Source organism: Anabrus simplex, chromosome 1 (assembly GCF_040414725.1).
Source record: "Anabrus simplex isolate iqAnaSimp1 chromosome 1, ASM4041472v1, whole genome shotgun sequence".
Taxonomy (NCBI): Eukaryota; Metazoa; Arthropoda; class Insecta; order Orthoptera; family Tettigoniidae; genus Anabrus; species Anabrus simplex.
The window spans coordinates 308,614,945-308,687,033 of NC_090265.1; positions in this window are offsets into that span (position 1 = coordinate 308,614,945).

Below are 72,089 nucleotides of genomic sequence, written 5' to 3' on the forward strand. Positions count from 1 at the left end.
TTCACTGGTAGGGATCTAGTCCATACCCTTAAATGATATGCATGAGATACCGTTTCCTTGCCTCACCCCTATTTTGATTGGGAAGAACCCCGAGAGCTGTCCTCTAAACTTTACTTTGTAAGTGGTGTTTCGCAGGTTGGCTTGCACCAACCAATTGATTTTGTCATTGAGTCCTAGTTTCCTTAGGGCTTTGAAGAGAGTTGTTCTATTCACGGAGTTGTATGCCTTCTGGAAGTCGATGAAGGTAATTACACACTCTCTGGCTCGTTCTTTAGTTATATTGGAGGATGGTCCTGAGGTTTTGTATCCGTTCAACACAGGATCTTGTTGCTCTGAACCTTGCTTGGTATTCCCCTAACTCGCTGTCCGCCTACCGCGTTGCATGCTGTTCTATTATATTGGAAACGTTTTGATATGTGACCTCTGAAGTTGCCGGATTCTGCATATTATTATTATTATTATTATTATTATTATTATTATTATTATTATTATTAATCCTCTCGTAAGTTGAACCTTGTGTGGCAAAATTAACGTTATTTTAGATCACAATTTGTAACTTTAGGAGCCACTAATTATGTGTCGGCAGCACGCAGAATACGCAGATATGACTGGTAGCCTCTAGGCCGCGCTTTTCGTTCAGACCAGTGTAGCAGAGGGAAGCGCCGTAATACGTTTTGCACTACAAGTATTGTTTTTTTTCCCTACCTGGAAGTGGGATATATTCATCGCAAGGCTCACTGACGAAGCTACCTCAGGGAAGGTGCAACGAAATCCTCTCTCTTGAGCATTTCAGATATTACAGTATTTTAGTATAGTTTTCATTATCTTCACGTTTGGCGCATATTAAACCAATCAAGCTAGTACACTTGCCTTCTTCCGAACAGCAAAGTTTTAAAAGTGAATGCCGATGTTAAGACTTCATGTTTCAAAACTTCTCGATTGTAAGTTACTGTATATTGAACTTTAAGCCCGAAGGCAGTTTGGATCACCAACTGAAACACTATCAGCTGTCACAGAATAGCTCAGACGTCAATGAAGAGGCCTAATAGGAACAGGGCGAGTCAGATAGTTTCCTGTTGTTTTCCTCATTGGACCAGAAGCCGTTATTGCATAACAGTTTGCCAATCCCATTGGAACCCACATATCAACCCTATGAGTGGTAGTTTTACACCATTCATCACAGAGTCTGGTTTTATTACGACCATTGCTCATACCTCAGTCATTTTCATATGGTGAAAGCCAAGTATGAGGCTGAAACAGGTCCATGAAAGTAACAACATGTATTGCCCTTACCACAAGACGGAGTCGTACACTGTCCATATTATATATTACTAGGAACGGATCTGGGCTTCTTTTCTCGGTTACACGATATTTTCTTGAATTTGCTGTGCAGAACATGTACTCGCATGTATTTTCAGATATTCTTACAGTTAGTTTTAATTTTCTTCCATATTATATTATACATTTCATATTTAGACCTAACTTTAAGCTACGTAAAACGCAATGAGTATAATGCCGTCTGAATTATAAGTATGACCCGTCTTGGGAATTCCCGTTTAGCAGTTACTTATGACCTATATCCATAGACGCCTCCAACTCCGACGAGGTGACGTATGTGGGGCTCTATCGTGGATGAAGACAATAGCTATAATCAAATCACAGCCTCAGCTTGTGCGTAATGCGAGAACCCTCATACCCTATTCGGTCAGAGATAGGCTAAATACATAACGAGGTCTCTGATTATCTTCAAGGAGCGTAGAATGAGGTTCAGTCAGTTGGGTAATAACACGCAGTTACCTACACATGGCAGATGCCGCCCACCCTCATCGGAGGGTCTGCCTTACAAGAGCTGCACTCGGCTAGAAATAGCCACACGAAATTTTAAGTTGGGTGACTGTGACCTGTGCTCCAGATTACACGACGGAATGCCAGTACGATCGGTTGGAATTGAAGGGCGTTTAAATAAAACACCTTTGGCAATGGGATGTGCCAGGTACGGCTATTAACAATACTTCCCATACAAAGACGGAAAGTCTGTAAATCGTAAACGATTGACAGTATGGCATATATTCGTAGCGACGGTTTGAATTGCTTTGGGGTGCACTAAATATTATATATATATGTGTGTACCGGGTGGTACAGCTGCCCCTATTTTTTGCCGACAATATGTCTCTTCGTCCTGTCTTACGCAACATCTTGCAGCAATTTTACGTGTAGTTAGCTCGATATAGACTTCCCCGAAAAAAAAAAAAAAAAAAAAAAAAAAACCTCTCGAAAAATTGCATGTCAGATAGGTATCTCAATTTTTGGCACTATTTTTACAAGCTGTTTTACGTCGCACCGACACAAATATGTCTTATGGTGTCGATGGGATTAGAAAAGGCCTAGGAGTGGGAAGGAAGCGACCGTGGGCTTAATTAAGGTACAGCCCCAGCATTTGCCTGGTGTAAAATTGGGAAACCACGGAAAACTATCTTCAAGACTGCCGACAGTGGGGTTTGAAAACACTATCTCCCGAATGCAAGCTCACAGCTGCGATACCTTAACCGCACGGCCAACTCGCCCGTTATATGGCACTATTCAGAACCTATTAGGGATCTGCCGATTAAGTCAAGGCCTAGTTCGTGGCGAGCAGCCGGACAGGCAGGTTGTAACATAGCTCGACTCCACTATAGCTAGTGAGACTTGTCAGTGCGGCAGTGAAACCATCTTCAGACATAAACATTTCATTAGTGAACTCATCATAGTTTACCGTTTAATACAGTGAATTGTGGACAAGTTTAGTATCAGTTAGTTAATACTATACAATGGCTGACCCCCTAGATACGGGGCAGTCCATTAAGTTGGCATTAGAGACTTGTTATATGCACGACTCGCTACCTCAATTAGACTCAGTGAACCATAGGCCTACTCTATTGAACGGAACATCAAAATTTCAACCAGCACCTGCCAGTTATGATCATCAACAGTTAGCAAGCTATTCTCATCAGCCACACCAACATCAACAGCAGCAGCAGGACCAGCACCAGCAACATAACGCCGCTCAGAACACGGGCCCTCATATCCCCTCACTACAAGAGAGCATCACACCTGCAGGTAATAATCTATGTACTCCTCATCACGGTAATGACCTACTAGATAATAGTGTAGATGTACCTAATCAACCAGCTAAACGGTTTTGCGGACAAATGGTAGGACAGTCAAATGGAACCATAAACGAAGTCGAAAAGTTGATAGACATGGATATGTCAGACGCCAGTACTTCAACATCTAGTAAATCCTCCGTCCAAGACGTGCCAGTAAATACTAACTCAAGTTCAATTAAGCTTAGTTCTGCTAAGACAGCGCCTACCTATCAAAGTAAAGACAATAGATATAGTCGCACAGACATAGGCCCGTACTGTATTTTCGTAGAAAGTTTGGACAGTAAAGTTGGTCATCTACACCCTATGTCGATAGGTAAACTGCTTTTTCAACATAACAATGCCTTTAAAAAGGAAGTGGTCGACATACGCCCTATTGGAAAAAATCGTTTAAAAATTGTAGCTCGCACGGCAGGATCTGCTAATTTAATTGTGCAATGTGATGTTTTTAAACAAAGGAATTTAGAAGCTTACATTCCCAACTTTCTTATCCATAAACAGGGTATAATCAGAAATGTCGACACCACGTTAAGCGAGCAGGAAATTTTAGAAGAAATTGACTCTCCATATCCAGTTGTGCGTATTAAGAGATATACCAAAAGATCACCTACGAACCCAGATCAAGTTGTAGCAATCCCAGTGTGTCTCGTAACTTTTCGATCGCAGTCCCTCCCCACTCATATAGCTATATTGGGAACTCGCTGTGCTGTGGAACCGTATGTTGCTCCGGTAGTGCAGTGTGAAATATGTTTACGCCTGGGCCACAGGCAAGTACAATGTAAGTCAAGAGTAGCGCGTTGTAATAGATGTGCGGGTCCACACTTAACAGAAAACTGTGACAATACCACGGAAGTTCGGTGTGCACTCTGTCAAGGTCAACATTTTGCTTCAGATAAGAACTGTCCGGTGTACGTCAGACAGCGGGACATGAAAAGGGCAACTGCTTATAACACACCTCCTATGCATACATCAACAGAGCAGCAAAGTCAGGGATACGCTCAGGTGGTTGCTACTGTACCACAATACAGTAGCCGCGAAGAATTTCCTCCTCTACCAATACAACCACTACAAAATTCATCTATAATAAACACTCAGTATCATACAGCATTGCCATCAATGCAATCATCACAACAGTTATCCCATCCACAATATCAAGGACAACAGGAACAAGGGCTACTCTCACCGCATCATGCCGCGCCTATGCAACGACAACTTCCCTCCCTCTCCACTCAACGTCCTACTCGCCGCCAAGAAGCTCCCCCTCCCTCCCCAACTTACCCTCCCCCACACCAACGAGTGTTTGCTCCTCAACAATTACCAATTACACCTATTAGACAAAACCCATATACTCCTCGCCCACATAACATTCCTGATCATTCCATCAATCGAAATACCTTCATTATAGAAGAATTAGTCAAACTTATCATGCATATAATCACCTCGTCTCAGATAACACCCATAGACAATCCCCTTGTCATTCGGGATTTAATATCTAGTTTAATAAATAAATTCAATGGGTTTTAAGGTCCTGCAGTGGAATGCTAGATCTGCCATTGCTAATAAGGAAAGTTTAGAGCACGAACTTGGTTGCAGAGATATCAAGGTGGCAGCGATTTCCGAGACGTGGTTCAACGCATCAAAACTTATAAGATATCGAAATTACAATATTCTACGAGACGATCGGTTCGATGGCAAAGGAGGTACAGCACTTTTCATACATAATGCAGTTCCTTTTAAGGTACTGCCTGTCACAGTGGGGGTAGATCCTGGTATACAACTCGTTGCAGCACGTATCCATTTACCTGCGCTTGAGTTCACATGTCTTTCAATATATTGTAAACCAGGCAGAATTATAACACCGGCAGTTTGGAATCAAATTTTATCTGCTTTGGCACCACCGTACCTTATATGCGGCGACCTCAACGCACACAGTACTACCTGGGGGTGTGCCTTCACCGACCGACAGGGTTGCAATATTTTAGAGACAGTCGACACTTTCAATCTATCTATATTGAATGACGGCTCACCAACACTAGTTCCGTCCTTATATCACCGTCCATCGGCAGTTGATATAACAATGTGCTCTCCCGCCATTGCCACAATCACCCACTGGAATGCACTTAAAGACTCGCTTGGCTCAAATCACTATCCAATACTTATAAATATTGATATTTCTCCTACAAGTAACCCCTCACCATATCCATCAAGCAAGTGGAATATGCATGGTGCAGACTGGACGCTTTTTACGGCTAAAATACTTGAGGAAACACGCTGTTTCCGGATCCAAACATCCGCCATGGACAATTATAATACCTTTGTCGAGATGATGGAACGTGCTGCTCATATATCTATCCCCCTGAGAAAACCTCCTGGTCAGAAAAACACTCCAACAGTATGGTGGAACGCTGATTGTTCCCGTGCCATTGCTCTCCGGCGGACGGCTCTCCGGAAATTCCTAAAACACCCTACCCAAGAAGCATACCTACAATATCAGAAGATTTCTGCTCGAACCAAGCGATTTCTCAAGCAAACCAAGAAACAGAGTTGGCAAAAATACTGCTCCACATTGAATAAGGAAACCCCAATAGCAGATATCTGGCATCGCATACGCCATTTGCGCAACAGAAATTATAGTACTCAGGATTCGTCACCTGATACCTCTTGGTTAGAAGATGTTGGTGATAGAATTACGCCACCATCACCTAGTTATCCACCGTGTACATTTAATGAAGAGCACTCCGAACACTTTCTCTGTTCGCCATTTACAATCAACGAGCTCCGTGTGGCCATTAAGAACTCCGCCAATACAGCACCGGGCATCGATGAAATCCGATACCCCATGTTACAACACCTTCCTGACGAAACATTGCAGCTTTTCCTCCGAATTGTCAATGAACTTTGGTTTCAAAAATGCATACCTGAGTCATGGAAGACACAAATTGTAGTTCCCATCCTCAAGCCAGGAAAAGAGCCAGGAGATCCAGCAGGATATCGAGCTATTGTTCTTTCTTCCTGCATTGGTAAAACGGTGGAAAGAATGATTAAAAATCGCTTGGATTGGTGGCTAGAATCACAATCTCTGCTACCTTCTACACAAAATGGATTCCGCAAGGGTCGTGGCACGTATGATAACCATGCCATATTAACCGCAGCGATTCATACAGCTTTTCTAAATAAACACTACCTTTGTGCTCTCTTTTTGGACATATCCGCTGCGTATGACAATGTACGAATACCAATACTGATGGACAAACTCATTGCTCTTGGATTGCCTCCAACTTTTGTGTCTGGTATATATCAATTTATACATGTTAGATGGCTTTATTTTCGTTATAACCATAGACTTCTCGGGCCACGACGATCGACCCAAGGACTACCTCAAGGTGCAGTACTTAGTCCCCTACTGTATACCATTTATACCCGAGATTTGGAAAATATTCTGCCTCCTAGAGTTAGCCTTCTTCAGTATGCTGATGACGTATGTATGTTTACCTCAGCGACGACAGTACCTGCTGCCAAGTGTCGTCTTGCAGATGCTATGCAGCATGTAAATCAGTGGTTACATCAACATGGGTTAGACCTCTCTGCAAGTAAATCCTCGGCAGTAATATTCACAAAAAGAAGAATTGAACCACCAATTTACAACTTCATCCTGGGATCACATAGCATCTTAGTTCAACCACAAACCAAATTCCTCGGACTTGTGTATAATTCCCGTCTCACGTGGACTGCTCATATGCAACATATTATTCCAAAATTGGAACAAGGGATCAATATCCTACGCACATTAACTCGAACTTGGTGGGGAGCACACCCAGCTGTACTCTTAGTGCTATATCGCACGCTGATCCGATCGAAGATGGAATATGGAAGCATGTTCTATTACAGTGGCAATAAACGCCTACTAAATAAACTAGATAGTATTCAATTTCAGTGCATTCGCATTTGCCTTGGAGCTATGAAAACCACACCAACTAATGCTCTACTCTTGGAAGCCGCAGAGATGCCCTTGACTATCCGTGCACAGTTTCTTTCAGATAAGTTCATACTAAAGCAAACTCACACTAAAAATTCAACAGTTCTAATACCTCTTCGCAGATTACAACATTTAGCAGACGATCAAGACCGGCTTTCTTTGAATCAAAGATATCTCCTGCTGCAAAGTGTCACATATATAGATTCACTACTGACCCAAAACTGTCAGAAGAGTGTGGCAGACGTATATGATATTCCATTTGAACACTGCATATGCCCTATGGAAGTGGACAGATCACTAACATATCTACAAAAGGATCACAGATTGGCGCAGTTATGTCAAGAGGATTTGACTCTCCGGTATCCTTCGTCTGTTAAAATTTATACTGATGGCTCAAAAATACCAATAAGTGGCGTAGGATGTGAATTCTATTGTCCTGATCAACATGAAGCTCAAGGTTTTCGTTTGCCAGAACATATTTCTATCTATGCAGCAGAAGCTATTGCCATTATAGAAGCGCTCAAATATGCCAGACGATTCTACCGTAAGAGTATCACTATCCTTACAGATTCATTGAGCGTCCTTTCCACACTATCTACACAGCTTATCCTCCAGAAACCCAATATCTACCATATCAGTATTATTCAAAAAACATATGAACTCCAAAGACGCGGTTCAAGGGTAAACTTTGTATGGGTACCAGCCCACATCGGGATACCACATAATGAATATGTAGATGACTTAGCGAAGAAAGCATGTGTCAGTGGACAGGTCCTGAATACTCCCAGCAACTTCATGGATTATACAGTGATTATGTTCCAACGAGCCTATAGTCAGTGGTCACAGAAGTGGGAAGAAACAAAGAGCCACAAAGGTAAATTTTACTCAACGATTGAACAGAATCCCCCGCGACGTCCTTGGTTTGCACAATGGAACACTCAACGACGTTTCATCTCGACTATCACCCGAATGCGCTTCAACCACGGAAGTTTTAGAAGTCACCTTTATCGCATCAACGTAGTGGACACACCATACTGTTCCTGTGATGGTCAGTCGATTCAGGACCTAAACCATCTCTTTTTCGCATGTGCTCATTACCACCAACAACAAAATGTGTTTCTTACAGCTCTGCTTCACGCTAAGCAACAGTTACCAACCTGTGTAAATACACTACTGGCGACCAAAAACAGAAAAGTGTATACTATTATTGGGAACTATTTAACAACAAATTGTCTACAAATTTGATTGATTTGTTTGTAAAATTATGTGATTTCAGTGTAATGATGTGCAACGTTTATGTCTTTTATATGTATATGTATATATTTCACACTGTGACAATTACTTGTAATGAATTGTAAAGTTCAAACCAGCGTACTGTAATATCCAGGTGGCTGTTTGGTCTGTAACTGATCTAAAGCCAAATAAATTTAAAAAAAAAAGTCAAGGCCTGGTTATATAGCGCACTAAAATTTAAGAAAATATTTATAACACTGCAGATGTAAAGCTGCTATAAAATATTAGTAGTTATTTTTTAAGTGGCACGATGACAATATACTATCTGGTCTATTAGCGGGGGCTGCCTCGCGGAAGCAGTAAAAAATGTTCTCGGTTCACCTAGGAGGACGAGGTTTCGATTCCCCGCCAGAAATCGTAGAAATCTGAGATCATGATATCCACTACTAGAGACGTACATCGCTGTGCGATTCACTTGACCTACAGCAGTGTACCACATTAATCCCTGGAGCCGGGCACGTGTGAGGTCAACTAAGGATCTCTCTCATATGAGTGGTAGCTCACCCGTTCATGAAAGGCAAACAACACTACGGGTGAGGACGTCGTTACGCTGAGCACGTACGACTTCAATACTTGAAGGTCATTTGATTGGGCAGCAGTCGCATTAGCAGGTGAACGTCCTCAATGACTTATACTTTATTTACCAAGATTTTGCTCGTTGTTTTAAATGCGAAGAGACTTCATGCCACTGCGTCCCACTTAATGTGAGGTACCAAATCAAATCACATGGGCCTTCATCCTTGATGGGCCTTGGTCTACCAAGCGACCGCTGCTCAACCTGAAAGTGATGCGTGGTCGGCACAACGAATTATCTCGACCAATATTCTTGACTTTCTTGATTAGAGTCAGTGAATCACCGTCAGATCACTCCTCAGTTGCTCTCAAGTAGGTTGATTAGACCTCGAACCAGCCCTCATATCCAGGTAAAATTTTTAATTTGGGGAAGAATTGAGCTCGGAGCCTTCGAGCAAGAAAAGGCTTGCTAAAAAGCGAGATGCAGTCTCGATAAAGTAATCTACGGGAATGTTAATTTGAGAGATAGTGGTGGCAGTAGCTCCATCTAACCCTCGCAGGACCAAGACAGAATCTGTAACATCGTTGACCAAAGGGGTGGTATCAAGAAATGTCCACTACAAATAAACAAATTTGAAGAAATTATTTTACATTTGAACTTACTATTATGCTATTGACGTCCGAAACGGGGGAGGGGCTTACGGTAAGCTGTTTCCAATATGGCGGCGAGATAGTGACGGGAAGTTTTTTTTTTTTTTTTTTTTTTTTGCTAGGGGCTTTATGTCGCACCGACACAGATAGGTCTTATGGCGACGATGGGATAGGAAAGGCCTAGGAGTTGGAAGGAAGCGGCCGTGGCCTTAATTAAGGTACAGCCCCAGCATTTGCCTGGCGTGAAAATGGGAAACCACGGAAAACCATTTTCAGGGCTGCCGATAGTGGGATTCGAACCTACTATCTCCCGGATGCAAGCTCACAGCCGCGCGCCTCTACGCGCACGGCCAACTCGCCCGGTGTGACGGGAAGTAAACATGACAGTGATCGGGTGTGCGTCTGTAGGATTTATTAAGTATTCAAAATGTCTTTGGTGTCGTATGCGCAACTGTTGAGAGTTGCCGGAGATTTCACGTGTCCATTGGTGGAAGGGAAAGAAATATTCAAGCGTAATTACTTGATATGTGTAGGTAAAAAGTTTGAAACCGAAGATGAAACTGGTGTTGTAGCGTTGTGTTTACAATCATGCCACATCGATTCAAAACCGCACAATGTTGTCTTGTTCAAGGGGGTGAAAATGTGAAGTGGAACTCTATATGTAAAGAGGGTTTGTCAGAGAAATGTTACCGTTGACACGCTGATTCACCTTAACAGTTAAGCTACTGTAATTTTCCACTATTAGAGGTTATGGAGTAATTTCTTGTTGATTTGGTCCATGCCAAAGCCTTAGCCAGGTGACGGGGGAGTTACCTGTTTTATAAACTGTAATCTTGGGGAAGAAAGAAAATAATAATTCTACTAAGTAAATGTTGTAAAGCAAATAAATCCTAAGCTTTATACAGGCTTGTGTTTGAATAGCCCACATAAACTTAACGTTCTTCCATTTTTACCATCAGCACAAAATTTAGAACTTAGAACCGACAATAATAAGTATAAAAATTATAACTACCTACAGAATGTGTAGACCAAAGTTGGAAAATTATAATTTAAGAGTACTATAACCTCTACAGCCACAGCTGTTTGGGGTTGAAGTATACTTGGTTTGTCCAATTCTACCAAATAATTAGGTTATGGCTTCTAATTTAAGATGACCGGGCGAGTTGGCCGTGCGGTTAGGATCGTGAAGCTGTGAGCTCGCATCCGGGAGATAGTGGGTTCGAACCCCACTGTCGGCAGCCCTGAAGGTGGTTTTCCGTCGTTTCCCATTTTCACACTAGGCAAATGCTGGGGCTGTACCTTAATTAAGGCCACGGCCGCTTCCTTCCCATTCCTAGACCTTTCCTTTCCCATCGTCGCCATAAGACCTATCTGTGTCGGTGTGACTTAAAACAAATAGCAAAAAAAGTTAATTTATGATGGAAAAATACTACATATTAAATGCAGCGCTTAATTACTACCAGTTAAAGATATTACTCACATGTAGATAGTTAATTTACTGTCGGCTGTTACACATATGAAGAAGTTTACAAAGAGCGGATTACATTCTATGTGCGGCACAGAAGTATTAGGCTACAAGTTTATCAGTATTTTTGATGTAGCTAAATCTTTGTGAATACAAATTAGAGACAATAAGTATCAATGAGTACAATAAACAGTACCGATACCTACGCTGTGGACAGAAGTCGTCTTCACAAGAATGCAGACTGCACACTGTCATATATCGCGTAACGCGTTTTCCAATTGACAGCGCGGAAACCCATCTTTCTCTCTGAACTTTTTGTACAGGAAAGTAGTGAACAGATTTCGCATCCGTTTTATACGATTTGCAACCGTATACAGAGCAGTACCTCCTGAAATTTGACAATTTTCTTTCTGTTTCCATCACGACGTCAATGCTTCGCCATGTAAATAAATCTCACCAGTCACTATGTTGCAGCTTCAACATTCTACCGCATGGCTGCGCCATCCAACTTTTCTGACGTCAATAAGCACACAAACTATGAGAATTAATGTCTTCAACAATGGATTACTGCAACGTACAACAATACGCCCTGGAGAGACAGGTCACTCATTTTGTATGAAGAACTACGGATATACACAAGAGTACTAAATCGCTATTTTCACATTTGCCACATCTGCGACACACAATACCGGATTTTGTACACACATTCAGTCAGGCCATTGTCTGAAATAAATGAATACCCTTATAAAAATGTGGATTACTCTGTAGACCACGGAGGGCCTATTTTATGTCCATTACGGTTCTGAGAGGAATATTTAGTTTTCCATGGCACATCAAAGCATATTTGTGACTAAATAACAAAGTACTGTCATTTAAAGACACAAAACAGAGATTTTAGATCTCTAGTTGCAATATCATGAAAATGCCAAGTATATTAGGGAATATTAGGACATCCTTTAAACTCTACACAAACAAACTCTCTCTCTCTGTGTGTGTGTGTGTGTGTGTGTGAGCGAGAATGTGTGTGTGTTATTAGTATTAGAATTGACGCCATCTGGCTGCTTGCTCGGCATTTTCAACGTTTCATTTTACTCTAGACCAATTAGAGGGGAGAGTAAGATGAATATCTCTTGGGCGCCTATGCAGAGTTTTAATAAATTTTGTGGGGTAAACGCCAAATATGAACTAGAGATCTTTCAAATACCGAGATCGTACTACGTGGAGCGTCGCATGAACTTTTATTCGCCCTTCAAAAATCCGACTACCTCTGCAGAAAACCCGCTATCTTGTGATCCGGAGGGCGAGGGAGCTAAAATTTCTCGTTAACATTACGAAATTGGTTTGCCAGAGTAACTACAGCAGATTAGCGCCGTGTAGATGAATAATGGTATTAACTATTTTACCTGGACGTAATTCCTCTCACTAGACTTAGCAAGGAGAAGAAAACTAGAAAATTAATTTACTAAAGTGACTTCGTATGACTTAATGGATATCATCAGTGAGCAGAGGGGGAAGCAAAGCACATACGGCAATGTGAAATGTCAAGAAAAACCCACAAATTGACTTAATGCGAAGGTAATTAAGTTGAGAGATAAGCACTTACAATATTAAAAGTGTTGAATGTTGAACATTGCATGCTTGTGGGGTCCTTTCACTCTGGATGTATGTATACTCGAGCACGATCTAAGAAAGCTGACATATTTTATACCATACTTTATGTTTTCATATTTTATACATAATAAGCAGTTCCTGCAAATTGCTGGAAACAAATGCCATATTCTTCTATTACTTGGTTTTGGGGAATGCGGAATTTTCAAGAGAAGCATGTAGAATATTGAGTAACTTCAACTATAAACTTCAAGAACTGGTTTCTAAAGCAAGTTTCTTGATAAATAATGCAAGGGAAGTCCTTATATTTTGGATCGGTGTGCAGTTTGGACTGCTATGAAATTTGGTATTTGAAAATTGGTCACCCCTTGTTTCGGATGTGATCAGTGAGATGCTTGTGGGCAACTTTTACTCTGGAAGTATTCTTACTCTAATGTCCAAAATCGAGGGGAAAGAAGAAAATATGTTTATTGCTAACTCATTGTGTGGTTTCGACTGTGCGCTGAGAAGTTGCTACTAAAAACAGAAGGGTGTTTTACATACTCCATAACTACTAAAATATTGAAGTTAGTTCAGCTAATGGTTTAGTATAGTTCTTATAATATTTACATATATGTATACATGTGTGTGTGTGTGTGTGTGTGTGTGTGTGTGTGTGTGTGTGTGTGTGTGTGTGTGTGTGTGTGAACTTAACATGGTGTGTAATTTGGACTGCTCGAGAGTGAGATTTTGGACCGTTAAAAGAAATGTCTTAGACGAATTTATATCCCATATTACTCGCTTTTTTAACTGGTTTAAAGTTCTGGTTTGCCTTACTCGCACAGTAAGTCCATACTTATCATCCACAGTACAGTATGTTCCCAACATAACGCCATTTTTCTGCACGTTTGGTACAGATGTGTGGAGTAACACTGCTTCGAATTTCGAGCTATGCTTTCCTTAGATTTTGATGAAGGATTGTAGCTAAAGGCAGTCTAAGAAAGCCAAAAATAACGCTGGAGAGGATTCGTCGCGCTGAACATTCGTAACTTTTAATCTGCTGATCTCTGGACTGAATAGCGGTCGCGTGGTAGGTCACGCTCATCAAGACTGTAACACCATGGGTTTGGATTTTGTTTATGGGTCAATAAAAGTAGGCAATTATGCATCTGGACTGTGTGTACAAGAAGATCAGTTGTGAAATAAGGGCTTTTGCCAGCTGTATTTGACCAGAAATATATGTCTATATTGTGCCACCCGTGAGACGTGACGTACAGACCTACATACATTCTAACCTTAAGTAATTATGTATTAATGAGGTATTGTCAAAAATTAGCTTATAATACATTGAAAGTATTTTAATGTATCCACCAAAATTACATATCCTTAGGGTCCAAGTTGCTCGACATCATCCAAATTACACATAAACTTATTTTGCAATAAACATTATATGAGTACTTTTATGGAAAATATACTTAATTTGATTTCAACACAGACATTCAATTTTCTTATTTAAATATGATATCATTTTCATAGCAATCACTGGCGTTATGCCCGTTGGAGTTAAGTCTTCGAAATTACACACATCTCTTCTGCCAATCCCATCTAGAAATTTTAAAATATAACACTGTAGTAAGAAAATTTTCAAATTACCACATTTTTCAAGTTTTTGGGTTCCAATTCCTCTGAAACAACGAAGTAATGAACTTTTCGTAAAATGTTTCAGGTATTAAGACACTTTCCCCCTAGCTGAAATAAACCATTAGAAAATATAAAGAGGTACGGCACTAGTTAGGGAACTCAAGGTAACACGAGCAGCGGAAGTAGCTAATGTTCCAGAGAAAGCACTTCTGGATCATTTCCTTAAAGTATTGTGAAAACAATACTAAACGTAACAGATACTGAGCAAAATTCTTAGCTTGTCAGAAGGATAAAATTGTAAAATTACCAACTTTTGATATTATACATCATAAAGGTCAACTGGCACATCAGACATAAATGGTCATTAATATAATACTTTTTGTGTCTATTACTGGCCTGGTGCAGCCCTTGTAAGGCAGACCCTCCGACGAGGGAGGGCAGCATTTGCCGTGTGAAGGAAATTGAGTAATAGTGTTGTGTGTGGTGTATCAGTTGCTAGAATATTGAGGACACCACAAACATTCAGTCTCCGAGCCAAGGGAATTCACTATTTAAAATCCGCGATCCGGCCAGGAATCGAACCAGGGTCCCTCTGAACCTAAGGCCAGTACGCTGAACATTCAGCCAAGGAATCTGATATAAATGGTCATAAAAATCAATTCAGTAGTCATATAAAATATAAAATATAAAATATCTCAAGTATGTTCCGAAACTAAATTCTAACGAAGGTGTTTTTATTATTTCCTCTTACCTTATAATAATAATAATAATAATAATAATAATAATAATAATAATAATAATAATAATGATAATACACTCAATGACAAAAATGCAGAACTTGAGTTGGTGCCATGCGGGATGATTTGTCAATCTGTCCTGTTCATTTTTCTCGTAACTGCACTTAATGTCAAAGTAAGTATTCTATAAAGGAATTATATTACGAGATATTTTGTCGCAAGAATACATGGCGTGCTCATCTAAGCTCTTTCTTTTTACAAGTACGACGTGCAGGCTATGAATTTCGCGTCATCCACTTGATCAAAATTAAACGTATTATTCTCGTAAAAATTTCTTGCAAACATCAAACGCCACATTTCAACTACAAGTTCAAGCATGGACCTACCACGTCACAGAATTTGGACTACTGTTCAACGTTAAAAAAATGAATATAGGATTCAGATTTATGGCGCTGGCCTTCCAAAGACAACGTCATATAAATACTTTGCCTAGACAATTACTGCAGATGGAACCCGCAGTTCTGAAACATGAAATTACGTGAGCAGTGCATAGCTGATGGGGCGCTCAGTGGCTGGTGTCCTATGTACGTGATAAGAAAATTCCATAGCGATTAAATTATAAACTTTATCGATCTGTTGTGCGCCCAATTGATTCCACTAAGAAGGAAATGGAACGGCGACTTGGCGTGATGGAAACGAAGATGCTCCGATGGACATCTTGCTTGACACTTCGTGATCTTGTCAGCATCAGTGAAGTTTAAATGCGATATGGAGTAGCACCAATCTCTGAAGAGATTAGGGAAAGCCGTCTCCGCTAGAAGGAGCATGTACTTCGATCTGCTGAAACAACAGTTGCAAAGAGTGAATTGACATTGCTGATTGATGGGACAAGGCCAGAAGGACGACTTAGAGAGCGCTGGATTAACAACTGTGCGCCTTCACTCTGACTTGCCACACAATAGTGTAAAGTACCGACAGAGAGTTAAAAAAGAAAAGCAGACCCCGCTAGTATGTGGAAAAAATTCTAATGAAGAAACAGAAGAAGAGGAAGAAGAAGAAGAAGAAGAAATAGTTCAAACGCTAAATTTCAGACATTTATTTTCAGAACATGTACGACTTAATTATTAGCTAGTCGTGACGTTAAACAGTGATCAGTGACTAGGAATGGAACGTAGCCCGAAGGAGCACAGGCCTGTTTCCTTACAATGGACTCATTATCTGCTAACTTAGCCTACACGAACTTTGTAGCTCATCTGTTCCGCTATAGAGACACACATTCATCTAAAACCAAAATGTTTAGAAAACGATACGAGTCACTGCAGTCAATTTGTTCGTGTATCGTACCAAATACAACAACTAGCAGCAATAAAACTTGACGTAAACAAGGGATGAAATGGACCGCCACATATCAAGCACTCTTCTTTCTGCTGCTCGCTCCGTCCTGGAACTCGACAAGAGAGCTGCTGGCCACCAAGTACCTTGGATACATCATACTTTATAGTTTTTGTTATCTAACCAGGCCGTATATTAAATTTAACGGACACTTTAACCTTCCTTCTGACGTCATTTCTCCCCATTAGCTGCCAAGTGCTCTGTAGGGCATCGGTGGCCAAGAAATTTATTTCAACCTCACTACGTTTGATCGAAATTTGTATACCAGTTCTTTATGTAATGCATCCGTTGTATGTACACGGGAAGACTGGGGAAATAATACACCGTTACGGACGATAAGAGGATTGGAGAGCCATTCTTACTTTTGGCCGTTGGATATGAACCCTATATAGCAAATATCCTGGATTCAGGAGGTGAAATGGACTGTATCGCGATTGACATATCTAAGGCATTTGCTTGGGTAGATCATGAGAGACTACTGGCAAAAATGAGTGTAATTGGACTAGAAAAAAGAGTGATTGAATGGGTGGCTATATTTTTAGAAAATAACCCAGATTAGAGTAGGCGAAGCTTTATCTTCCCCTGTAATAATTAACAGGGGAATTCCTCAAGGCAGTATTATTGCACATTTATGTTTATACATATATATAAAATAAGAGTTTTGTCTGTACATTGTTCAGAATTTGAAAAGAATGGTATTTCTGTATCCGTCATGTCCACAGTAACAAGAAAATGAACTTTTTACTTTTCCGTAATGTCTGTCTGTCTGTCTGTCTGTCTGTCTGTCTGTCTGTCTGAACACACATCACTAGAAAACGGCCAAAGAGAATTTAATGAAAATCGGTATGCAAAGTCGGGGAATGAGTCGCTACAATCTAGGCCATAAATAATTTTATTCACACTGAGTGAAATCGTAGTTTAAGGGAAGGGCTAAAATTTAATTTTTAAATATTTACGTTGTTAGTGGTCCTACTTCATTGAAAATTGGTATGAAAAGTCGGAGAATGAGCCACTACAATTTAAGCTATTAATTTTATTCACGCTGAGTGAAATGGTAATTTAGGGGAAGGCCTAAAATTTAATTATCAAATATTTATATTATTAGTTGTCGTATCGATAAATACTACATAACCAAAGTTATATAGAATTAAATTTCCGACCATTTGTCTTATACATTTTTATCGTACCGGCTATGATAACACAGATATTCATGAATTTGTATTTTTGTTGCTAAGTCCATATCAACGCCGAGCAATGAGAAAATGGGTTAACAGAATTTAATGAAAATCGGTATATAGAGTCGAGGAATAAGAAACTACAGTCTAAGCTATAAACAATTTTATTCATCCTGGATGAAATTGTAGTTTAGGGGAAGGCGCCTAAAATGTAATTTTTAAATACCAATGTTATTAGTCCTATCGAAAAGTACTATTAAAAAGTTATAGAGAATACAATTTCCGATCATTTATCTTTTATTCAGTTTTACAGTACCGACTATGATGAGAGTGGTATTTCAGAGTCGGGATAAAACGAAATGTGAAAGCCCACAATATCGAAAGCACATAACATTGATCAACAATAACATTACATTGACCATTGTTTGTTGTGATGTTCTTTGTCTCTTATGCAGCCTCTCAACTCCGATAGATGGGATTACTGCTGAGTACCGAGTATAACAGCCGACTGAATACTGGCGGGAAATAGCCGGGGAGTTAGAAAACTTTCTTCTTTAGCATGCCATTCCTCTGGTTCATTCATTTTCTGATACAGCTGGGACGTAACACACTGGTTCATCATAGTATTTCAGCTATTCGATCCCTGCTCTGACGCGCTGTTTTGATTGAGCAGTGTGCATACTTAAGGCAGAGCCTCACTTAGTGGCAGTAGTAGTAGCAGTAGTAGCAGTAGTAGCATGGCCTGGTCTAGAATAATAATTTAGGCCTATTCCAAATTATAGCATCACAATATTCACTAAACTACTCAAAATTCAACCCTGAAAAAAGCCGTTTCTTAAGAAAAACTTCTCTCTCTTCACTTTTATTTAATTCTACATTCAATTTATTCCAAATTCGCAGTGAAGGGGGGTTTCTCCTTTGGCTTGGAGGAAAAAAATGCCTTCAAGTCAGATAGGTTTTTCAGCCGCCAGTGTAGTGAATTGATATTTTCCGACTCATCGGGAACTCCTAGTAAACAGATTAGTAGTTTGGCATAGTTTTCTGCCGTGGGAGTCTCCACTATTCGACCCTTTCCCCGCCGAAGAAAGCCGAAGAGTGTTCACGGATCATGGCTGCCCGCGGCTTTGTCATTCCAGCTCTGGAACTTTGGACTGTTAGATCGGCAGCGTAGTCCTGTTCGTTAAAAGTGAGAAAATGTGTGGTGTTTCATTTGATCGAGTATTTCATATGAAAGCACTGCATTTAATCGCGCCATTCCTACTGACGTCATTACAATGACGTTTGTTCATTTCAGTTGGGAAAACCACTAAGACAGTCTTTCTGAGAATGTAAAATGGCATTATAATGAAAACATACCAACCTGATTGTGACTGATGGTATGGAATTGGGTCTACCATTACAGTGAAAATTTCCTAACTCAGTCTTCATATGAGAAAATATGTTTGGTGACTTCCTGTCGCATTTCTAGGGTAACATTAAGAGCTATACAATTTAATACAATCTTACTCACAATGTGTACACTACCAAATCTAGAATTCTGTATACAACATCAGCTAGTATAAATATATATATATCAATGATATGTGTAAAGAAGTGGAATCAAAGATAAATCTTCTTGCAGAAGATGTTATTCTGTACAGAGTAATAAATAAGTTACAAGATTGTGAGCAACTGCAAGATGACCTCGATAATGTCGTGAGATGGACAGTAGGCAATGGTATGATGATAAACGGGGTTAAAAGTCAGGTTGTGAGTTTCACAAATAGGAAAAGTCCTTTCAGTTTTAATTACTGCGTTGATGGGGTGAAAGTTCTTTTTGGGGATCATTGCAAGTGCCTAGGTGTTAATACTGTATAAGGAAAGATCTTAATTGAGGTAATCACATAAATATGATTGTAAATAAAGGGTACAGATCTCTACACATGGTTATGAGGGTATTTAGGGGTTGTAGTAAGGATGTAAGGGAGAGGGCATATAAGTCTCTGGTAAGACCTCAACTAGAGTATGGTTCCATTGTACGGGATACTTACCAGGATTATTTGATTCAAGAAGTGGAAAAAATCCAAAGAAAAGCAGCTCGATTTGTTCTGGGTGAATTCCGACAAAAGAGTAGCGTTATAAAAATGTTGCAAAGTTTGGGCTGAGAAGACTTGGGAGAAAGGAGACGAGCTGCTCGACTAAGTGGTATGCTCAGAGCTGTCAGTGGATAGATGTCGTGGAATGACATTAGTAGACGAATAGGTTTGAGTAGTGTCTTTAAAAGTAGGAAAGATCAGAATATGAAGATAAAGATGAAATTCAAGAGGACAAATATTCGTTTATAGGAAGGGGAGTTACGGATTGGAATAACTTACCAAGGGAGATGTTCAATAAATTTCCAATTTCTTTGCAATGATTTAAGAAACGGCTAGGGGAAAACAACAGATAGGGAATTGGCCACCTGGGCGACTGCCCTAAAAGCCGATCAGTATTGATTGATTGATTGATTGATTGATTGATTGATTGATTGATTGATTGATTGATTGATTGATTGATTGATTGATTGATTGATTGATTGATTCAGAATATCCCAGCCAAAGCGTAAATAATTATTCTGGATCATTTACAGATATTATGTACATGTATGATGATTATTGAGTTTTAAAACTATTTGCAGTCATTTTTGTAGGGTACCATTTCATTATCAAAACTGAGTTAACGCACCATACTTTTACCTCACAACAATTGCTCAAAATGATGACCACCAACAGCAATGAAAGCATGATATCGGCGTACGAGATCCTGCAAATAATGTAAAAATAAGTGTTACGAAATACATGAAGAAAACAGCTGTAAATAATCCGGGACAGAGTAATGGCGATAGATCATTTTAAGTCCATATCCCTGTAAGAGCTGTTCACTGCTCAGGTTTCCTATCTCAAAATGTTCAGTAAAACATCCCCTATTTCACATTAGTTTCTTTTGGCTTTTACTAAACGCCCTGTTTGTGTGGCGTGGTCCAGGGCCAATTCAAATAGCTATCACCAAACCATCGCAGGCTCCTCTTTGCCATCTTCTTCGTCGTGTCCAAATCTAATTCTCACACCACGCCGACGCTACCATGCTCTCAAGATCTAGGGCTTCATCACATATCCACCGATTCTTCTTCCATTGGACTATTTTCTTATGTTATTTTTCTCTAAGCGTGTTTGATGCTGGCTTAGTCCGGTGGTATTTGAAGGTGCTCGAATTCGCTAGCTTCGTGTCGGTAAATTTATTTCCTCGCAAAAGAAATCCTCCAGGACAAGACGTCTGGCTCCTTGATGTCTCCGAAAACCATGAACGTATTATTATCATTATTATTATTATTATTATTATTATTATTATTATAATTATTATAATTATTATTATAATTATTATTATTATTTCTTCCATATTTTCCTGCTGTGGACCACGTGAAGTAACTTCATGACGTGTTTCCTTCATGCCTTTCTGTCTTTCCAGTTTCATTCCCTCCCTCTCCCTCTTGGACTCCCCACCAAAAAAATCCTTCATCCACTTTCTGAAAATGGCTCTATTTAATATATAGTTTCTTGTGGTACCCAGTTTAGCCATATCCTGTTTAACTTCGACAAACAATTAGATTTGTATTTTAGGATTTTTATCGATATGTTAAAATATCCTCTTCGTTAGCTTTTCTGGATTCATCCCGATCGAATATCCATCAAATTTAGTTGTCCTTTCATTCTGAAATCATGTTCTTTATTGTTCCTTCCCCTCCAGTCATTTCCATGCTTCTTTACACCAAGATTTTTTCTAGTTCATCTATTTCTCCCTTTTCATGTAAGACCACACAGTCAGGTGCATACAGGCACTCCGGTTTGTGACGGTACTGTAATGATGAAGTTTCGCTTTTATTGACATAGATTTTTTGCTGTAAATATCTTTAGTTGATTGATAATCTAGTTCCATTTTCTTGTGATATTAATAAGTTTGCTTCTTCATCCAGACCACCAGGCTGAATTATTTCTCCGAGATCCTTAAATTTATTTTCTTAATTTTTCCATCTTTCTTGTCAAGATATTTAGGAGCTTCTTTAATGTTTTACATAAAATTTCGTATTGTCAAAAGAAATTTGGATCTCTGCTTTTTCTGCTCTCTCTTTTAAAAGGTAGGTGGTGATGGTGACAAATGTTTTAACAGGAAGTACAACTAGGCAACCATCCTCTGTATAACACTATTGAGAGAAAAATGGAAGAGATCCGACACTTCGAAAATGAAGGTATCGGCTAAAGAAAGACAAGCGCCACGAATGGCGTGAAAATGAGACTCCCTAGGCCTCGCAACCTGATTCCGTCGTGGTTGAAAAAGAACACGAGTTGACCAATGGGAGACGCATAGGGTAGATGAATGTAAGGAGTTCGCACAAGTAAGTGGAAGCCATGTCAAGACTCATCTCAGGGCCCCGTGGTCGCCAACCCACGTGCTCAAGTTAAAAGCCCTTTTTTTTGCTAGGGGCTTTACGTCGCACCGACACAGATAGGTCTTATGGCGACAATGGGATAGGAAAGGCCTAGGAGTTGGAAGGAAGCGGCCGTGGCCTTAATTAAGGTACAGCCCCAGCATTTGCCTGGTGTGAAAATGGGAAACCACGGAAAACCATCTTCAGGGCTGCCGATAGTGGGATTCGAACCTACTATCTCCCGGATGCAAGCTCACAGCCGCGCGCCTCTACGCGCACGGCCAACTCGCCCGGTTTAAAAGCCCTTGGGGCCCCTTTTAGTTGCCTCTTACGACAGGCAGGAGATACTGTGGGTCTTATTCTACCTCCCCCATCCAGAGAGGTTTATCAAAAGGTCGATTTATTCCGTTGCAGTATCTGCATTATATGATAGAATAACTCAATCATCTGCAAAGGCTAAACAGTCCGATTTAATGTCGGGGTTCTTGTATCCAGTTCCAATTACCTGACTTTCTTTTCCTAGGAGTATGATTTTCCATTCTCTGATTACTTTCTCTAAAACACAGTTAAAAATTATTGGAGAAAGGCCATCACATTGTATAACCTAAATGTTGCTTTCAAAAAGTTTTGAGATTTCCCCGAGAAACTATTTTATACTTTGTGTTTACTATTGTTTTGTTTAATTATTGCTAAGGTCTTTTTATCTGTACCAAATTCTTCCAGCACGCTGAAGAGTACATTTCTGTCAATAGAGGCATATGTCTTCCCGAAGACTACGAAGGTTATTACCAGGCTTTTGTTTCTAAGGTTGCATTCTGATGATTAATATACATTTAGAATGAGTTATGTACAAGACTCTTAATTTTGCGGTATAATTTACCTCAAATTAGAGTTCTGAATGGAATGCAAAAGTCTTTTCTGCAGGGATATGTTAAATATTTATAGGAATTTTACTGTGCTTAGTTTACTGTTGATATCCCCACTTTTCCTTCTGTCAGGATTAAAATTTCCAGAAAGTGAAGACAATTCCCTACCGGCCATAAAGGTCCTTGACATGTGGTAGGTATAGGCATCCACTATCTCCAGACCGGCGCTGGGAAGGATAGAGTGATTAGCTCTATGCCAGACCACCTCTTTCCCCAGGAATTAATTTGGTGTCCTGGTTTGGTGCAGGCTGAAGAAGTCCAGGCCATGAACCTCTCAGAAAGTGGAAGTCTCGTCTTACAATATTGTTAGGTTTCCTGACGGAGAATCAGGAGCACATATTTACTAAGAATTAAGTACCTGTAATAAATTTTCCTTATTATACCACTGATCAAAGAAACAACACATGATGTTAAATAGCTTTTGTTCATAATATATACACATTACTAGATAGCAGTATCCCCGAGTTCCACGTTAAAGAAACATCTGATTCCGTGGTTTCCCATTTTCACAGCGGGCAAATGCTGGGGCTGAACCTCAATTAAGGCCACGGATGCTTCCATCCCACTCCTAGCCCTTTCCTGTCCCATCGTCGCCATAAGACCTATCTGTGTCGGTGCGACGTAAGGCAAATTGTAAATAATAAAATTAACCGTAAGTGTCTCTACGGTGTAGTTTATTTATGATATAATTTCTTATACGAAGCGGAGTCGGAGCCGAAATGCATATCATTCCAGCGTGCACTTAACGTATCGCGTCTCAAGCCCTGGATACCCCTGAGTGAGACGATAATAACACGCATAGGTCCCCACCATTCTGACTCACTCAATAGAGAGGAGACTCCAAGAATAGGTGGATCTTATTCTGAACGGCAATAAACATTATACAACACGAAAATACAGATGTTAATCCTGACGATGGACTTAATACCTTCGTGGTTGCCAAATACTTCACATCATATTATTTTATATAACTGTTTCGTCGGTTGCTCTTTTATTTTTATGGTTAATTAAATATAGGCATGGGATCCTCATTCCATATACTATACCATGGTACATAGAATAGCTAGCAACAATTCACGATCAGTTCATGGCTTAACAAGTTAACATTCTCCATTGCACTGGTAAGAATATTGTTATAGTTTTATTTGTTTTACCAGCTATACTCTCATGCCACTCATCATAGGGCCGAGAGAATTGGCCGTACGGTTAGGGGCGCTTGCATTCGGGAGATAGAGCGTTTGAACTCCACTGTCGGCAGCCCAGAAGATGGTTTTCCGTGGTATGCCATTTTCGCGCCAGGCAAATACTGGTGCTGTACTTTATATAAGGCCAAGACCGCTACCTTCCCACACCTAACCCTTACTCTCCCATCTCCACCACAAAACACATCTGTGTGCGACGTCAAGACAATTGTAAAACATTCATTGTAGGAACTGGTGTTATAAGCACCGTTCACACCTTTGCCGAAGACGGTAACATAATTCAAAAGAGTCCGGCTCCATGGCTAAATGGTTAGCGTGCTGGCCTTTGGTCACAAGGCTCCCAGGTTCGCTTCCCGGCAGGGTCGGGAATTTTAACCATCATTGGTTAATTTCTCTGGCCCGGGTCTGGGTGTATGTGTCGTCTTCATCATCATTTCATCTTCATCATGACGCGCAGGTCACTAAAGGACGTCAAATCGAAAGACCTGCACCTGGTGAGCCGAACCCGTCCTCGGACACTCCCGGCTCTAAAAGCCATACATTTCATTTCAATTCAAAAGAATTTTGCACATACCAGAGATACAGTACTCTGGAAATACTATATGTCAATAGAGGTGGGTCTAAGCTGCTCTTTAGTACTGCTCATGAAAATTTATCATAAATCGATCACTTAAGCCATTTACTGTCCGGGGTACAGTACCATTCATTTCTAATACATGCTACGAGTAATATAATTTTATCAAGTAGAAATACTTCTAAATATATTTATTTCAACTCATGTGCTATTTTCTTTTTTTTTTTTGCTAGGGGCTTTACGTCGCGCCGACACAGATAGGTCTTATGGCGACGATGGGATAGGAAAGGCCTAGGAGTTGGAAGGAAGTGGCCGTGGCCTTAACTAAGGTACAGCCCCAGCATTTGCCCGGTGTGAAAACGGGAAACCACGGAAAACCATTTTCAGGGCTGCCGATAGTGGGATTCGAACCTACTATCTCCCGGATGCAAGCTCACAGCCGCCCGGTCAACTCATGTGCATTTAATTATATATTTACAGCATCCAGCTCAGAACAGGGAGAGATGGCGAAAAGTAATCACGTTATGAAGTAGACGTCAGGGGAACAGATAGCCCGTACTCCATAGTTAGACTCCCCGGTAAACTGTGGAAGCGTGGGAGCTCGGGGATGGGGGGCGTTTTATTCAATACAGTAGAACTGAATTATTAGTTAACAGTTAATAATGAATTAATGTAAATGGTATTACCTTTCATTAAAGCAGCTGTTTAAAATGATATCCATCGTTCTCGACACAGTCCACCTGCACGGCTTAAGTTCCGGTAAGATTCGCTACTCGTCTCTTTAATGTTTTTTATTAAAAAAACGATTTGTTCGGGGCGCCGACCTAGTAAAATCTTTTGCCCCTACTTGCATCATATATGAGGAACCTAAGTGTATTTTGTAAATGGAGGAAGCGTAAAGTGTTGAATGTGAGGACAGGAAGGTTAAGGACGACAAAAACTCCCAGTCTCCAGGCCAGGGATGTTAATCATTTACAATTAAAAGCCCCTGACCTCGCCGGTAATCGAACTCGGGGCCGCCGGGTGACAGGCAGACACGTTACCCCTACACGGCGGGGCATAAAACAATTATCTGGCTATAATGTAGACAAATTTACAAGTATTGTTTTGTTTTATTTCGAAGAAGAATATTCGGCAAATATACTTTTACAACTATGGGAGAAAGATGACTGGATCGGCTACTAACTACTTTTGGCTGAATTTAGAGTAAAATGTAGAAAAGACAAATTATTCAGCAGATCGGGGAAGGCGTTCAATTTGCTTGAGAAATAAATGCTGTATGTTTTGATGCCGTTAATTCTGACGAGAAGTCATGTCGATGCGTGGTAAGGGGCACGAGGGGTAAGTATGATTGCTGCACGTGCGCCTATCTCAAGTCTCAAGGCCTGACAGTAAACATCTGTTCATTCCGCGATGACTTGCGAACTGAGGTGGTTTTGTGGAGTTTCAAAGTGGTAGTGCAATTGTGAGTGTTAGTTACTCATTTTCTTTAAGTACTGCATAAAGAACAGTTTAATTATAAAAATGAATCTGTATTCGAAAGCTCGCACTCTCTCGACAACTAATGTTTATAGCTTAGAGTGTGGTACCTGTTACTCGTCCTGTACCTACAAGCTGCCACGACTTCTCGTCAGCCGCAGATAGTAGTAGGTGGATATTCAAGAGACATTTTAACGCAAGCTATATGTCAAGTTACTATGCAACCTACAAGATATGAACAAAAATGGAAAATTACGGTTAATATCTTTCTAATTGTATTTAAGAGAAATTTGTCAATAAACATGTTTGGGATAGGTATTACAAATATTTAAAATATGGTACATTGTTAGTTTGTACGATCATCATTCACTCAGTGATGGTTACTCAGATCTTTTTTTTTAAATCATATGTAGATAAATTACTACTAGGCCTACTTTTCTGTAAATCTACGTTGCACCGACTCAGACATGGATAGGACAGGGCCAGAACTAGGAAGGAACAGACTGTGACCTTCATTAAGATGTAGCTTTAGCATTTGCCTAGTGTGAAAATGGGAAACGAGGAAAATCACCTTCAGGGCTGCTGACCATGGGGTTCGAACACGCTTTCTCTCTAATGCAAGTTAACAGCTACACGCCGCGCGTAGCCAACTCACTCGGTGGAACTTCTTTCAACCCATCATACATGGAATAACAACCTGCGTAAAACACTCGTGTTACATTCCAATCTTTAGGTCGGTCTGATGACCCTCTTATGTTTCTATTTCCTTGACTCGCTGCCAAGAAAACAACACACCTCCGTGAGAATGCAGTGCTATTAATTAAAATTAGCGTCACCCGACGAAAGTCCAAGTTCCCCTGATTCATGGGACTGGATGTTTTTGTTTATCCCAATTCTCTCTTTTTCGTACAAACACACTATCTTTTAGCAATGAAACAGCAATAATGAATACATCCCACCACATAGGGTTAGGGTCTGGAAGGGCATCCGGCCGAAAAAAAGGCCAAATACACCTATGTAACTCCGCACCCATGACCCCACAAGGATGTGGGGAAAGCGGTAGGGTAAGCTGAAGAGGAGGAAAAAGAAGTTAGGTTACATTAATAATTGCATACCGTATGGAGAAAGAACCTTGCTAGCTCATACACCATCTTGCACTTGTAACTCGCATGTTGGCAACATTTCTCATAACTGAACTCTCAACGTTTTTATTTTCGTTTCATGAAAGGCACAGCTGGTACATTTCGGCATGTAAACGATTCATATTTTTATTTATAGATTCAAAGCTATTAGCATATTATCAAGTGATTAGAACTGTAACAAATACGAAGAATGTACGTAATAACCTAGCTAGTGCAGCATTACTTCCCTCGTTAGGATGTAATCATTTATTGCATATGAGAGGATGAAAGATGCTATTAAATCGTTTCATGAATAATGCTCTCAAAACAAACAAAACCCCATGGCACTACAGCCCTTGAAGGGCCTTGGCCTACCAAGCGACCGCTGCTCAGCCCGAAGGCCTGCAGATTACGAGGTGTCGTGTGGTCAGCACGACGAATCGTCTCGTTCGTTATTCATGGCTTTTGAGACCGGGTCCGCTATCTCACCGTCAGATAGCTTCTCAATTCTATCACGTAGGCTGAGTGGACCTCGAACCAGCCCTCAGGTCCAGGTAAAAATCCATGACCTGGCCGGGAATCGAACCCGGTGCCTCCGGGTAAGAGGCAGGCACGCTACCCCTACACCACGGGGCCGGGGAATAGCGCACTCAGTCTTCACTATTACTACCTGCATTGAGATACTGTTTGTTTTGACAATCTTCTGTCATTTTCTTTAGTTGAAGTTGACAGCAATGATGGGTCTTACCGAAGTCTCTCTACTTCTTTAACGTCGCAATGACACATCGAAGGTTTTCGGCAACGGAAGGATGGGAAAGGGCTAGGATTGGGAAGGTAGCGGCTGTGCATTAATTACGGTACAGTCCCAGAATTTGCCCGGCGTGAAAATGGGAAACCACGGAATACCATCTTCACGGCTGCCGACGGTGGGGTTCGAACCCACTATCTTCAGAATACATACTTGCTTGTCATATACTTCCCCCGATATAATGACGCGTAGTGAGCAATCTGTTGACGAACGTGGGTGCCATTTCATCAACAGAACAACGGTGAAACAATTAAAAACGTTCGGCACTATTAGAAAAGTTGAAGCACTGTAAATAAAAAAGGCTAGCTTAACAAGTGCAAGATAAGAATCAGGAGGGGGTGGGGGGAGAGAAACATTTATATTTCAATCGGGTGAACTCAACAAACAGTGATTGAGAAATGTTCTGCACTATATCCAAGTAATATTACATATATAGGCTTATATTCCGAAAACGTACATCATAATTTGGTTTTCTCTATGGTACATTATTTAAGGTGAATGCCAGGAGAGATCATTTTATAGGCGACGTCCGTCGACCCCGTCACTTCTCCACTCTTCCTGGCCGGAGAAAGGGCATTGCCCTCTAAAAGACCCTCCGTACCCCTTCAGAATACGGAATGAAAACTTTTGTAGTTAGAATATTATTTATTCTATATGGTTATGACAGTTATGCCCTCACCGGTGTGACTCTCTTGTTCTAGTTCCTTTCTTGCCTGTGTTTGGGCGTCGATGATGTCGGTAAAAGGCTTACTCAAGTTTAAACGGACATACAGCGATAGCTCACGTACGTCCTTTAGTTTCACAAGAGGACAGTTGCACAATTTTCGCAAATTATTTCAATTTACAAGATAGACCTCTTGCGAGTCTTAACCTTTGGCCGTTATTTTTCAAACGTTTCTAACTCCAAATTATATTCGTTGGCATAAGTTGGTTTGCCGGCCCGGTGGTGTAGGGGTAGCGTACCTGCCTCTTACCCGAAGGCCCCGGGTTCAATTCTCGGCCAGGTCAGATATTTTTACGTGGACCTAAGGGCTCGTACGAGGTCCACTCAGCCTACGTGATTAGAATTGAGGACCTATTGACGGTGAGATAGCGGCCCCGGTCTAGAAAGCCAAGAATAACGGCCGAGGGGATTCGTCGTGCTGATCACACGACAACTCGTAATCTGCAGGCCTTCGGGCTGAGCAGCTGTCGCGTGGTAGACCAAGGCCCTTCAAGGGCTGTAGTGCCATATGGTTTGGTTTGTGTTAAGTTGGTTTGAACAGCGCGGTCGCGGATGCGTACTGCGTCGCACATGTGGATTGGCTCTGTTTTACGACCGGATGCCCTTCCTGACGCCAACCCTATATGGAGGGATGTAATCACTATAGCGTGCTTATGTGGTGGTTAGTAGTATGGTGTGTTGTCTGAATGTGAAGAGGAGAGTGTTTGGACATACACGAACACCCAGTTCCCAAGCCAGAAGAATTAATCAGAAGCGATTAAAATCCCCGACTCGGCTGGGAATCGAACCCGGGACCCTCTGAACCGAAGGGCAGTACGCTGACCATTTAGCCAATGAGTCGGACATCAAGAATATTATTATTATTATTATTATTATTATTATTATTATTATTGTTACGGAGTTTTTCCGTGGTAGGTAGAGGTGAAAGAAGGTGCGGGTGTGAATAGGTCTCCAGCTACGAAAGCAAAATTAATTTAAAATTTAACAAGGTTATATTTTCTTTTCAAAAACAAGAAATAACAAGCATGGCAGGTACAAAGTAGCAAGTCAAAAAGGGTAGTTACAATATTTACAGGAATTGGGCTTCGCGCCCTGATTTTACACAGCTTGGGCAATCAGCTCAGTTTTACCCCAAACACGAGTTTTAACAGAAGGGCAGAAAACCCCATTCATACCTAGGAGCCCTTGCTCCAAATTACACAGAAAAGCCTCCACGAGGCATACAACACTTAATTTTCAAAAGAGCCACTCGCTCTCAAAATTTAAGCCTCTCCCAGGCCACACCAAACTCCACCTTCAAGTTGTCCTCACTGGACATAGACACAGGGGTACAATACCCAACCTACTGAGGTCTATTAAATGAAAAGGGGCAATTACATGACCTCTAAAATAACAATTTGAGAGGAGGCAATCTGCACTCCTAATACACTTGTTTTTAAAAAAACCTAATCTGGCTCTAGGCCACTAATGCAAGGGCTAATCCCATACTACCGAGGTGACTTTAGAAAAGAGCAATTTGTTTTACATTAACGAAGAATAGGTTGAGAAAATAAGTTCACCTCAAAACAATAAGAGTGGGAGCTCGAGAGGGTTAGCACTCTCTATCCCAGAAGGTAGCTTAAAAGAGAATAGAAGAAAGATTGTTACATTTTAGGAAAAGGTTACATGGTGGAACGCTTCGCACCCGCCCCGAGAGTTAAACTGCTGAGCTAGCAAAGAAAGAATTTATTAATCGGCCATTACCTTATTGATGACCGCTGCCGAGGAAAGAGGCGCTTCCCGCCTCCTGCTATGTACTTTATACACTGAAAGATGGAACAGAAGTGGCCCGGAGACCCTAAAATCAGCAGTTTAAATCCTCTCGCGGAAGTTTCTAGGCGTTAGGGGAATGAAAACACCCGCCCACAATTACTTTATTGGCTAGGGTACAGAAACATATCCAAGATGGGGGAAGATACATCGGATTGGTCGGAAATTACTAAAAGAAATTCGGGATTGGATAAATCTAAAACAAGGGGGAAAAGAGGGGTATACAGCCAACTTAAACAATAACAGAAAGAAATTTAGCAAGAAACAAACATTTGAAATAAAAATTTCTCCAACAAAATAGTTCTTTGACTCCGCACTAGGGTGCACTATTGTTGATCTTCAGTAGTGTCCTCTAGAAGAGAAAGTTCACACTTCTTACTTCAAGCGAAACAAAAACACATCAAAAATGACACAGTTCAAAAACTCAAAATTTTCCACGTGGTGACATCTTCTGAGAAGGTAAAGAATTAATAGCGTAGATAAAGTTCAGACTTCCTCCAGCAGAGGAGTTTCAACTGGCGCACATTTTAAATTAGCGGAGTGGAGGTGTACCGCCCGGTACAATTATTATTATTATTATTATTATTATTATTATTATTATTATTATTATTATTATTATTATTATTATTATTATTATTATTATATTATTATTATTATATTATTAGTGATTGTGGTGGTAGTAGTAATGAACAATGGATTATTTTGTGCCGTAAAAGCATCCATGAAAACTTTCATCAAAATTTACGTAGTTAGAGTTTATGATCCTCTTAAAACAATGTTTCTGTTTTGTAAGGCTAGAATTATACATTCTAATCTGTAAAGGGGGGAAGAGCGTAATGATCCCACTGAATTCTTCTCTTCTTCCCGTCTAACAAACCAACCCTTGTAACTCCTTTCAACTCAGGATAGTGGAATTGGTAAAGACTTTCCGACCAAAGGAGCCAAATCTGGCTGTGTATAAGGCGTGTGCTTGTTGGCACGACTTCAAGCAGGCAGGACCAGCGAAAGAAACAGCTCGAACAGTGCGTATTCCAGCAACCATTCTCACGGGTCGGTGATACGGGAATCAAAGCGCCTCTATTGCTCCTTCCCTGCCACGGTGTACAATCACCTGCCAAGCACTCACAAACAAACGTTATAAATCATTCTATAAATACTGAGGAACATGATGATGGTATCCTTTAGAACAAAGTTAACCCTGACACACAAATTAATGAGATTTATAACGAACATTTACAGAAAAGTTTATTGTGAATATTAATGAAAATGTCACTGGTAAGTGTTAGGAAATTGGAATAGTATAGCAAAGCAAAGCCACCTCCGTACAGGCCATGAAGGCCCTTGGAGGAGTGGAAGGTAAAGGATTCCAGCATTGTCAACCTCGGCACGTGATGGGGTAGAGTGATTAGCTCTACGCCCCGCCACCTTTGCCCCCAGGAATTAACCTAGTACTCATTTTTGGTGTAGGCTGAGTGAGCCTCAAGGCCATATGCACCTCCGGAAGTGGAAAACTCGTTTCTTAAATTTTACGACTTCCTGACGGGGATTCGAACCCATGTCCTTCCGGGCGAACCGAGCACGCCTTTACCGCCTCGGCCAGGCAGCCCCTATATAATATAGTATATCCAGATCACGCGAAAAGATTGAACTCATTGATCCAAATTCTCGTTCCAGTCATTACCTGCTTTTATTGCCGGTTTTCTTATATACAGTATATATATATAATTACATGAATCTCAGATTGGTCATTCTCCTCGTGCATATTCAGGTCAGCTGAAAGTAAAAGGCAGTCCTAATTGTACGAACTGCGCCAGAGGTATTTTCCACATGTGTGCGGATTTCGTAGTTATATCTACTCCTGAACTCCAAACATTCTTTATAGAATTAAGAATTTTTTTGAAGAACTTTCATTGGTTTCCAATTTCTCTACGTGGATTATTATTATTATTATTATTATTATTATTATTGTTGTTACCGAGTTTTTGTGGTAGTTAAGCATGAAAGAAGGTGCTGGGTGGTGAATAGGTCTCAAGCTACTAAAGAGAAATTAAATTTTAAAATTTAACAAGGTTATATTTTCTTTTCAAAATTAGGTAACAACAAATAGAACAGGTACTTAGTAGCCGAAATACAACTTGAAATGTACAATTACAGGGATTAAAGAATTTGGGCTTCGAGCCCTGAAAACACAATTCTTGAGCAACTAGCTCAACTTTACGATATACCAATTTCAACAAAAGGGGCAGAAGACCCCACTCAAACCCTGGAGCCCTTGCTCCAAATTACACAGCAAAGCCTCCTCGAGGCATACAACTCTCAGTTTTAGAAAAGAGCCACACGCTCTTAAAGTTAAGCCTCTCCCAGGCCACACCAAACTCAACTTTCAAGTCGTCCTCAAAGGACATATACACAGGGGTAAAATACCCAACCTACTGAGGTCTATTAGGTGAGAAAAGATTAATACATGACCTCTAAAATACAACTTGAGAGGAGGCGAACTTGCACTCCTAATACACTTTGCTTTTAAAACCTAATCTGGCTCTGGGCCACTAACGCAAGGGCTAATCCCATACTACATAGGTGACTTAGAGAAGAACACTTTACATTACATAAACGAAGAAAAGTTTGAGAAAATAAGTTCACCTCAAAACAAATGTGAGTGGGAGCTCGAGAGGGTTAGCACTCTCTATCCCAATATGTAACTTTACAAGAAAAGAAGAAAAGAGTAGTTACATTTTAGGAAAAGGTTACATGATGGAAAACGCTTCGAACCCGCCGCGAGAGTTAAACTGCCGACCTAGCAAGAAAAGAAGATATTAATAGGCCATTACCTGGTAGTAGATCGCTGCCGAGGAAAGAGGCGCTTCCCGCCTCCTGCAATGTACTTAATACACTGAAAGATGGAACAGAAGTGGCCCGGAGACCCCAAAATCAGCAGTTTATATCCTCTCGCGGAAGATTCTAGGCGTTAGGGGAAATAAAACACCCTCCCACAAAATCTTTATTGGTTCGGGAAAAGAAACCCCTACATAGAGGAAAAAGAAACACATTATTGGTGGAAAATTAATTAAAGAAATTCGGGATTGGCTAGATCCAAACTAAGGGGAAAAAGAGGGGTATACAGCCAACTTAAACAATAACAGAAAGAAATTTAACAAGAAACAAACTTTTGAAATAAAAATTTCTCCAACAAACTAGTTCTTTGATTTCGCACTAGGTTGCACTATTGTAATTCTTCAGTAGTGTCCTCTAGAAGAGAAAGTTCACACTTCTTACTTCAAGCGAAACAAAAACACATCAAAAGTGACACAGTTCAAAAACTCAAAATTTTCCACGTGGTGACATCTTCTGAGAAAGTAGAGAATTAATAGAATAGATAAAGTTCAACCTTCCTCCAGAAGAGGAGTTTCAACTGGCGCAACTTTTAAATAAACAGAGTAGAGGTGTACCGCCCGGTACAATTATTATTATTATTATTCGTTCGTTCGTAATCTGTTTACCCTCCAGGGTTGGTTTTTCCCTCGGACTTAGCGAGGGATCCCACCTCTACCGCCTCAAGGACAGTGTCCTGGAGATTAAGACTCTGGGTCGGGGGATACAACTGGAGAGGATGACCAGTACCTCGCCCAGGCGGCCTCACCCGCTATGCTGAACAGGGGCCTTGTGTGGGGATGGGAAGTGTGGAAGGGATAGACAAGGAAGAGGGAAGGAAGCGGCCGTGACCTTAAGTTAGGTACCATCCCGGCATTTGCCTGGAGGAGAAGTGGGAAACCACGGAAAACCACTTCGAGGATGGCTGAGGAGGGAATCGAATCCCCCTCTACTCAGTTGACCTCCCGAGGCTGAGTGGACCCCGTTCCAGCCCTCGTACCACTTTTCAAATTTCGTGCCAGAGCCGGGAATCGAACCCGGGCCTCTGGGGGTGGCAGCTAATCACACTAACCGCTACACCACAGAGGCGGACGATTATTATTATTATTATTATTATTATTATTATTATTATTATTATTATTATTATTGTTGTTGTTGTTGTTGTCTTCGTGGATTCTACGACTCCAAAAATCCTATTAAATGGTACTTAAAATCTATGTATGATTCTATTTTATCGAGAAATGACACGTATGTTGTTTGCAGTTTTATATTGCATTTTACTATCCGTGAGCTCTTAAATATTCAGTAAACAAAAATAATCTACAATTTCAAAGCAACTCTCGTTATGTTTGACAATTAACTTGTGAAACTACCGTCAGTAGCATTGTCCAGATGTTGACTCATTTGTGTTGTTTAATAGTTGCTTGAAACCACTCATAGATGTGAATGGATTTCCTGCGACTGAATAGACACACTAATTACGTCACTCCTCTGTGTGTAGGGGGAAGAGAGAATTACGACAATCAGCAGACTTATCATCCATTTAACTCTATTAAGTTAGGTAAACGGTGTGTGTATTTCTGTCTGTGTGTGTGTGTGTTTTGGCGATATGCTACCTTGGAGAAATAATTAAGCGAGCTTACGTGTAGGTGTACTTCTTTGCCAATTAGGCTGTAGTTACACAAGTTAACTGTAATCATACAAGATCCAACACAAAGCTGAAAACACCTAACTCCGTTGATATTCCCCAACGCTCACAAAGTGTTGGGAGATGTGCCTGGCCATTAAGGAACTCCGACTAAATCCTAGTTTACACTGTAACAGGTTATTGGGCGAGTTCGAGTTCGACAATAAAGAACAGGTAAGGAGGGCAACAACAGTTATTTTTATAAATGCTATTTGTTCGGCACGTCGCCCCTACTTGCACCATGTGATATGAACCTGCGTGTAATTGGAATGGAAGAAGTATAGAGTGTTGAATGTGAGGAAAGAAACATTAAGGACGACACAAACACCCCGTCCCCAGGCCAGGGATATTAATCATTTACAAATAAAAGCCCCTGTCCCAGCCGGAAATCGAACCCGGGGCCACCGGGTGACAGGCGGACACGTTGCCCCCTGCACCAGGGGCCGGACAAACAGTTATTATAGCAGGCATACGTAGTGGAATATCAAATCATAAGCTACAGAGGGTTCCGGGAATGTAGAGAGTGGCAACAATAATAATATAGATAAATTAAAGGAAATGATAGTTTTAATAATAACAGTTACTTTTACTCCAAAAAAAAAAATACACTCTATACATTTCCGACCAGCGGGAGATAACAACTTTCAGTAGCAGGAATATAATTTCCAGCGTGAGTTTAAGAATATACGTTACAGAAAAGTGTTAGCCCCAGATGATTAGGTGATTACATTAGAAAAAAAATGGTGAAGACATTTTGAGTTAAGTAGTTGACCTAGCCCATGCATGTGTATACATCTCTAACGGAAATTTTACAAACACTAATTTACCAGGGGAATATATTAGGACAATAAATAAGAAGTGCAATTTTAAATTAGGTAAGAAAACAAGCAGTCCGCCTCTGAGGTGTAGTGGTTAGCGTGATTAGCTGCCACCTCCGGAGGCCTGGGTTCGATTCCTGGCTCTGCCGCGAAATTTGAAAAGTGGTACAAGGGCTAGAACGGGGTCCACTCAGCCCCGGGAGGTCAACTGAGTAGAGGTGGGTTCGATTCCCACTTCAGCCATCTGGCAGTGGTTTTCCGTGGTTTCCCACTTCTCCTCCAGGCAAATGCCGGGATGGTACCTAACTTAAGGCCACGGCCGCTTCCTTCCCTCTTCCTTGTCTATCCCTTCCAATCATCCCATACCCCTCCAAGGCCCCTGTTCAGCATAGCAGGTGAGGCCAGCTGGGTGAGGTACTGGTCATCCTCCCCAGTTGTATCCCCCGACCCAGTGCCTCACGCTCCAGGACACTGCCCTTGAGGCGGTAGAGGTGGGATCCCTCGCTAAGTCCGAGGGAAAACCCGAACCTGGAGGGTAATCAGATTAAGAAAGGAAGAAAATAAGCAAATTATTTAGCAAGATCAACCAAAAAATTAATTTGTAAACAAACAATTAAATTCCATGAAAATATCTAGACAAATGAATGACTAGAGTGTAAAGTCCTTAAAATTCTTACACAAAAGTATCCAAGGGATATGTACACTCTGAATCCATACAAAAATTTTAACAAGATATAGGATAGGGTGGGGAATGAAGGAAGTTAGGAAGCCGAGAGGCAGTTCCACAAAACTATTGTTATTAGATTCACAAAGCAATGGGTCCGAAACAAACGAGGATTTCCATAATGCGTTAACAGGTAGAACTGTTCGGATGCACAGAGCAACATAACTAGGCCTACAGCAGTTCAAAAGTCTGCAGCACCTTGACACATAATGCGAAATAGTGCCCCCTAAGTCGATGACTCCCCTAACTCCGCCCGTAACCCGAAGAATAGAATAATAAGAGAAGATGTCCGGCTCCATCGCTAAATGGTTAGCGTGCTGGCCTTTGGTCACAGGGGTCCCGGGTTCGATTCCCGGCAGGGTCGGGAATTTTAACCATCATTGGTTAATTTCGCTGGCACAGGGGTTGAGTGTATGTGTCATCTTCATCATCATTTCATCCTCATCATAACGCGCAGGTCGCCTACGGGAATCGAATCAAAAGACCTGCACCTGGCGAGCCGAACATGTCCTCGGACACTCCCGGCACTAAAAGCCATACGCCATTTCATTTCATAAGAGAAGATATGTCACATTTTCTCTCTGTTTCTCACCTGAAGACAGTTGCAGTAGACGGAGCATAGAACCAGCTCTGATGAACAAGGATAACGTGCTCGCACATCCAGCAGAAATCGGACTCTCGTTCATCCTGCCGGGTAAGGAAGGTGGCATGTATTTGTATGTATGCTCAGTCTTCAGTCCTAAGGCTGTTTGGATCCTCAACAGCTCTGCCATCAGCTGTCATAGATGGCCCAGGCATCACTGAAGAGACATACTAAGAAAATGAGGAATGAGGTAGTTTCCCGTTGCTTTCTTCACAGAGCCAGAAGTTGCTATTACATATCAGTCTGCCAAGCCCAATGAAATGCATGCACCAATCGACCCTATGAGCAACATTTTTACACCATTCATAGCAGAGACTCGCTGCAGAAGGAATGGCATTACTAGCATCGCTCATACCTCAGTCATTTTCATATTGTCAAAGCCAAGGAAAAGACAGAGACAGATCAATGAAAGTAACAAAATTGCTCTAGCCCGTACCAGAAGATATAGTGCACTGTAAACACTAGGTCCTGACAGCAAAGGCATGGCATGTATTTATATGAACGTAAATCGTTCTGGAAATTACGAAAGAGAGAGAACTGACGTCATGGGAGCGGGAGAGTCAGGTGACTGACAAAGATGGCGGCCAGTAGGGCCTAAGTGGACAGCAAGAGTAAAAGAAGGTACTTTTATAATGAAATATCGGAGATACGCAAAGTAAGCCCGGAACATTTGTATCACAATACAACACCTGCCGAGTATTTAGCCGAGACGGCCAACCCTGCCAAATACTTCCTCCAGGTGAACACTAAGTAGGTCCACAGTTCTCAGCCGAGAGATGTGACGAGGAAAATGATCGAGGGAGTAAATGTTTTTTCACTAGTAGTTTAAAGACGTACAAACATTTGGAAGATTTTTTGCTGCATAAAGATGGGAAAAGGATTAAATTTGGCAGGTAGTGGCCATCTTCTTAACTGAGGTATAACTCCAACATTGCTTGACGGAAAATATGAAACCAGAGAAAACTACAGTCAGGGCTACCGGCTGTAAGATTCGAACCCGTCATCTTTCAAATTCATGCTCACAGATACGTGAACCCCGAATCACGCATCCAATTCACTTCGTAACACGTAAATAAATACATTTTTATTTCCTGGGTGAGTAGATGCCCCTTCCCCACCTTCCGCCTTCCCCCTCCCTGAAGCAGTAAACGCGTCAGCGGATTCGGCCTGCCTGACAGTTGGTTGCTGGAGAGTCCTCAGTGTGTATAAAAATCATGTTCTTCATGCGACGTTTTATTAGATGTGAACGTACAATTGCCTCAAAGTAGGACTACGCAACGAGAACAGCTTTCATTGTTGCTAAAAGTCACCTGTAACCTCACTTTCACTAGAAGAGCTTCTCCCTTAACAGTGTATGCTCGTTGAAATTTATCACGTATATTTAGCAAAAAAAAAAAAAAAAAAGAAAAAAAAAAGAAAAGAAAAACATTTTTTCGTATTCCTTCTAATGAACAAACTATACTCTCCAATTGAGGTTCTTCCTCGAGTACCCCTTCTAGGAACATTGATTCTGTTCATTCTCCAACTCATTTTATAGTAGCGTAGTGAACGTCGGAATAATGAGTTTGGCGTAATGCTGGGTTAACGCAAAAGGACGTCAAAATATTTATATAATACACCTTCCATATGCACAGAGACAGTAATGTTTCACCTTGTTCAAGCAGAATTATATCGAGAAAGTTAGAAACGTAGCTCATACTTCATTAAAGACAATAACGATGTGTATGGTTCATCCTGAAGGACGTGTGTTCGATCTTCCGTCGAAAACTCCAAACATTTAAGAACGTGACATACACTCTTGTAGCATACTGTATAATTCATTGCAATAAAAAATGTCGGTCTCAGTCTCAAAGTCAGGATATTTGTTCCTTTGATATTTCAAGATTGGAAAGTGATCAAATTTTTGTGATGAGGTCAGAAATCCTCATCTGAAACTGGTTTTGACAGGCACACTTCAAGTAAATTATATTACAGATCGCCTTCTGCCTTCCTATCGAGGATGTGGATATTCCTCGTTAACAGAACGTTGAGCAAAAATAATGCTGCGATCGACATATTAGCCACGTGAAACTATTACGTGGATGTTTCTAAAAATCCATGGAACTCTTGTGGATTCAATCAAATATTTTTAGAGTGATACCTGAGGCAATACTAAAATATATTCTGGAATACCTTGGAGATATTACGTAGTCTGTTAAATGTAGAATTGTTGAAGGAAGATTTAGTCACGTCCTTATTTTGGAACGTTGTATTTATCCCATGAAATGTTTAGCAGCAAGTAAAATATTAGATCGGGAAGGAACTAGGAACAATCAGCCATAAAATTCAAAACGTTTAAATAAATGTTCATCTTATAGTTTACAGTTTCATGAAATTTGGAAGTATTTCTCAATAAATAATTAGTTACCAGTTGTTTTGAAATATATACGTATTAAAAATATTATCAGATTTGTACATGTATATTTGAATACTACTCATGTAACTTCTAATTTCGGTCCGACTACTAAGCCATAAATATCGTTACATTATGCACTTATTTTGGACTTCCTACCTGACAACCTAATTTTTAATTCATTTTATCTGGAGTTGAAAGTTTAGTATGAGAGACAACACGTTGCTCTAGAAAGTGTATTCAACCTAAAAGCCCAGTCTCTAACGCAAAATGAGGCAGAATGAGTACGGCATTACTAGGGTATGCTTAAGGCACATGGGTAGTAACTAATCTGTAGATGGTCACGAAGTGTTTCATGAGATGAAAATGAAAATGAAAACCTACAACCTGTTTTCCAGTCTTTAGACTGGGTCAGGAATGTAATGAATGAAACATATATAGGCTAGTATTACAATGAGGTCGCCACTCCCAAGGTGATTATTAATGACTGATAAATGCAATGAAATGATAATGGAGAGTGTTGCTGGAATGAAAGATGACAGGGAAAACCGGAGTGCGCGGAGAAAAGCCTGTCCCGCCTCCGCTTTGTCCAGCACAAATTTCACATGGAGTGACCGGGATTTGAACCACGGTATCCAGCGGTGAGAGGCCGACGCGCTGCCGTCTGAGCCACGGGGGCTCCTTTGATGAGATAGTGAAGGAAATTATCTATTCTCTCTTTCTAAAAACTTGTGAATTGAAGAGTTGAACACTGTCGAAATAAAAAACTCGTATCAACCCTACGTTTGAGGCGTATGCGATTTCTTCTCGATAACGAGCCTTCTTTCTTCATTGTTGAGGAAACAGAATTACTAGAAGCTAAATGGGCGATTGTATTCCGTTCCACGTGTAAGCTACTTCGGTGTCCTACAATAGCTCTTGAAACATGATGTCAGCCCAGGTACACATGTTCCTGTAGAATTTTTCTTATTTGTTTTGCGTCATATGAGTGTAGAAGGGTTGGCATGCCTGTCTGTTAGCGGCAGCTTGTTATTTTAGTCGCACTGGCTGTCGGCAGAAGCTTTGTGTAACACTTCATGCGGCCAAGGTAAGGTTTTCGAAAAGAGACACAGGAACTAGCCGCAGTCACGGCTTGTCAACTTCCTCATGGTAGTATTGCACCACACGCACGCCAAGACAGGTTCATTGTACACAGTGGGGACTTTACCCCACCCACCTCCCGAAATTCTCCGTCTAGTCGGCTAGGTTATATTGCATAGACTCATCTATAAATACGGAGATCTTATGTATAGTATGTATAACCGATTAGCATACCTCATCAGTGGCGTAACTAGGACTGGGCAGCCTGGCATGTGCGCCGGATGCCACTTCAGAGAGAGGCCATTTGACTGACTCAATTAGACAAGGCTGTCATCTTTAATCTTTACTGTTCATAGTATACATTGACCACCTAACGAAAGTTATAAAGTGGCAGGGAGAGACTCAGTTAGGTGGAAATTTAGTAAGCAGTTTGGCCTATGCCGATGACTTGGTCTAGGAATCATCAACCATAAAATTCAAACATTCGTAAAAAAAATTAATCTTATGTGTTTCGATTTTCTTATTTCTTTATCATAAAATTTAGAAGAATTTCTTTATACAGCACCTCATTGCCAAAATCCTGCAGTCTAAGATCTTGTAACTTGAAATTAGGTGCAATGGATATGAGACGAAAATTAGCCTTTCCAAACTTCCAGACTTTCCAAGACGGACATTTATAAATAAAGAAGGCCTATTTATCTCAGGTAACTGCTGAAATGCAAAGGATTAAATAAGAATAAGTAAAAAACAGAGTCTAATATTACAGAATTCGTCAGCTGCTTCTTTCAAAACTGGTAATGAGGCCATTTTAATTTTTAATTTTAGTTTTCCATCAGTAACAGACCTGCAACTTCTGACGTACTTATCCGTGAGGATGAGCGCTCGTTATTGTAACACAGTGTATGAGCTGATTGCATCATACCTTCATGGTACAAAAGTCCGAACGAAGCTTTAACCCTTAGAACTCACGCAGCGAGCCATGGTCGGCAACGAAATTATCCGGCACAGATCCTACTTCGAGCAATTTTCTCTTCGGCTATCCAATCATTACGAATATCCTCGCGTATCGATAATGTATAAAATTAAATATGTCTTTGCCGTAAATCATAAGCCACGTTTATTTCCCAATATTTATTTATTTATTTATTTATTTATTTATTTATTTATTTATTTATTTATTTATTTATTTATTTATTTATTTATTTTGTGCCTTTGTATATGGCGAAGTTAAGGCTCACGGCCCTCTCTTACACTCAACTACAACATACAATACATAGCCACGTGAATTAGAAAACAGCATTCTTAACAGTCTCCAGAAACTACCCAAATGAATGGAATAATATTAGCGTATAACTTCTTATAATTGTTATTTTTAATGGTTAATATTATCTATGTACCCTATATCACCTGGCTCTAAATCATACCTGCACTCATACACACTAACATTTATACAAGCTGATCACGTATTTAGGAGGAAAACTTGACAAGACCATTTAAATGAGACTATTGAAGTGCTATTACGTATACTGACAGGGAGAGTGTTCCATATTAGTTTAATTACAAACACGTACGTCCTTAAGTGCAAGATTATTAGTCGGACTTCACGCCATTAGTTGCTAGCCACATATCTCCAGCTCCGTATTTAAAACAAAAACATAAATCTTCATCATAGTCTAATATCTAAGTTTTGAAGAATGCGCTGCACCTACAGTCTTCTTCGCCACTGACGAAGACTGGTGACACGTTAGAAATGTATAGCTCTGTATTTGAGTACAGTGAGTGAGAGTGAGCCAAGAAGTGGACGATACTTCATCAGTCACTCACCATGTGTTCAAGAATGCGTGAGTAATATGCAGCTGCCTAGAAAGAAAATCAGTCCCTTCTACCCCCCAGAAATATCCATAACACGTTTAGAATTCCTAGTCGGTATTCTGTGGTTTTACAGGAAGAAGTTAGTCATACTGGATGTGTTAGAGACGATGGCAATTACAAATGCTGGAAAAGCTGACAAGGTCCTAGTATGGTCCTAGACTCGGGGCTGTCTTGCAATTTGTACAATGTTAAGAGAAATTTAGAATGATGGCAACCAGCTCGAGTTGCGAATCTATTTTACCAAATAAGGAAAACCGGGTGTGTAATACTTCGTACACATTCCCAAAATAAACTAATCACTGAATAAGAGATTGAATTTGCTTTTATAGCAACTAGTGATGGAAATCTACAGAAACAGCAGAACAAATTACATAGTGATCAGGTTCTGCAACCATTCGGTTAGTTCAACTAGCATCAATACTGAATGTGTTCTTCTGCGTAACGTAAATGGCGCAATGCAATTTTACTCAGAAGGCCAAGAGTGTTTGTGTTACCGTAAAATTGCAGATTGCGTCGCAATAATAAATAACAATAACAATCTTGGCATATCCGTCCGTCCATTCTACTGGGCCCATTTGCTTCATTTTTGTTTTATTCTCTCTTAAATTAGCTTCCGGTGAATCACTAGATGTTGATAGGTCAGTAAGTTCAGTTAACATTGAGTAATCATAATATCAAATCATTAATTTATTACTCAAATAATTGCAGCTGAGGGCTTACTCTAACGCGCAATACATTCTGTTGTTAGCAGGTTGTGAAGCGGCTAACACCTTCATTAATATTTTGATCTATGTGATTTTCATCCTTAGTAATGCCATTGCATTTGATTACTACCTGTCAAATCAGAGAGTATACACTTCCTCTGATCATGGAAGAATATTATTCTGTGCTATATACTCTTCGATTCTCTAACCTTATACTTAACAGATGGAAAAACTTTCCTAATAACTTACATGCTGCTAATAGAAAACATCAACGTACGCTCGGACAGGAAGTTAATAAGTCGACTAACCTCTTGTTTGATCATTACCAGTAATAAAGTGCAGGGACAACCTCCTGAAAAAGTGGGTGTCTACTAACCCCAACCAGTATTCTGTCATGGCCAAATATAATAATAATAATAATAATAATAATAATAATAATAATAATAATAATAATAATAATAATAATAATAATATTAATAATAATAATAATAATAATTTCGTGTGGCTATTTCTAGCCGAGTGCAGCCCTTGTAAGGCAGACCCTCCGATGAGGGTGGGCGGCATCTGCCACGTAGGCTATAGGTAACTGCGTGTTATTGTGGTGGAGGATAGTGTTATGTGTGGTGTGTGAGATGCAGGGATGTTGGGGACAGCACAAACACCCGGCCCCGGGCCATTGGAATTAACCAATGAAGGTTAAAATCCCCGACCCGGCCGGGAATCGAACCCGGGACCCTCTGAACCGAAGGCCAGTACGCTGGCCATTCAGCGGACGAGTCGGACACGGCCAAATGTATGTTGCACTATCTCCGGAAAGATCGTTTGAAAATGTTAAGATTCAGATAAGGCAGAAAGGTCGAAGCTCAGTGAATATTGTATGGAAGGAAGTGATATAAACTACATTGCGAATTAATTAATTAATTATTATGTGCCGGTATTAAATGTTCATAAAACTATCGAGAAGGGCAGGCAAACAGCATGACTACGACAGGCATACCGAGACGAGATATCTGACCAATTTACAACGAAATTTGCGGAGCAGCACGAGTCCACTAGTAGTAATAATATCGGTAATAAGTTCTTCATAGTTACATCTTTATTACAAACTGTTACGCCTTTCTGCGTTCAGTCTTCCAGCCTCTGTGAATTTACCACTAAACGCTGTCACAATCCTCCATGTGTAACTAGTTCTGTAGTCTCGTTTAACTCTATACCTCTTATCTTTAATAAATTAGAAACAGTGTTTAATCATCGCCACCTTGTCTCCCTCTAATTCCCTCACTCACCATGACCGAGTCCATTATTCTCCTAGGGAACCTGTCCTCCATTCGCCTAACATAACCCCACCACCGAAGCCGGTTTATACGTACTGCTTCTTGAATCGAGTTCATTCATAACTTGCCCTTTATGTCCTCATTCCGAGTACCCTCCTGCCATTGTTCCCACCTGTTTGTACCATCTATAATTCTCGCTACTTTCATGTCTGTTATTTCTAACTTTAAGAAATCATGAGTCCACACAGCTTTCACTCCCATAAAGCAAAGTTGGTCACAAAACACACCGATGTAAAGATAGTTTTGTCCGGGAGTTGACTCCTTTGTTACATTGTGACCTACCCACTCTTGCCCACAGATGCGTGACAAAATTGTGATGTGGCGGGTTACCTTAATTTTAATATAGGTAAATAAGTAATATATCATTGTTTCTCCATAAACAACATCCCATGGGCGCCAGCCTTCAAGCTTATAGCTTGAAAACGATAGTTGATAATTAATAATGATAATAATAATACGTAATGAGACTCTAAAAACTCCCAGGTGTGGGGTGACGGTACACTAACCATTAAGTTCACTAACGTGGAAGTTAAGGATCATTAATAAGAATTTCTGAAAATACAAATTAAAACAACTATTTATTAGGATTAAAAACGTGACGTAACGGCGTATTAACGGAATCTGAACTTAATGAAGCAAAAGAAAAATTGAATGAAATAAACTCTAAGAACATGAACTGTTACGCAGAGACTTGCAGTAATTTATGCCATTAGCTCACCATTTGTAGACTCTGTTATCTGGATACAATCTATGTAGCAGCTGACGTTTGATGGATCTCTCGTACAGGCGGCGTCATCTCTTGTTGTGGATTCCAGTCCTACTTCTGATTCGTGCATAGTCCACTAGCTGTACTACGACTTTCCTGACTTTAACACTTCCTACGGTACTCCTTACATGAAGTCGTAATGAGTCCTAATTTTAATATCAAAACCACCATGGGTAACGTTCATGGAGAGAATACACTTGTATTCTTCCGTATTACGGAAATGTAGCGTAACTAAATACATAATAAAATCTCTCCTGCTTTATACCAGTCAAAACCGGTCTCCCGTTGACTTTAACTCTCGTCATTGAGATAACAGGTTTCAATGCGAGTAAATTTTGAGCAGTACACTACTCAGATGCGAAGTGAACTAAGTTAAGATCTTCTCCGATGTCAAGACGTACAGCCCTCCTCTGATGATAGATTAGAATCGTCCTTCTAAGTAGTTGTAAGTAAGAGTATCCTCTCCAGCTCTTGTCGTCGAAGTATATAGGTTCCAAAGTCTTCCTCCATCAACCATATCACATAGTCTATTAAGATCTCATGTAGGCCTACTATCCCTTCTCCTGTCCATTGCTATGAATCCATCACGTTGCTTCATTACGTCCATTCACATAGGTTGAACTTTCCCGCCGAATCAAAGCGTCAGGTAGGGAACTTCGAAAAGTAGGCGTTAACAAGGCTTTAACTGTCTCCTCAGAGTGTGGAGGTCTCCCGTAAGCTTGATAACGTATATTTCCTGGAAATGGGCTGAAATTAGCCTGGTGACCCCGGTCACGTGACATCGGGTATTGGATAATTTACTGCAACCTATTAATACGAATGACGATGTAATACTTTACTCAATAAGTCGTTCGTTCAGAATACGTTATAGCCGCGATACAAAGAAATGATATGATTATGTGAAATGGATGATTAACACGTTGGGTGCCACGTGCCGCCATATGGCGTCACGGTGGTCTACAAATTTGAGATGGCGTGACGCCATACGGCGGCACACCGTTCTTGAAATCAGAGTTGGCGTGACGCCATATGGCGGCACAGTTGAGTTTCAGGCGATGCGCCGTAGATAATCAGCTGTGACATCTATGCGCGTAAAATTGGTACTACGTGAAGGGCGAACTTCAGGGTCTATTCCAGCTATGTATTTTTACTGTATGCCACCATGTGGCGCCACAGTATTCTTCCGAAGCCACTGACTGGCCGGTGGTCTTTGTCACAGGTGAAAGCGCGCCAGGCTTTGTTTATTCCTCGTTTACGTACGTATTATCACTCAGTTTATATAGTTGTGCAAAAATATAAAAAATGGAAGATATTGGTAATAATCTTACGAGGGAACACATACATGTGTTACACTCGGATTCGGTTGAAATTTGGTAGGAATATTCGTGGGAGGTAGTAGAATGCCAAGGTGAAAACTGCATGTACCCAGCGCAAGTTTAAACGCCAAAATTGAGCAAAAAAGTAGTCATAAAATTAGAAGTGCCACGGGAGTATCGGGGTGTGGCGGAGAGGTAGGGAAGAGCGAAGCATCGGACGTGAACCAACCGGGCTGCGTCGAGCAGCCAGGTAGCGTACAGTTAGCGCGTTTCCCTTAACTTCCCGATCAGATGTGCAAAACGTAAATATGAAAACAGCACATGAAACAAGTGTACAAAGGACGATGTTTGAACAACGATGCCAATAAGGTTTGAAAAATTACAACGAGTAACAAGAACTCGGGCATGCTGAGACGCATACTTTCATTGTTTAGAGTTATCAGAAAACTGTTCACAACAATATGTAATGCAATATAAGTACTTGTTTTGCATTTTACTAGGTTTTCATAAATATTGCGTTAATTTGAATTAGGAAATAAATATCCCGTATTGGAAATTCGTATTGAACATTCCATGTCAAAAAATTCTGTGACACCATATGGCGTCACGCTATATTTTATCTTTCCTAAAAATTGATGTGACACCATATGGCGTCACGCATGACCATGGTATGGTGAGATAAAATTTACTTAGTACATCATATATATACATCCCAAGATTATATAAACAGTCTACAACGCGTACAATTGCTTTGGCACCAGCGGAATGCAATTCAAAAACATGCCTGGCACCAGTGGAATAGTGTGCTACAATCGGCTCGGCACTCAACTTAAAACCCTATATATATATACACACACACACAATAATTTTAAAATGACCTACCAGTGATTAAATATATACATCTTTTCCATGAATTACACAGTTCAATAATATAGTATATGCTGTGATGTTCCAAACATCACAACTTAATACTGTTTATCGCAACTGCCAACTCACTGAACTATCTTTCCTGCACCTTAGGAACCGTCACCAGGATTAGTTGATTCAAGAAATGGAAAAAATTAAAAAGCACCTCGATTTGTTCTGGGTGTTTTCCGACAAAAGGGTAACGTTACGAAAATGTTGCAAAGTTAGGGCTGGGAAGACTTGGGAGAAAGGAGACGACCTGCTGGACTAAGTGGTATGTTTCGAGCTGACAGTGGAGAGATGGCGTGGAATGACATTAGTAGATGAATAAGTTTGAGTGGTGTCTTCAAAAGTAGGGAAGATAACAATATGAAGATAAATTTGGAATTCAAGAGGAAACATTAGGACAATTATTCGTTTATATGAAGAGTTAGGGACTGGAATAACTTACCATGGGAGATGTTCAATAAATTTCCAATTTCTTTGGAATCATTTAAGAAAAAGCTAGGAGAGCAACAGATAGGAAATTTGCCACATGGGCGTCTGCCCTATACGCAGATCAATATTGATTGATTGATTCACTGATTGATTGATTGATTGATTGATTGATTTATTATACCTTCCAGAGAGAATACAAATCTTTGAAATTACCTACTGTACGTGTTCGAGCTTCTTATTCCCAAAATGATATTCAGTTCCCTTAGGTTACTTACTGGCGTCACTTCAGATTTGGAAATGCTAATTTTCGTATCATACGCACTTTGTACATATTTTCAAGTTCCAAGATACAGTATAAGACTGTAGGCTTTCAGTACAATCTGCCATTAAAACCAAGTCGTCGACATAGGCCAAACTGCTTACTACATTTCCGCCTAATTGAATCCCTCCCTGCCACTTTATACCGTTCAGTACAGTAGATGATACATGTAAAGTGTGAAGAACAAAGGTGAGAGATTACAGCCTTGTCTAACCCTTGTATTAATAATATTGATAATAAAATAATTTTCCCTGTTAAAAAGGTCTTTTGACGTCTCAGTAAATCAAGGAGTATTCGTATTCCAGTTCTGTAAAGCGCTAACACATTGCAGAATTGGGAAAGAATCGGCCGTCACCTTCATTGGTCCTACAGTAAAAATGGGGAACAACAGGCATCAATTTCAAGGATGACCAATGCTTGTAATCAAGCAACGATAATGTACAACTCTAAGGGCCGTTTTCCCCAAATGAGTTTAAGCTAGGTTTATTTTAATCTGGTTTAAGTCTGAGTTTAAACTAACATTCATTTTCCCCATATTGGTTTAAACTTTGTATCAAGTTTAAACCTGGCTCAGAGTTAAACCTTCTATATTGTTGGTTTAAACTGCTGTTTATATTCAACCTTCTTGACATTTTATTAACGTATCTGTGATTTTCCTAATAGAAGGGTTAGTTTTGACTACCAGTACTGCAGCACTTTAATGAAAAACGTACTAAAATTATAACCTAGTATTAGCATTAGAAAAATGGGAGAATTTATTGAAGGCTAATATCCCGCCGAATTTGTTCTTTATTCACTACGTACGATAGCATTAATTCGCCACAAACAGCAGATATTACGAAAATGTCGGTCATGAATTACTTGGCTCTGATTGGCCAATTTCAATCGACCATGCCTTCGACTATTCCTTCAGTGCAGCCAACGTTAGCGCCAACGACAGCTCGCCCGTTTAAACTAAACGAGTGTCAGAAATTGGTGGAGAAAATGGACGCAACTTTAAACTAGGTACTAAAGTTAAACGGGTTTAATTTATACCAGGTTTAACTCGATTTGGAGAAAATGGCCCTAAGTGATATATAAACGTTGATCACCGAGCGAGTTGGCTGTGTTGTTCGGGCCACGTTACTGTGAGCTCGAATTCGGGAGATTCGAGGCGCATTCTCGTAGCTGAAATATAGGACGTTATTAAAAACACAATAATATGTTTTTACATTCAAGTAGCTATAATCAGATTTCTAAAAACACAATAAAAACCTTTCAAGTACGGATACGGACAAATCAGAAACTGTCCCGGTGGGTTTAACGACCTACGTTTGAATTAGGGTAAAATGAAATACATGGCTTAGTGAGTGTGTGTAATGGGAGGTCGACTGTAAATCGAACAATAAGAATACGATCTGTCACTCACTGTTAAATAATTAAATATATAGGTAACTAACGAACTAAATAAATAAAATGACTTTACCTTTACGAATGTTATTTGTCACGGAATAATTCATCTGACTTGTTGTCTAGCGACGGCTAGCCCGAGCATATGAAAACCGGACCACTCCGTATCATACCGTACTAGTCGGAGCGTGCGTTTATGTAGGCCATATGGTTCCATCTGGTTACAATTTCAAAATTTCAAGTCTGAGATTTTTTATTTTTTTTGCTATTTTGCTTTATGTCGCACCGACTCAGATACGTCTTATGGTGACGATGGGATAGGAAAGGCCTAGGAATGGGAAGGAAGCACCCGTGGCCTTAATTAAGGTACAGCCCCAGCATTTGCCTGGTGTGAAAATGGGAAACCACGGAAAACCATTTTCAGTGCTGCCGACAGTGGGGTTCGAACCCACTATCTCCCGATTACTGGATACTGGCCGCACTTAAGCGACTGCAGCTATCGAGCTCGGTGAGAAGAGTTCTGATGTGGAGTTCAATCCTATTCGCAGTCCTATATCCACTAACACCTAACACCTGTAGTTCAAAGCATTTGGTATTTCATATATGTCTACTCACTACACATTAGTCCCGTTTCTTGATATGATTTTACATGGCATGTTTTACGGCCAGTTGCCCTTCCTGACACCGACCTCAGTTGAGGAGCTAATTAAGAAGAAATGAATAATGACGAATGAGATTGTGTATGGGGTTGGAGGGAATCGGCTGTAGCTTATGAATACGAAATGTCCCGGCATGTTCCTGGAGGTGAAAATGGGAAACCTCAAAGCCATTTTTGGAACAGCTGACGGTAACTTGGCCCCGATTGTCCTGTGTACCGGAATGTGACCGTTATGTTGGGGGTAAGATCCTCTATTCAAGGAAACACACATCATGGGTCGGAATTTACATTCGGAAATCAATTAAGAAATGTTCATATTTTCTACCTCCGAAAAACTTTGTCCACGAGGGTCGTAGGACAACTGTTGTACTGCCACAATCTTGGGCTCAGAGAGAGAGAGCATTCTAATGGTACCCCACATGAAGGATCGAAATTGATATTTACAGTAGATGATAAAGTTGCCGATGTAGATATTTAAATCCCGGTCTTGCCGTGTTATTATTTTAAGATTCGGGTCATTATGTTAATCAAATATACAACGTGAAATCATCCATCGTTTAGGTATTTTAAACACCTCCGCATTTCTTTTAGATCGGATGGGATCCTTTGGATTGGATCGGATCTTTAGTTCTGGAGCTTTAAGTTCCAATGTGAACAAACTATTTCGTTTCACAATTTAAATGTAAAATATGTAGCCTGATATTATGGATGTTAACACGTCGATAAAACATGACATTCAAAAATATGCAGATGCGTTTACAAATCGCGACCTTTTAAATTGCTGGAAAGCAAAACTTGTTCAAATGCTTGTAAATAATGAATGAGATAGTGTGTATGTTTTAATTTGTTCCCACAGTTTCTGTTTTATTGTTAATGTTATATAATGCTAGGAAAAGCTTTAAATTTAGCCAATTTGGTAATATTTTCCAGTATTTTGGATATCACTTTAGCGTTCCACTAACACAGGTTTTCAGTGATGAGAGAATAGGACATGGCTAGGACTGGGAAGGCAGCGGCCGTAGTTAATGTACGACTTTATTACCTGGTTTGAATATTATGAAAACATGAAAACCACCATCAGGTCTACTAATGGTCGGGTTCAAACTCATCGTTTTACGAATGTGAGGTTACAGTCCATTTTTAAGGACGCAGATGTTGCTGCTACATATTGCGAGTCTCTTGGGTTACATTCTGTTCGGAAATATTTGATCGGTGCACCTTATACTTTCTGATTGAGAACCTAGTGTACAAGCACAAGGGTCCCGTGGTGAGATCATCTCGATTTCAAGACAAGATGGAGGCGTACATAACAGATGCGGTTGGAAAATGTAAATATACTTCTGTAATTTAGCCATTACATAGTTTCTATGATATTTTGGTTGAAATATGCAACTCTGCCTGCTGTCATTTCTTGATAGATACAGTACTTTTGCTTGGCACAGGCCAGAGTAAAGTGTAGCTTCCACCGAAGTCCCAGTCAACATCCATAGCTGTGACAATATGGAACTTGTTGGGGTATGGGTAGTGCTGAGTAATGACATTCAGAGCATGACTAGTGCATCTGACTGTTATGAAAGGTGCTGCTCATAGGGTCAGTCGTGCTGCATTAGTACTTTCTGACCCAGTGAGGAAAGCAATGGCAAACTACCCCACTCCTCATCTTGCCTAGTACGCCTCATTTTGGTGCTTCCATTGGTTTTTGGGGTTTCCTTATAACCGCATAACCTTTGGTGGTGCTATTTGAGGATCCAACCAGCCTCTGGGCTGATGACCTGACAGATACACACACATATGCAACTAGACAAAGGTGTCTTATGATACCGTATTTGTGGAGAAAAGTGCAATTTGGTACAATATATGAGCTAGTTAATTATTATGGTATTTTAATTTCTATTCTCTTCATAGATTTATCAGTATGCTGAAACTTCATGGTTTCCCTCTAGTGGGAGAGTTATCCACAGGGGAAATTATTTGTTTAAAAAACAAGGCGCAAGAGTTCAGCCATGGACTACCAAGCGACCACCGCTCAGACCGAAGGCCTGCAGATTACGAGGTGTCGTGTGGTCGGCACGACGAATCCTCTCGGCCGTTATTGTTGGCTTTCTACAACGGAGCCGCGATCTCACCGTCAGAGGCTGAGTGGACCTCGAACCAGCCCTTTATATCTAGTTAAAAATCCATGATCTGGCCGAGAATCGAACCCGGGGTCTCCAGGTAAGAGGTAGGCATGCTACCCCTACGCCGCGGGGCCGGCATTTCATTTCTAACAATATGTAAGTAAAGTTAATTGACTCTCGCTGTAGAAATAAAAGTTCAAATTTAAAACGAAAATTGATTATAGAAGACAGACATCAGTGTCGTGAAGATGGCAAAAATCGTGAGTTAACAGACTTTGAACGTGGGACGATCATCGACGCTTGATGCAAGGGTCATAACTGCGGAGATTACACGCCAATTCGGGTTTCCGAGGTGAACAGTGTCGAGGGTGGAACTTCAATATCGCAGAGAGAATGTTACCACCCGCGTAAACTGCCGCGTTGGAAGACCACAGGTGTTTAACGAACGGAAATCACGTTACATCCCCAGAACCATATTGGGTGCTCGACGGGCTACTATGAGCCAGACCACCGACATTTTGAATGTTTGGAGTCAAGAACCCATTTCCACCTGGACTGTAAAGAGGGCTGCACCGCATATGCTTCACCAGCCGACGACCAACTCGTGCCCCTTGCTGACCCCTCAACACAGAGATCTCAAGTCCATGGGCCTGCGAACATCGGCAATGGACCACGCAACAGTGGCGGCGTGTGGTATGGTCCAATGAACCCCGGTTCCATTCTATCGAGTTGACAGGCGCATGAGAGTGTGGCGTATGCCCCATGAAGCTATGGGTCCCGCGTGTCAACACGGATTTGTCCAGGCGGAAGGTGGCTCTTCTGGCCTGGGCGGTGTTCTCATGGTCACAATTAAGCCCCATTGTCCGGCTGCTTGGAGCGCTGACAGGTGCACGCTATGTGGGCATTCCTTCAGACCATCTGCTTCCCTTTCTGGCTCTAGAGTACCCTGATGGGGATGCCATGTTTCAACAGGACCGCTCTGTTGTGGCACGCAGGGGGTTGGAGGAGCACTCTAGTGAAGTTACGATCATGTATTGGCCCTTCACATTCCCCGATATTATTTCAATCTAATATTTATGAGATGCTGTCGATGCTGGTACCAAACTCGTACCAACTAAACTTGGCTAATTGTGGGTAGCAGTATAAGTTGCGTGGGTCCAGATCCCTCCAGAACGATGCCAGCACCGTGTAGCGTATATGCCTCGCCGTCTTGCAGCCGTTTCGAGGGCTCCCGGAGAAACAACTCGTTAACATCACATTCAGTGTCTTCCCATGACTTTTGGCGACTCTGTGTATATAGCAGTGCCTCCCAGGGTGCATGCGCCTGGTGCATGCACTGTGCATGGTGCAAAAGACGACTTCGCTTGGTTGACCAGAGTGCAGACCCCCACTCCTTGATTTGGAGCAATAGCGCTTTCTCTCTCTTCCCCACGCCTGTCTCGCTCGCTCCCCCTGTCTCCCTCTTCCTCACGTGCTCCGTAGCGCTTCAAATCCGCGCCGAGTTGAGCCGAGTTGAGGCGAGTTGAGCTGATCTTAGCCGAGTAGCCCAGAGACGAAGCGTTGCTCCGAGCCGAGCCGAGCCGAGCGGGACCGATGCACAGTGCACGGAGCTCTTGCGCCTCGATTTGCACACGTGATATTTTGGGCGTTTGAGAGGCCCTGGTATATAGCAAGTGGAGAGACATATTTCTCCTAGTAAATCGGCACTGCATTGTGCTTATCACAAGACAGCTTGCATAATCACAACGGTGTACAGCTGGCCAGGTGTCTTGGAGAGGTGCGATTTCTATCTGATGCAGGAATTATGGATGCCTTCAGTTCTTTTGTCATTATCATGCTGCTACTCTCCTGCAAATGATTCCTTGATACATAGTTTGCCATAAGGGTAAGGTCTGAAGAAAATGCTGGCCAGTCTACTACACTAACGCCTTTGTGCTAAAAGCACTTCTCGGTGAACTTGTCACGATAGATAGTTGCTTTGTCTTGTAGGGGTACCCAGGCCTGTGCACCAATCTCCCCTGCAACTGGTAAAAGATAGTCATCAAGAAGCTTCGCATAGTCCATGACTTTTATACGCCATAAGGTGAAAGAATGTTTGTTTCTCCTCGATAATTGAATCCTCTCCACACCATCAGAGATTTCCCCCTTGCTATCTCTTGTAAATTGTCCGATCATCTATTCTCGGATCAGCGAGCAGTCGCTTAGTGCGGCCAGCAACCAGTATTCGGGAGATAGTGGGTTCGAATCATACTGTTGGCAGTCCTGAAGATGGTTTTCCGTGGCTTCCCATTTTCACACGAGGCAAATGCTGGGACTGTACCTAAATTAAAGCTACGGCTTCTTCATTTCCACACGTAGCCCTTTCATATCCCATCGTCACCATAAGACCTACCTATGTCGGTTCGACGTAAAGCCAATTGCTGTATTCTCAGATCATGCCAGTAGTATGACCAACTCTCAGGCCCATCCAATTTGAAATTCTTTTCATCCCGGATGATCGCAAATGTTAATATTTTCTTCGAAGTCACATGCTCTCTAACCTACAGGGTCTTCACACAAAGTTCGACCGGCCGGTCGGCCGACGCAGCGCAGCGGGTAGAAGGGCGAGCTGAGCTCGGGGCAGGGGAGCGTCCTTATGAATTGCACGTAAATAACAAGCACACATAATAACGCATAGTCGAAGTAAACTAATTTCTCACCTAATCAGAAAAAGATGTTGAAAATGTCCCCCACCTGCATCTACACATTTTTGACTTCATGTAAGGAAATTTTCATTCATACGCATTAGTTAATCTACCGAGATAGCCTCAATTTCTCTCGTGATATTTTGTTTGAATTCATCTAGAATGTGAAAATGGTAGTGTTGGCGGGAGTAACTGCAGACAAGCTAATAAGGCCTACAGTACACTGGCTGAGCAAATGTCATGGGATAGCGGAGCACTGATGCGCAGGTGTGTTGTTTGCGCACCACACGCCCCCTGTGCCAGCGGCAGTTGTATAGGAGACCTTGTGAGCAGTGGCTGTGCATGTGACAGGTGTAACATGGAACGTCGTCGTGAGCTGACACCGTTCGAACGGTTGTGGTCGGTGCCCGACGGATGAGAAGTGCGATTTGGGAAGGGGTGCGGGAATTCGGCTTCACACGATCAACCGTGTCTAGGATGTATCGTGAATGGTTGAATGCGGGTGTCACCGTTCACAACAGACGAATGATCGGCCGTCGAGCCACCCTCGATGACCGTGACTGGCGACATCTGAGACGGATTGTCAATAGTGACAGACGGGTAACCGTGCAACAAATCACGGCTCAGTTCAATACAGGCCGTGCTAGACACGTCTCCCAGAGGACAACTCATAGGAACATGGGTTCTCTGGGGTATGGGAGCCGGCGCCGCACACGGGTGCCACTGTTAATCCAACGTCATCGGGCACAACGACGCGCATTTGTCGCCAGTCACCTAAGATGGACACTAGAACAATGGCGTAACGTGATATGGTCGGACGAATCACGATCTCAACTGCACCATGCCGATGGGAGGTACCGTGTATGGCGCAGACCACATGAAGCGATGGATCCCGCCTGCCTCGAAGGTGTGGTCCAGGGCGCTGGTGTCTCTGTTATGGTCTGGGGTGCATTTTCCTGGTTGGAATGGGCCCCGTAGTTGTTCTGGAAGAGACTTTGAATGGTACACGGTATGTTGAGCTGCTCGCAGACCATCTCCACTCATTTTTCACCTTCCAGCGCCCAGACGGTTCTGCGGTGTTTCAAGATAAGGCGCCGCCATATCGCTCCCACGTCGCCCGGGAATGGTTCCAGGAACATGCAGCGGAGGTCCAACGACTACCATGGCCACCCAGGAGCCCCGATATGAACCTATCGAGCATATCTGGGATGTCCTGGAACGCAGGCTCCGTGTTATGGATCCTGCACCCACGAACAGACCAGAATTGGCGGCCGCTCTGCAAACGATTTGGTGTCAGCTGCATCCAGAAGACTACCAGGGACTTGTCGACTCACTTCCACGGCGTCTCACTGCAGTTCGCAGGGCCAGAGGAGGCCCCACACGCTATTAGGTGACTATCCAATGACATTTGCTAAGTCGGTATATTTCAATCACAATCACTGGGCAGAGACATAGGAATGACATTCTCGTTCTATTTTTTAACAATTGACTGACAATGAAAGCCAATCTGGATATTTCCAGCAAGACTTCAAACCTCATATGGTAAGTTTAAATGAGGGAATTTTAGACAACAGGCTAATTAGTAAACCACTGTGGTCCACAATTTTATCTGATTTTAAGGTTTGTGAGTTTTATTTATGACGAAAATTAAAACGTAAGTTTTATGCCACAAACCCTCACACTCTAGATGAACTCAAACAAAATAACACAGTACATAACTCTGTTCCTGAAGTTGCATTTTAAAATTATTTTCTTGTATTTCAAAATGTTGCCCTGATTAACCATACTTGATAATGTAGATAGTGGGATAGTGGGATGGTGTGAGAGATTTCCCAGCATTGTTCTACCAGTACTAAGCTTCCTAATAACTTGGCCTTCTTTGTGTAGGTGCCAGCTTCTTTAATACAACAGTTTACTTCAGATTTCCCAAAATACAGAAGCTTATTTCCAAAAAGTATTAAATCCAAAAAATATCAAAGTTGAGGATGGAAAGCATACGTTGGTAGGAAGCTTTGTAATTTAAAAGGAAGACAAACTATCAAAAGACCCCAAACGAATATCAAACAGGGCATTGAAAATCACGTTTGGTGCCAATAACTACCAAATCTCACGGGATGAATTGATCAAAACGAAGTATCCACACAGCCAATGAGGAGCCATTTCCAGGGCACGTGACAGCAACAATAGGACACGTTGTTTCCTTTACATTGTTATGTTCGATTATTTCATTTAATAGTATTCAAATAATTTGTGTTTTGACCTTAAATAACAGAACTTAGTATATTTAAACACACTCCGTTTTCTGATTATTGAAGCGAAATTTACTCCTTTCAGATGGATATTTAGAGTTTCAGTGCCAAGATGCACCAAATTCATCGTATTTTCTTGAATATTTCTTAAAATGCAAAGAAAACAAACAACCCACACGGCGCAACAGCCCCGAAGGGCCATGGCCTACCAAGCGACCGCTGGTCTGCAGATTACGAGGTGTCATGTGGTCTGCACGACGAAACCTCTCGGCCGTTACACTTGGATGTCAAGACGGGGGTCGCTATATCACCGCCAGATACATCCTCAATTGTAATCACGTAGGCTGAGAGGATCTCGAACCAGTCCTCAGATCAAGGTAAAAATCCCTGATCTGGATAAGAATTGGAACCGGGCCCTCCAGGTAAAAGGCAGGCACGCTACCCCTACACCGCGGGGTTGACTTAAAATGCATACGTTTTAACAGAAATACTTTGTATAGTAATGCATTTATTCTATCTCAGCATAATAAAAGTGCTAAACATACATACATATATTATCATTATAGACCGTTATGCCTTTCAGCGTTCAGTCTGGAAGCCTGTGTGAATTTACTAAACGTCGCCACAATCCTCTATTTGCAACTAGTGCTGTGGCCTCATTTAGTTCTATACCTCTTATCTTTAGCCTAAATCATTAGAAATTGAGTCTAACCATCGTCATCTTGGTCTCCCTCTACTTTTCTTACCCTCCATAAGAGAGTCCATTATTCTCCTAAGTGCTAAAATGAATTTTTAAATGAAATTTTACACACTGAGCGTTTTTCCTCTATCCTGTAAAATTTTACTTATGGATTTGGTACCTTTCGGAGATAAGCTTCTCAATTTTCCTGCAACTTCAGGAAATTGTTTACCATTGTAGGTGACCTGACAATTCTACTTGTTATCACACGGAAATATAATACCTCTTCTTTAGAAGCTGTAAACCGTCCCCCTCGGAGTAGGACAATTGGAACTTCCGACTCGTTTGACTTCGGCCTATAATCTTAGCAAACACATAAAATGCACTAGGTAGGTAACGCTACGACTGTAGAAAAGAAAAAAGTAAATAGGAACGGTATTTGTAAGAAGAAGAGGGGGTGATTTTACCCTTTTTCAGAAATAGATGGCACTGTAGTTACGTATATTTTGTTATGGAAGTTCACAAAATGTCGTGTGTTCCTGTTTACTTACTACGCCACTATACTACACAAATATCCTGGTCTTATCAACATGGAACGCACTTTATGAGTTGAGATACCTGGAATTTCGAAATGAATACGCGAAACCCTGTAGACCATTTTATTTCATTCTTTATTTCCTTTGAAACAATATTACGATTGCCACATTATGTTCAGTTTAGAGCCAACCATTCAAACAGTATGCTCATTTCAGAGCCCTCCATTCGAAAAGTCGACCCCATTCATGAAAGAATCGATATCATTCAAGAATGAATCGATGGACGCATTGACTCGCACGCATGATGATGTGTATCCTCCTGGTAATATCTACGTACTACTGTTTATATGTGAAGATTTTTGACGGTACACTTTTATGTTCATAGGAGTTGAGTGCGATAAGTAAATACAGTATGAAGTTCTACTTTGCACAGTATTTTGAAGAAGCAGCTTCGACACAATATAAAATAAAACGCTGAAATTCCTAAAAATGACATTCGGTAGAAGGTGAAATTACATCCTTAAATTAAAAAAAAATTCCTAGAAAACATTTTTCTGAATGCACTAAAATTATTTGCTGAAAGAATTAAACATCTTCGTAGAGTTATTAATTTATGAGGATATTTTCAAGTGACTACTAAAATGTTCAGTAATTCATTAATTCATAAAACAGACAACAGTTACGAGTGTAAATGGTATACGTAAACGCTACCTGATTCTATAGAGCGATCACATGAAATTGAATTTTTCGGTCGAATAATTGTCTATCTCAGAAGGACTTTGAGTACCTCGCCAAAGAACTCAGCTCACTAACATCCTTAATTAAGTGTAACCTAAGCAGTCGGCTGCTGAGGGCGATGCAGTTAGTCTTCCCTTCACTCACACCTATACATCACCTCCTTGGCATTCATTCAAACAGCTAATTGAGAACCTTTATAACTCATTTACTTTTGTGAATCTTGATATTTACTTCGTACAAACGAAAAACGACCTTGAGAAATGTTATAAAACATCAACATTCGCAAAGGACAGTTCTTAATTACTAAAATTCTTTTCTTCGGAACTCTACTTATTATCTTACATGTTTAGCCCGAATTTTTCCACATATTAAGTATTAACAGCATAGCTGGCTTGGACTACTTGAAGATGACTTTTGAAGCTAATTGTGTTGTTGTTGTTGTTATTTGCTTTACGTCCCACTAACTACTTTTTAATGTCTTCGGAGACGCCGAGGTGCCGGAATTTAGTCCCGCATGAGTTCTTTTACGTGCCAGTAAATCTACCAACACGGGGTTGTCGTATTTGAGCACCTTCAAATACCACCGGACTGAGCCAGGATCGAACCTGCCAAGTTGGGGTTAGAAGGCCAGCGCCTTAACCGTCTGAGCCACTCAGCCCGGCAGCTAATTGTGAATCATTTTCCTTCATTTAACAGGTATGAGAAATCTTGGTCAAAATCTCTGTCTATTTGGCAATGACGTTTGCCTGATAAAGTGTGTGAATATGATATCTGTAATACTAGTTTCTAATTTGTGGAATCTGGGACTGAGATGGAACATCGTAGATGCCATCCCAGCATGCTTCTCGAATTGAAGCGAGTAAGTAAACCTTTCAGCATGTCTGCAACTTGTGATTTGTCATTGTGGGATTTCCTCCATAAGATATAAAAGGAAACACACAAACCACGGCGGAATAACTCATTACGGGTCCTTGGAATGACAAGACGACTGTTGCCCAGCCAGATGGCCTGAAGGTACTGGAGGGCACGTGGTTAGCGTGGAAACATTCTCAACCCCATTACTTGGCTTCAATGACCAGGTCTACCATCTCCCATTTCAGACAGCTCCTTCCTTGGTCTCACGAAGCTCAGTGAATCCCGTTCTAGTTCTCAAACTAGAATTAAAATATTTGGATTTGTCAGGAAACGAACCCGGGCGCCGGGTAGAAGGTAGGCACGGGGACGGCTATTAGAGGTCTCGAACATACTGTTCATCACCCTACATGCTGATTTCCATGCTAATTTGTAATCTTAGTTCCTCCAGTTAGGTGCTAGGGAAACCTTGGTCATCGATTCCATCCTAGGGGTGGATTTTAATCATCTCTGATTAATTTTTCTAGCCCGGGGACTGGGTGTTTGTATTTTTTGCAAACACTTTCCTCTTCATATTCAGACAACACACTATACTACCAAGCACCGAAGAAACAGGCAATGGTCATTACATCTCTCCATATAGGATTGGCGTCAGGAAGGGCATCTGGCCGTAAACAGGGCCGAATCCGCATGTGCGACACAGTTAGCATCCGCGACCCCACAGATGTTGGAAAAATGGTGGAAAAGAAGAAGAAGAAGAATAAGAAACCAGAAAAAGATTATTTAAAGAGCTGTTTCATATAACGCAGAATGGTTTGAGAAAATTTGATGAATCGCTGATTTTGTATTATTTAAAAGCCAAATAATGGTTCCTCTGAGTTCTTTAACATTTGACTTATCTTTATTAACAATATTCTGAATATTAAAAAGATAACTTATCTGGTTCTTATCGGCGACTGTTTTGTATTTTTTAATAATCTGGAAGTAATAGTTATTTTTTTCTTCAGTATTATGACGAGATGTCTTATCTTGTTAGTGTCAAAGATACAGAGCATTGATTGACCTAATTAGGTTACTGCAAAAAAAATATTGATCTGTTTATTCCCCGGGATGAGTGAATTTAAAGCAGTTATATATGTGAACTTGTGTGTTGTTACGGGATTAGGGTAAGTGTGAGCAACTGTTATATGTGTCTAGAATTTGTGCAGGTGTTTCTTGCTTTACGTACGGGGCTTGGTACAACATGAACATAGATCTATTTAGCTCAGGAGAAGTCTCTCTCATAACTGTTGGTGGTTGTGTTCATGCATGTACATATACGGTACATATCTTTATCACTAACTGTTATCCCTGTTAGCGTTCTCCCTAGAAACCTCTGTGAATTGTTCAACTAATCACCTCTACAATCCTCTGTTTGCAATTTGCTCTGTGACCTCGTTTAGTTCCTCACCTCTTATCTTTAGATCATTAATAGCCTGTCCATCTTCATCTCCAACGCCGAATCCAATTTTCACCTTACCTCCTCTATTCGCCACACATGACCTCACCACTCGCAGCTTCATCCATGGAGATCATTCCGAACGTATTCCTTTTCTCCTCATTCTGAGTAGCCTAATGCCATTATTCCCACCCATTTATTCAGGCAATCTTTCTCGGTACTTTCAAGGCAGTTACATACAGTTTGTGACAGACATCCTTGACAAGGAAACGACACTCTATGGTTTGTCAAAGGTTAAAACAGCTTCTTGGATGGAAGTGATTTTAATCCAGAATTCTTCTCATTTATGGATGCGATGCTAAGTACACCCAATTGCAGACGTACAAACCAGTCTTAGCTGTCCGTCGACGTCCTCTCGACCAAGGGTCTTACAGGCTACTATTACAAAACATTCAAAGAAATGCACAGAATTATTTCTCTAAACCTACAACCAGAGATCACAACGCTGTTATACAATAATTTTCTAATTTAAGCTGTCATACACAGTTAGCTGCATAGTTTTTAGTAATAGATCATAAAACCCTGGAATGCCATCCTTGACCCCTACTTCACTGCACTTTCCGTTGCGTTGGCAACACTAAGTATACACTGATTTGTAGATGTTGGTATTTGCTCCAACTCTAAGTGGGTGTAAAATAATTGAAAATTACTTTTAATTGTTCTTAAATTGGGTCCCCTTCCACTCCCTGCCTAGCCAACGCAGACTTTTCACAAGAAAGATTAAATATCCGTAGTCTTGATGTTCTGATCCGAGTTCTACTCCGAAGAATTCAGCACTGGCTCGAGCAGCGGAAACGAGGCGCAATTCCTGATTGAGTTGAGGAGTGGATTATAATTCCGCTCCCGGCTATATTAAAAGTGGTATTCCATTGGTTCCCAATCCAATACGAGTGGAATGATACATCGATAACAAACATATAAACCGTGTACGAAGGAGAAGGGATCGGCAGTGGATTATCAATGGAAAACTGCGGTAAGCAATTCTTAGAAAAACCGACCCCGTCACCTTCCGAGTGCAGAGCTACACCATAGTGATCTGCTCGGTCTAGTATAAGTAGTAAAAGGTGTGAAGCTACTATTCTAATTCCTAGATCACGATAGCAGCGACCAAAAGGGATAGATACCCCAAGGACTGACATAAAATACGAGGCCTTCATTTAACGCATTATCGCTAGTTGCTTTACGTCGCACCGACACAGATACGTCTTATGGCGACGATGGGACAGGAAAGGGCTAGGAGTGGGAAGGAAGCGGCCGTGGCCTTAATTAGGGTACAGCCCCAGCATTTTCCTGGTGTGAAAATGGGAAACCACGGAAAAACATTTTCAGGGCTACCGACAGTGGGGTTCGAACCCACTATTTACCGAATACTGGATACTGATCGCAGTTAAGCGATAACGCATTATCCACCTTCACTACATACCCTAGGGATGAGAGCCGCCTGCAGCCACCGGCAATGTAACTTAATATAAGAATTAAATATTAACATTATAATAAGTGTATTATATTAAAGCTGATGTTGGAAATGTCTGTCTTCTCTCGCGAGAATAGTATGCTCGTACTCACGCGTCTGATCTCGGCAACAGGAATTCTCACTGTATGTTAGCTGTTGCCTTTCAGTTTCTGAAGTTTATTAGGATTACGATATGCAGTATATATACCGTTACTCTGTAAATAACATAAACCGACTTTGTCATTTAATAATTCAGGAGAAAATGTTTAGAGCCAAATGAACGATTTTTCCTGTTCTGTTCAGTTGGAAAACGGCAGTATAGACACTGCAATTATTAAATAAATGGTGGGGTAATGTGAGGCGTATGGAGGAGGTAAGGATACCCCATTTGAAAAAATAGTTCCATATGCATGCGTATGCAGGAAATATTAGATTAGGAAATGAAGTGTTAAATGGGATAGATGAACATTGTTGTTTGGGTAGTAGAATAAGTAGCGATGGTAGACGTAAGGAAGTCATAAATCACAAGTAAGGAAAGACTTTGTTAAGAAATAAACTGGATAACGTCACATATATGGATAAAAACAAAATGTTTTGAAGAATTATGTGGAGCATGACATTGTATGGCAGTGAAATATGAACAATAGCTAAATGTAGGGTTACAGATATTAGATGGATCAGATAGATGTATTGAATCATAAATGACGACATACTAAATCGATCTGGCGAATAAAACTAGAAGAGAAGATTTATAAGATACCAGAATAATTTACAGGATAAATCATGAGATACCCTAAACTAGTTCAGTGAGGTTTTGACGAAAATGCAGATGTTACCAACAGCAGGAAATGTCGTAGGCATGAATTCGAAAAAAAAAACACAGTATATAACTTACAGAATGTGGTAGTTACGTAAAAATGAAGAAAATAGCACACGATAGTGTGGCTTGGACAGCTCCATCAAACCAGTTTTAGACTGGTGAATAAAACAACAATCACAACAACAAAACGTCTGTAATGAGAGTTTCATTGAAAACCATACCTTTTAAGTCAACGGCCCGGAAACTCTTTGGACCTTCAAACAGAACAACCAAAGGTTATGCAATAAAATTGGAAAGCGCAAAAGCCAAGGGCGTCGCTATAATGAGACGTGCCGGGTAAAATGAGCAGTGAGGTCTTTTAGCATTACTTTACTCACGGCTCACACCAGGCGAATGCTGGGGCTGTACCTTAATTAAGGCCACGGCCGCTTCCTTCCCATTCCTGGGCCATTCCTGTCCCATCGTCGCCATAAGACCTATCTGTGTCGGTGCGACGTATAGCAAATAGAAAACAAAAAAACCTTTCCTCACTGAGCCAGAAAGTGAAACTGTAAAATACTGGCTCTGTATGTAGCCCCTTTCACAGCACACAGACGCTACTGTCGTGCCCAGAATGCGATTAAACACCACAGATAACTCAGCAGCTCGCATAGTGTCACAGCCATAAATGAGGTCGATATTTCAGGCGAAGCTACACATGACCCTGGTCTTTGTCAAGAGACTAACAAATCGCACACCAAACACAACTATTCTGATCAAAGAAAGGATTTCTTACAATTAAACAGTTTTTCTTAGATCATACTCTTCTGGTACAAGTTTTTATATTGACAAGCGTTGCACTGTAACGTTATTCTCGGAGAGATCAGCAGTTTCGGCTCCATGGCTAAGTGGTTAGCGTCCTGGCCTTTGGTCACAGGGGTCCCGGGTTCGTTTCCCGGTAGGGTCTGGAATTTTATCCATAATTGGTTAATTTTGCTGGCACGGGGGCTGGTTGTATGTGTCGTCTTCATCATTTCATCCTCATCACAACGCGCAAAGCACATGGAAAGCATATGGGCAGAGAGACGTAGTTTCATTTATATAGAGAGATTCAGAATGTCCTGTGCATCAGTATCTTGCAAGATCCCACGAGCAATTTGGGAGTAATGATAAAAAATCAACTTCATATTCCTGCATTCTTAACACATGTCTTCGAAAGGAAATGATGTATTATCAATTGAAGTGTCGACTCGTTGGCTGAACGGTCAAGGTACTGGCCTTCGGTTCAGAGGGTCCCGGGTTCGATTCCCGGCCGGGTCGGGGATTTTAACCTTAATTGGTTAATTCCAATGGCACGGGGGCTGGGTGTATGTGTTGTCTTCATCATCATTTCATCCTCATCACGACGCGCAGGTCACCTACGGGTGTCAAATAGAAAGATCTGCACCTGGAGAGCCGAACCCTTCCTGGGATATCCCGGCACTAAAAGCCATACAACATTTCACATTTTCAATTGAAGTGTGGACAATGCACGGAGGAGAGAAGAAACGATACAAGGAAATCCTAGAATACAATATGAAGAAGTGTCAAACTGGAATCGGCCATAGGCAAGACATTGCATCCGATCGGTGGATCTGGTGATTTATCGTCTCCCGGCGGCCAACCACATTTAGAACAACAGGGAAGAACAAACGAGTTCGATAAAAGAGATCGCAGAAAATAACAAGAACATAAGATTAGTAAGTAAGTTAGAGGATTGTGAACCATTGCAAAAAGACCTGGACAATGTGGTGAGATGGACAGTGATAAACAGGGTAAAAAGTAAGATTCACCAAGAGGGATAGTCTTCTAAATTTTAATTAGTGTGTTGATGGGGTGAATGTACGTTATGGCGATCACTTAGGGATTGTAGTAAGGATGTAAAGGAAAGGGCGTATAATTCTATGGTTTTTTCGTATGGTTATTTCCAGCCGAGTGCAACCCTTGTAAGGCAGACCCTCCGATGAGGGTGGGCGGCATCTGCCATGTGTAGGTAACTGCGTGTTATCGTGGTTGAGGATAGTGTTATGTGTGGCGTGTGAGTTGCAGGGATGTTGGGGACAGCACAAACACCCAACCCCCGAGCCACTGGAATTAACCAATTAAGGTTAAAATCTCCGACCCAGTCGCGAATCTAACCCGGGAACCTCTGAACGAGTCGGACAAGTCTGTAGTAAGACACTAATTAAGTCAACTACACTTCTGGTTCCAGTGTATGGGGCCCACATCACGATTACTTGACACAAGAACTGCAAAGTATCCAAAGGAAAGCAGCACAATTTGTACTGAGTGATTTCTAACAAAGCAGTAGTGTTACATAAATGTTGCAAGCTTTGGGATGGGAAGACTTTGAAGTAAGGAGACGAGATGCTCGGCTAAGTGGTATGTTCCGAGGTGTCAGTGGAGAGATGGCGTTGAATGATATTAGTAGACGTATAAGCTTGACCGGAGCTTTTAAAAGTACTAAAGATCATAGCATAAAGATCAGGTTGGAATTCAAGAGGTCAAATTGGGGCAAGTATTCACTAATGATAAGGAAAAAGGAGTTGGAATAATTTATATAAAGACATTTTTGATACATTTCCAACTACTTTGAAAACATTTAAGGAAACGCTACGTTAACAATTGATAGGGAATCTGCCACCTAGACGACAGACCTCAATGCAGATTGATTGATTACTACCACCACCACCACAACAACAACTACCACAAGAGCTTTAGAAGATATGCAAACATTGCAGCAGATCTCGTGGTCCTGGAACTGGACAACAATAATCACGAAGGAACCAACCAACTTGAAATAAATTTCGAGAAAACTGAAGACAAATTTAAACCAATTTTATAAATCAGAAAGTGTCTCGAATGGTCTAAGTACATAAATACCATTTCACCATTATATATTTGTATTTGCTTTCCACTGAAAATAATAAAGGAAATTAATGTATTTATTTACATTTTCATATGTTTTGAAGCTTAGTACCTTTCTACTTTTTAAAAAGTCGAAGGACTGAAAACATTCTGATACCAACTGGTGCTTTGGTTTCTTTTAATCTGAATTACTGTAAATACACTGAAGGAATTACAGACCGCGTCTTAAAGGGCTACGGTTGTAGTCAAGCTCAGCATTTGGGAGACGCATGGGTTTGAACCCCACCGTCGGCTGTTCAAAGGATGGCTTTCTGTGCTTTCCCATTTTCACTTCCAGGAAAATGCTGGTATAGATCCAACTCATAGATCACAGCCGATTCGTTCCACTTCCCTTGCAGAAATTACAGACAAAAGAAATCACCAAACGAGGATACACATATATATATATTTCTATTAATACTGTATATTTTTAGTAGACAAATGTAGACTATTTAACAGGGCACGAAGGAAAATCACATCTCACAAACCATAAGCCTTTAACAGTATGGTAACTGAACCTGTCTACTTATTTTCAAGTGCAAAATCCGAGGTAAGACAAAAACCATCAATGTCGTCAACCACTGCTCGATTGCCAGCAAAAGTTCCTTGGCATCAGTCGGAATCATTTATGAAGTAAATACGTTAGGTCTTTTCATTTAGGTGCTGTACCCCATTAGTTGACGAGAGTTTCAGAAACCGACACTTTGCCGTTGTCTTCCTTTGAAATGAAATGAAGTGACGTACGGCTTTTAGTGCCGGGAGTGTCCGAGGACAAGTTCGGCTCGCCAGATGCAGGTATTTTGATTTGAATCTCGTAGACGACATTCACGTCGTGATGAGGATGAAATTGATGCAGATGACACATACACCCAGTCCCAGACCGAGAGAAATTAACAATTTATGGTTAGAATCCCCGACCCCGCCGGGTATCGAACCCTGGACCCCTGTGACCAAAGGCCAGCACGCTAACCATTTTGCCATGGAGCCGGACGTCTTCCTTTTATAGGTCGCCTTTTCAGGTTAATTAATGCATATTATAATTTATATTTGACAATACCGTAGAAGGGACTCCTCGTTCAATAACCTGATATATCGAATTTTCAGCTAGTTAATCTGCTTTTCTTCATAAACTCTTTTATTGACGATTCCTTTTTCTAGTTTCTGTATTCCTTTGTTTTGAAAATAGACGCGTCCACTATCTATAAAAAAAATGGAAGTGACGACTACTTGGTTTCTCACTCCTGAAATGCTGAATTTACCAACAAAAGTATTATTAAATAAAGGAATGATTTAAGACTTGTTCATCTTTTTTGCGGAAAATCAAATTCGAAACAGTACCACTCTCTTTCTTATTATATAGTTTTTATTGTTGGTTCCTTTCTGATTAATGCCGTCCAGTTAACTTTTCAGACAACTAACAATCCATAATCGACATCATTGATGCATTTTGATGACATTCGTTAAGTTCGTTAGCGAGTAAATGCCTATCTGTGATGATGGTGATAATGATGAAGACGAATGCTTCGTAGTAAATATGTTTTATTACTCGTAGGAAACAACGGAGCTCCATATCTGCAGCGTGACCCAAATAATCTACTGACACAGGTCTATCACATTAAAGCGTTCTGAGTTACAAATTGGCGCTGTCGTAATTGATCGTGCAACTTTCAAAGCAATACGCTAACACATATTCAACTACACTACTCAAACAGTCTGTTTCGTAAGAAAAGTAAACAATTTTACCACAATAACTGTATTAATGGGCTATATTTGTTAGTATAATCACATACTTTAACTACTGGATCATTACAAGGTAACGGAAGAAAAAGAGGAGTTGAACTCCTTAATGACACGACAGGGGTAAGTAAATGAACTTCAAACAAAGCACGCCTCTCGACATCTAATTTAAACTGAATGCGAATTAATCAATTTTCCACGGTTATAGCTGGCAGGTCCCATAACGGTACTCGGTGCAGATATGAATGTCTGGAAACTGAAACTCTTGAACACGTTCTAGGACACTGCGGACAGTGCGACCGTAGATCCTTGCTCATTCATTCTCATAATCATTCTGTTTGATCCCAGATAGCCAATGACTTAAGAAAGAAAGACCATGAAGTGCATAAAGAGATCATTGGCCTCAATGCACACTGCTTTACGCGTAGTGTGGACAAAATAGCATACGGCGTTACAATGCTTCAAGCTCTGGGTTAATAATCGACCCTAGAATTCGGCTTGGACGAGATACTGAATAAGCTGTGGCTATGAGCAATTAATGAAAGCAAACATATGACCCAAAATCCCAAGCTGAACTTCAAGGATAAGTACAATCCGGGAAGTATACGCGTTATCAGCCTTCTTATTGGTATATGTGATGCTATTCTGAAGTCATTTGAGAAGCTTCACCATGACGGAGAACTCAGAGATGACACTGTTCTTTTTTTCCTCAAGAGAAAATGTCAGATTTTATTTCACCGTGTGAATTCTCACCCACAAGCCATATGTAATAATAATAATAATAATAATAATAATAATAATAATAATAATAATAATAATAATAATAATAATAATAATTTTACTTGCTTTACGTCCCACTAACTACTCTTTTACGGTTTTCGGAGACGATGACGTGCCGGAATTTAGTCCCGCAGGAGTTCTTTTACGTGCCAGTAAATCTACCGACACGAGGCTGACGTATTTCGGCACCTTCAAATACCACCGGACTGAGCCAGGATCGAACCTGCCAAGTTGGGGTCAGAAGGCCAGCGGCCTCAACCGAATGAGCCACTCAGCCCGGCACAAGCCATATGTCACAGACATAGTAAAGTAATTTCTCGTATTATCTGGATATTTGCTACAAGTATCATTAACATAATAATAATACGAGAGAATTATATTGATTCCTAAGGGCCACTCTATCGAGAGGCAGCAGCATAATTAAATACATAAGAGTAATAAGAAATGACTACGAAGCATTTTGCCTGAAGAAGCAAGCAAAAGGGAGTAATAATTCAGTGAAGATATGACTATGCACTAAACTGTATTACTGTATCATATCAGTATATGGTTACTAGGAATTCATCTTATTGATGTATTTGATTAAGTTTACCCTTTTGGTCGGCAGAGCACAAAGCGATTTGAAGTTGTGAAGTTCTTCTAATAGTTTTCAACTATTTCAAGCCTTTATAGCCAGAGGATCGACGTGAAATATGTGCCAAAGTACTCACTGAAGCGAGCAAGATAAAGTAAATCAACAGAGGGAGGGCTGAAGTACGGTCTTCAAGTCTTATGAGTCCTTTGACATCAGCGGACCGGACTACCTAGTCAAACGCACCACTGCACAAATATAACCCGTAAGCTACTTGAAGCCCCAGGATAATTACACATTGCTATGTTTGCTCAAACGAGGGAAGGCAAGTATGCAGTAATTTGTAGCAGTTATCGGTGATGTACAGGTGAAGTTAAATTACCCGTGCGATGCTAATAATTCACACAGTCTCTTTTCCATCTTATACAGAGGTCCTTGCGGAGATATTTAGGAAAATACGCTTGCTGAGGTTTCATGAAAACAAATTATCGTCTCCAAAAGACGTATCAGTAATGAAGTGTTCTTCATTGCTCGAGGATCTGTAATAAACTGTTCGTTACATTAAAGAAAAATCTCTATCAAGATAAGGTTTGGAATATTATATCCTATTTTCTTTTTTATTAAACTACCTTAACAAACAAAAGTTTATTAGCTTTTTTATGGATCAGTAGTGGAGTATCGCATAATATCCGGTATTCAAACCCAGAAATGATATTCGAATTTGAGAAGGGCAGACGAAAATGTCGTACGGTATCACTATAGACCCAAATCCTCAGAAACATATTTGGTGTTTACTGAAAAATTAGTTCACTCTTGAATGCAGCATTTCTATTTTGACATTTAAAATGTATTTTAGGATTCCCAGAAAGGTTGACATCAAGGGAAAAATTATTGCTTTAAATTCATCTCAGTAGTTTAAGGAGCAAAGGATCTATCTTTCTACCTGTTACATAAATGCTACATCACAGATTATCAGTCGTTTCACAATCGGTTGTACAAGTTATGCATAAACATGTGTTCCTCTGGTTTCTTTGCATTTAAATGATATGGTGTGTGTGTGTGTGTGTGTGTGTGTGTGTGTGTGTGTGAGAGAGTGTGTGTGTGTGTGTGTGTGAGTGTGTGTGTGTGTGAGTGTGTGTGTGTGTGTGTGTGTGTGTGTGTGTGTGTGTGTGTGTTCATTCACTGATAAATCTGCAGATTAAACTACGATTCAATCAGCTTTCTTAGTTTCAGCTGTCGTTTAGGAACATTGTATCATCACGGAAAAAGATTATATATGATTATGATTGTATCCAAGTGTCCTAAAATGCCGAATGTGCTCTAGTATGAAGCAGCCAAGATAGCTTTATTTCTAGAGTAATACTTCCGCGTTACTCCTGAAAACCTGCCTAACAGTTGTTTGTTGAAATAAACTGATACTTCACATTTTGTACAAGAAACCAGAGTGATCCACTGAATCCAGAAAACTTGGATCATTTTCGGTATTCCACTTGGGCCAGTGATCAGTTGCTCCATCAATAAATGCCTCTTAGAGAGCAAAACGAAATATTAACTTCAACTCAATGCAGCATGATGCAATCTCGTTCCTTTCATTAGTAGATAAAACTATGTATCCAAAGTGCAGCCATGTCCTGAACAACTAATGTCAAGAGTATTATGTTAACATCACGGAGCACATGGGCAGCAGGCACTAGTTCATGAAATTCCTTCTAGAGGCGTTTACATGATTATACTGTAGGAGATACGCTACACTACGCATTTCAGGTTTAAACTCAGTTATAGGCCACCCAATGAAGTTTCCTCGTAAAATGAGAGCATTGTTTATGGTACACCAGAGTTGCACAGCTAGGTGCTCGTTGAGACCAGCCCGGGGTTA